General features: G+C 48.1%; 4 protein-coding genes and 2 long non-coding RNA genes across 6 annotated transcripts in view; 3 read left to right on the top strand and 3 right to left on the bottom strand.

Annotated features, from left to right (window-relative positions):
• Positions 1–16,319: 16,319 nt before the first annotated feature.
• On the top strand, positions 16,320–19,483 carry LOC148813475 (uncharacterized). Its single transcript, XM_088908271.1, has 7 exons — positions 16,320–16,404; positions 16,481–16,747; positions 17,132–17,648; positions 17,740–17,841; positions 18,114–18,737; positions 18,856–18,911; positions 19,000–19,483. The coding sequence occupies exons 2-3, from the start codon at positions 16,551–16,553 to the stop codon at positions 17,238–17,240; spliced, it is 306 nt and encodes a 101-aa protein (XP_088764397.1). The 5' UTR covers positions 16,320–16,404; positions 16,481–16,550; the 3' UTR covers positions 17,241–17,648; positions 17,740–17,841; positions 18,114–18,737; positions 18,856–18,911; positions 19,000–19,483.
• Positions 19,484–19,561: 78 nt separating this feature from the next.
• Positions 19,562–20,480, top strand: LOC148813476 (uncharacterized). The gene is made up of 3 exons (XM_088908268.1): positions 19,562–19,843; positions 20,107–20,218; positions 20,356–20,480. Exons 1-3 carry the CDS (start codon positions 19,604–19,606, stop codon positions 20,364–20,366), a joined length of 363 nt encoding a protein of 120 aa, XP_088764394.1. The 5' UTR covers positions 19,562–19,603; the 3' UTR covers positions 20,367–20,480.
• Positions 20,481–34,999: 14,519 nt separating this feature from the next.
• Positions 35,000–37,200, bottom strand: LOC148813477 (uncharacterized). Its single transcript, XR_016086224.1, has 6 exons — positions 36,684–37,200; positions 36,486–36,592; positions 36,245–36,298; positions 35,564–36,159; positions 35,390–35,445; positions 35,000–35,171 (listed from the first exon to the last, which is right to left on the bottom strand). It is a non-coding gene; the product is annotated as an uncharacterized LOC148813477 (long non-coding RNA).
• A 6,330-nt stretch (positions 37,201–43,530) lies between these two features.
• On the bottom strand, positions 43,531–51,904 carry LOC148813478 (uncharacterized). Its single transcript, XM_088908245.1, has 6 exons — positions 51,483–51,904; positions 50,111–50,169; positions 49,378–49,701; positions 48,803–49,090; positions 48,118–48,405; positions 43,531–47,940 (listed from the first exon to the last, which is right to left on the bottom strand). The coding sequence occupies exons 2-6, from the start codon at positions 50,157–50,159 to the stop codon at positions 47,669–47,671; spliced, it is 1,221 nt and encodes a 406-aa protein (XP_088764371.1). The 5' UTR covers positions 50,160–50,169; positions 51,483–51,904; the 3' UTR covers positions 43,531–47,668.
• Positions 51,905–54,129: 2,225 nt separating this feature from the next.
• On the top strand, positions 54,130–58,993 carry LOC148813479 (uncharacterized). Its single transcript, XM_088908003.1, has 6 exons — positions 54,130–54,163; positions 54,955–55,317; positions 56,787–56,909; positions 57,708–57,769; positions 58,034–58,154; positions 58,986–58,993. The coding sequence occupies exons 1-6, from the start codon at positions 54,130–54,132 to the stop codon at positions 58,991–58,993; spliced, it is 711 nt and encodes a 236-aa protein (XP_088764129.1).
• Positions 58,994–61,246: 2,253 nt separating this feature from the next.
• Positions 61,247–69,762, bottom strand: part of LOC148813480 (uncharacterized) — an 8,628-nt gene continuing 112 nt past the window's right edge. Inside the window, exons 1-2 of the long non-coding RNA XR_016086223.1 lie at positions 69,545–69,762; positions 61,247–62,029 (exon numbers count right to left, since the gene is read on the bottom strand). The exon at positions 69,545–69,762 is cut by the window's right edge and continues 112 nt beyond it. This is a non-coding gene — a long non-coding RNA (uncharacterized LOC148813480). The remainder of the gene's footprint in view (positions 62,030–69,544) is intronic.

A 69,762-nucleotide genomic window follows, 5' to 3' on the forward strand; every position in this document is an offset into this window, starting at 1 on the left:
ACAGGACACCAGTCCATCACAGGGCACACACACACTCACACACCCTGGACAGGACAGCAGTCCATCACAGGACACACACACACACTCACACACCCTGGACAGGACAGCAGTCCATCACAGGACACACACACACACTCACACACCCTGGACAGGACAGCAGTCCATCACAGGACACTCACACACCCTGGACAGGACACCAGTCCACCAGTGAATCTAGGTCTTATAAGTCAGGAACTGGCACCCCGTATCACACTGCTAACTCTGAAATTTCCAGTTTTAACTGAAAATAAAAACCGACTGCTGTGGTTCTGAGAGCAAGAGACGTGATTATTATGTGCTTATCAAAACAATCAAACTTTAACCTGAGCCATCGCTAGAGCACGATTTGTATGTAAATTATGCTGCATTCTGATTGGTTAACTCTGGAGTGGGGGCGGGGTTGTGAACACTGAGCCTCAGCTTTTTCGGATCTCCCGACCTGCACATATCTCTGCAAACCCTCCTGAGGTGTCTGTCTGATTTATCAGGTAAGAGCCGTTAACCCGAACTAATACCTTTCTTTTTAAAAGGTCTGGAGTTTTATTTGTTTTTTACCGATGTCAGGTTTAAGGTGCATCAGAAGCGCATTCGGGGTCTGTGGGTCTGTCAGAGATGAAGTCGGACCCTCGTTTGCTACCGGTGTTGAGTCTCTGGGTGACAACAGCCCGCATGTTGTGAGATAAGTGTGGAATAAGAAGTTTGAAACCGGGTGAGACGGCATGTACGAGGGTAGGAGTTAGACCACCGTCCATCTCTGATCAGATCAGATATTGCTGCAGGTGTAGCCTTAAACTTATACGCTGGTCAAACGTTAGGAGGTCTAATTCTCCCGGGACGGCACCGAGCATGTTCGGCGTGTCCTCTCCTTAGAGCCCTGGCCAAACAGTTACAGTTATCATTCAGACTGGACTAAAACCGACACTTCCCCGTCACCGTGGCGGTGCTTGTGATCCTTGAGTTTAACAGACACCGAAACAGGGCGGAAAAACAGTCACATGACTTTGGGGCTGAGTTTCGAAAGCTTAACTTGTCGGCAACGAGGCGGAATCTACACGATAGGCCACCTCACACTGTCACGTACACGACTGTGTGTCGCTTAAGCCGCTCCTATTGAGCTTTACAGTGATGGAGGTGGGAAGACACCGCCCGGGTGCTGGACTTGTCGCCATCCTGAACCGTGTCTGAATAGCAGTAGAGACACGTAGGAGAAAACAGCTCATCCCAGCTACAATACATGTATAAGGGGGAGCTAAACATCAGTACTTACTGCTAGTCGTTAGTGTAAGACTTATAGTTGAAATCTGAGCCTCAATATAAAGTTAAAATATCGACAAACAAAGCCATATTCACAACGATACATGTAGTCTGATCCCGTACATAAAAACACGGAGCTCGAAGTTGGCACTTGTGAATCTGGGTCTTATAAGTCAGGAACTGGCACCCCGTATCAAATTCTAACCTGTAAGACATTTCCTACAGGTTCCGCCCTCAGTCTGGGGAACTCTGGAGTGGGGTCGGGGTTGTGAACATTGAGCCTCCGCCTTTTCAGCGTGGAGCAGAAAGAGGAGACAGAGTGGACCGGGGTGAGAAACTGGAGTGACATAGTGAGAGAACAGCGCCTCCCGACCTGCACATATCTCTGCAAACCCTCCCGAGGTGTCTGTGTGATTTATCAGGTAAACCCGAACTAATACCTTTCTTTTTAAAAGGTCTGGAGTTTTATTTATTTTTTACCTTTGTCAGGTTTAAGGTGCATCAGAAGCGCATTCGGGGTCTGGGGGTCTGTCAGAGATGAAGTCAGACCCTCGTTTGCTACCGGTGTTGAGTCTCTGGGTGACAACAGCCCGCATGTTGTGAGATAAGTGTGGAATAAGAAGTTTGAAACCGGGTGAGACGGCATGTACGAGGGTAGGAGTTAGACCATCGTCCATCTCTGATCAGAAGAGTTTATTTTTCGCAATAAACTGCGAGCTCTTACAAAGAGGCGTGACGAAGCGCGTCTCGGTACGTCGTAGCTGTGTCCTTTTTTAAAAACTCTGAAAAAGTAATCGGTTTCTCATTGTGTCCTTTTCACGTTTCTCTGCAAATCAAGGGCCGTTTAAAGATTCGACCCGTCTTTCGAGCCACCTATGTAAGAAAGTTGGGATTAACAACCTCCCGTGTCACAAGACCATTGTTTTATATATATATGCTCCAAGTCAGGGGTGCCCACCAAGTCGATTACGGAGCGCTTGCCAGTCGATCGATCGCAAGAATGTTTGGGGAAACAATGAGATTTTTGTCTCTTTTTTCTAATAGCCTAAAGATTTTTCCAGGAATAGCGTCATGCTGCATTACAGCAGGAGCTACAGTTGCAGCATGACGCCCCCACGTGGTCTTAATGCGTATTAAGAGCGCAGGCTTGGCGGCACCTTTCAGAATAAAAGTACTGTAACGCTTACGGCCGACAGGCACTGTGCAAGAGCCGGCGTACCAGAGCAGGTGACGTCACCGCCCTTCCCTGTGATAGCAGGACTACAGCTACTGGGCTGTGGAGAGATCTCTCTTTAGCTCACGGGGCTAGGTCGCTGCAGAGAGACGCGGGAGTCCCGGGTTCGAGCCCCGGACGGTGCGGGGTCGACCTGATGCGGCAAGGGCGCCCGCCTGAGCCCCCGTTGCGTTACAGTACCCTAAACCCGGCTTCAGGAAACAGACTCCTGGACCACGACAAGTCACATTTCTAGCACAACAACAAGTTGTCCATCCTCAAAACTGGCTGGAATGTGATAACGAGACCCAGAGGTAATAGGAAATAGCCGTTCTTCATTAATTATTTACTTTCTTGCAATCTTCTCGGTGTTTTTCTACAAGACAAGGGAGAAAAGGCACATTAACACACAAGCTTTGGATCGCGATTTGCGAAACTTTTCACAACTCTTACATAAACAAAGCGGTCAACTACATGTCTTTTTTTATAAATCTCAGCCTTTTGTTGACGCGCCTTTAGGCATCAAGTGGAATACTGCCTCATGAGCCAGGAGGAGCACCCCCCCATCCCAGTGTCTTGTCTGTCTAATAGTGCCATTTAAAAAAGTCTTAAAGCAATTTGAAGGTCAGGGGTTATGCTTAGTATGTGAAACACTTGGTCTGAACAAGTTTGTTTTAAAAACAATGGGCGCTGTTTTTAAAAAGCTGCTGAGTGCAGAACTTGATTTTGTAATTCTTAATAATTTCACAAGATGATCGCAAGATAAAAGAAAATTGTAGTTGGGATAGGAGGCCCTCTGTACACAGAGGGTGGTAGGGGTGGGGAACAAGCTGCCCAGCCCTGTGGTTGAAGCCGATACCCTGGCTTCTCTCCAGACACAGCTGGGTGAGCTCCTCCAGTCAGGACAGGAGGCTCTTCTGTACACAGAGGGCGGTGGGGGTGGGGAACAAGCTGCCCAGCCCTGTGGTTGAAGCCGATACCCTGGCTCCTCTCCAGACACAGCTGGGTGAGCTCCTCCAGTCAGGACAGGAGGCTCTTCTGTACACAGAGGGTGGTGGGGGTGGGGAACAAGCTGCCCAGCCCTGTGGTTGAAGCCGATACCCTGGCTTCTCTCCAGACACAGCTGGCTGCGATTCTGTGATCAATTAATTACTAACAACCAAACAGGCCAGATGGTCTTAAGTTTGCTCAACCTATTTTTACAGATTGTTTTCATCTTGTCTTCTTTACAATATTCAGACATACACAGTCACCTGAGTGGCAGGTTAACAGTGTTATGGTCACCTTGAATGTGTATCTGATAGCAGAGATACTCTCTGGAATGCTGAATTAAGTTTGGTTGGGTATAGAGATGTTTAATAATGATTTGTATTTTTTTGCAGATCTCTGATCATGGAGCTGGTGACACTCTTGGTTTTGGTTGCTGGGTTTTGCAATGTTGTTGGAGGTAGGGGCTTGAGAATCACTAATGTACTACATGGTGTTGGTATTCTACCAAGAGCAGTAAATCATATCAGTTATAACTCTTACATGGGTAGGATTTCTGCTATCTCACATAGATAGTGTGGTGAAAAAGTACGCCTCTTTGAGATATTTAGGAGTATTTGGCTAATAGTAGATACACACGCGGTTTCTACTTTATGATTTTAAAAGAATTAGCCGTCATTCAAGATCTTTGTGTGAGGAAGTAAGCTCAGCCCTTGATTCTGTAACTTGTCAACCCTTTAGAAGCAGTAACTACACACAGTGTTAGCATGTCTCTCTCTCTCTCCAGTGTGTGTCTGTCAGTGGGTGTCTAGTTGTGTCACTGTGTCTCTCTCTCCAGTGTGTGTTTGTCAAGCGTCTCATTCGGTCACTGTGTCTCCAGTGTGTGTCTGTGAGGGGGTGTCTAGTTGTCTTGCTGTGTCTCTCTCTCTCCAGTGTGTGTCTGTGAGGGGGTGTCTAGCTGTGTCTAGTTGGTGAGGGGGGTGAAGGGATTAATCTGACATTGTGAACTGTGGGGTTTGTTACAGAGCTGCATTGTGAGTCTGGGGCTCAACCCAGATGAGGTTGTTGTCACGTGACCTACAGTAGTGCTGCACAGGAGAGGGTGATGGGACAAGACGTGCCCTGACTCTTCTCACTCTTGGGAGTTTTTCCTTTCTGTGTGCAGGTCACGAGATGAATGTTACTGTTTCCTGTGGGCACCCTCTGAACATCTGTCTCTACACCAGAGAGACTGTGAAGGTTCAGTTTACTCCTGAGGGCTCTGGAGTCTCTGTGCTGGTGTGTGCTGTAGAGAAGAGCTCAGTGACCCCAGTCCAGCACTACAAACCCAGAGTCTCCCTCCAGGACGAGACTCTCCAGCTGTCTGGAGTCTCCTTCAGTGATCAGGGCTCTTACACAGTACTGGACCTCAGGGCCGACAGGATCATCAGCACTGTGAGAGTCCGTGTGGAAGGTAGGACAGGAGACAGAGCACATTCATTTATAAGATCAGATCACTTTATTGGCCATATTCAATGTCTTGCATGAGGAATTTGTCTTTTCACAGACCCCAGCCTGCTCTCCATGAGACACACAGACAGGAAGAGAACCTGGGGGTCAGAGCGCAGGGTCAGACATTTATACAGCGCCCCTGGAGCTTTTGGGGTGAAGGGTCTTGCTCAGGGGCCCAACAGAGTAGGATTCCTCTGCTGGCCGTGGGATTTGAACCAGCAAACCCTTCCAGCCACAGGCACAGATCCTGAGCCACAGAGCCACCACTCTGCCCCTTTGTCTGCAGAAGAGTCTGTGACCGAGCACGTGTTAATGGCGTCTTGTTTTGTATTTCTTCAGGTGTCTGTAGTTTAACATGCCTGTCCTGTTCCTCTTGCAGGTCATGAAGAGAATGTCACTGTCACTGATGGACACCCTCTGAACATCCGTCTCTACACCAGAGAGACTGTGAAGGTTCAGTTTACCCCTGAGGGCTCTGGAGACTCTGTGCTAGTGTGTGCTGTAGGGAACAGCACAGTGACCCCAGTCCAGCACTACAAACCCAGAGTCTCCATCCAGGACAAGACTCTCCAGCTGTCTGGAGTCTCCTTCAGTGATCAGGGCTCTTACACAGTACTGGACCTCAGGACCGACAGGATCATCAGCACTGTGAGAGTCCGTGTGGAAGGTAGGACAGGAGACAGAGTACATTCATTTGCTGTAGAATAGGCTGTGACAGAGCATGTGTTAACGCCGTCCTGTTTCTGAGTTACTCAGCTGTCTGTAGTTAAACATGCACGTCCTGGTCCTGAAATCTGTCGGTTGTTAAGCTGGTTTATTGGATGTTTTCCAGACTCTGACTCCACTTGGCTGGTTCCTGTGATTGTCAGTATCCTGGTGCTCGTGGCTGCTGGGGTTATATCTGTGCTGGTCAGACGCCTGCGGTCAGGTCAGAGTCTCGCAGCCTCCTCCGCTAACGGCTCCAGCAGAGAAGGGCCATCGGCTCAGAGTTCCCCTGGGTCTGGTGTGGAGCTGCTGGGAAACGGAGCTGCTGGAAATCGCCCAGATGACCCAGGGCCTGCAGACCCTCTGGTAACACCACAGTTCCCCCAGTCTCCAGCCCAGCCCCAGTCTGATGGATCCCAGCAGGAGGAGTCCTGTTAAACTAAGCATTGACAGTGGGATGGGGAGAATCCTGATGTGTGAGTTCCTGGGATCAAGTGTAGGTCTCCCTGTGTTGAGTTTGTATGTTCTCTCCCACTCTCACTCAGCACAGCGGTAGAATCTGTCCTTAACACACAACTGGAGCTCTTAATTACACATTTCGGTACTGGGTGCTATTCTACAGTAATTGAGTGATATTCTACACTAGAAAGTGGTTAGGTGAAAGAGCATTAATGGACATTTGAGCATTAATGTATGTTACACTTCACTGTGCCTTAAGACCGACACATTGCCTCTGTGCGTATCTCCTCATTAACACCTACAGGACAGTCGGGGACCCATTGAAATAGTCGAACAAGGGACCCATATCGCGTACCATTTAGGGCAGAATCAAAACGCTATGATTTTGTTCCGGATGTCAAGTGAATCGATGTGCTTTCTGTGCTTGTACGCATGTTCCTCTTATTACTGGACAGACAGTGCTGCTCAGCTGTGGTTACCAGTGAGCCCACTCTCTGGTTTCCCCACTGTGGGGCTGCCTGTGGGAGCAGTCTTACTACAGGGGGGCTGGATCCGGTTGGGCTGTGGAGAGCCAGGCCAGGCTGGACCCAGCCCGTACCACGGTAACAAAAACCACCTAGTGCTGGTGGACCAGTAGGCGGCGCTCTGCCCGGTGTCATTTCTGTACGAGAGAGGACCAGGGACACTGAGCTGTAGGAGGTCAGAACTAGATCAAAGGAGGATTACAGCTGAGGTCCCGCCTGCTTATTCGTTAAAGATCCCAGAGACATTGATTGTAGGAGCAGGGGTGTGGAGTCCCACTGTCCCAGAGTCCTGGCTTTATCTGAGGTTGAACTGTCCCCTCCAACACATGAAACACCCTGGGATCGTTTGGAAAGACAAAATCAATTAATGCCAACATTATTTTTTCAATTCTTATGAGTATTGATTAGAAACAGCTTAGCAGTATTCATAGTCAGTGTCCTGACCTCATTCCTGGCCAGATCAGAGCTTGAACAGTCTGAGATTTTCGGGTGAACAGTGCCCTCCTATGTGTGAAGCACCTTTGGGTCCTTCAGGAAGAACGATAATGCAGTATTGTTAACTTATTGTTTTTCCTGTACGTATCCAGTAGGAGGTGCTTGAGGAACATCCCTTCAGGCTGGGGGTGTGTTATGTATTCTGCTCAGTGTTCTGGTCCACAGCTCCCTGTGTTAACAGCAGCTGCTCGGCACTGTCTCCAGACTGATCCGCGGTGCTGAGGGACGACCCCAGCAGGAGTCTGTGATGGTCTACAGGGTGTGCCGTTCACTGACACAGTACGACACTCTGCCCTCTGACAAGTCTGACTCCACAGCGACGGTCTTCTGCTCTCCTCCCTCGAATCCTCGTTCTCCTGACTTCCTCAGATCCGCCGGTCTGTCAGGCTCAATACCTCCCCCAGTTCCCTGCAGCGCTGATCTTGATCTGGGATGACCATGTCTAAACACTGGAGTATCGGCTCCACTGTTTTTCAGGAACCAAAGCGCGAGGTACCAGAAGCCTAGATGCCTCTGTGTCCTGTGGGATTTTGGGAATACAGCACTGGAAAAGTTGGAGAGAGAGGGAGCAGAAGACTGTGAGAGGGAACAGGTGTTAGACCGTTCTCCTGCTCTTTCTGGGAACTGAGCTGAAACCAGAGTTTTGTCGGGTTTAGACAATTCCTTGGAAGTTATTTTTGATGTGTAACGTTCAGCACTGAATGAATCGGAGTGTTTTAAAAGCGTTGCACTGATACAACGTCTCTAAATGTGTTACTGGAAGCATCACACACTCCAGGCTGGATTATGCACTGATGAGAGATGTTTGTCTCTTTAAATGCTGGATTAGTTTGTGCACAGGTTAAAGTCAGTCTTTTACAGAGTGTTAGAGAGATCTGCACCCCTGGGAGTTTTTTTATATTGCTCAAAGAGCTTTAAAGCACTTTACATATAGAAGTGATTCCAGATACACAAATCTCAAATGTAAAAAAATACTACAGATGTAAGAGATGGAAAAATTAATTTAGAATTTTAATAGAAAATATTTTATGCAACAATACATAATTTATGCGGTACCTTATTTGAATAAAAAGGATTCTGAATGCAGGTTTTCTGAATAATAAGTATCACTGCACAAAGAACCTGCACAGTTTTCTGAAAACATGCAGGACTAGAAAAATATTTGTTTTACTGAAGTAAAACAAAAGACAATAAAAATATTAAACTATTTTTGGAAGTAACTAGATTTAGGAACTGCAGTTGAAGGTGATTTTCTGCCGGAAGGAAGTAGGGAGTTCTGTAATCACTGAGCATTATACATTTTTTCTAAGGCATTAAGTTTTATCTTAAGGATGCACGAAAGACCAGCATTTGCAAAAACGGTACTTCTTGTTAGCTGATCAGGGGTTCGAATGGCAGTTCAGTAGTTAAGGGCCTGTCCTGTTAATTCAGTTCAGGAAGTCTGATTCTCCTGCTGCCAGGTACCAGCACTTCATTATAACACTGCCAAAAGATTGATGCCAAGATATGATTTCCCCTGTAGTGTGATGAAAAACATAACCATTTAATATGTATTATTTTAATATATATTTATTTTTGTTTTTGTGCAATATGTTTAATATTTAAGATGTCTTTTGATATTTTCATTATTTTAGGACAATAGAAAATGATTTGGGGAGGTCCCGTCCACACCGATTTTAAGCTGTATTCTATTACCAACTGGAGGCTGTTGCAGCGATGCCTGCACAGGGGTGATGTGTGTTCTGTTGTGTTGCAGTGAGAACATAAACTGGGCTCAGCCAAAGCTGTGTGTGTACGCCCAGCAACTGAAGCAGTTTTTATCCCCGCACTATCAAACTATTAAACTCCCAGCCTCTCTCACCTCTGATCTGAACCTCACAGTACCTTCTCTCTTACCACAAACTCAAACACACATTGAAATCTACCTCTACTTTACAGGTCAAAAAGCTCACTCCCCATAATTTCTATCCCTTTATTTCATTCTGTTGATGTGTTGCACACTGCCTAATGTCTCTGTCTTTGTTTTATTTTATTATACAATTGTATTGTTGTTTTTTTTGTACTACTTATCGTCTGAGAGCTAGCTAAATAGCATTTCGTTAGACCATAGACCTGTATGTGAGTATAATGACAATGAACTTGAACAATACATTCAGCTCGGATGACAGATTCATTGAAATTGTATTACATTTAGTTTGCTGTTGTGCAAACTGAGGAAAATGTTCACTGGTTGTAATGAAGGGAAGAACAGACCTAGAGGAAGTAAAAGTGTTCTTGAAAAACTATTTCATGGAGCTACAGGGCTACTTGTGCACTGAACTGAGTGTGTGAAGTGCTCAGTGTTCATAGTTGTACTGAGGGAGGTGTCAGATCCATGTGGGGTTTAAAACCTGGTTTCAGCTCTGCTGTCACGGAGTCGGGCACTTCTTTGTTTTTCATTGTGGTTTTTATTTTCTTTGTCTACGTCTTTTTAAAATTTTGTGAGAATATTATAATTGTAAGCTGCTACTATTCCAAAGACATTGACCAAAGGGATGTTGAACTGTGATTGTAAGTTTCCGATCTTGTTTTACGGGTTGGAACAAGCTGCCCAGCCCTGTGGTTGAAGCCGATACCCTGTCTTCTCTCCAGACACAGCTGGGTGGGCTCCTCCAGTCAGGACAGGAGGCTCTTCTGTACACAGAAGGGGGTGGGGGTGGGGAACAGGCTGCCCAGCCCTGTGGTTGAAGCAGATCCTTGCCAAAGAGGCCAAGACATCAATGAGCCATTAACAACCAGCATCCTCTTGTTGGTGTTTTTATTCTTCAAGCGCTGTCTTTGTGCACTGGCAGTGTTTACAAGTGCCCGAGATAAAAAATGCTGCTTTAATATGGAGACTTGATCAAATTCAGATTCAGAGCAGAAGGAGATGGAACGAGCCAAGTTGTACATTTTTATCACACAGCGGACACTTACAATATGTTCCAGAATATGCAATACTGCTGCTGTGATATTCCAGATACCTTTTCGCCAAACCTGATGCTGGACAGGACACCTGGAACAGTCTTTGTTCAGAAGAGAACTTAAATCACTACTGACACCAGTTCTGTTTGAAATACCTGATGTCAAAGATTTTTTAATTTTTCAATAAAAGAAAAAAAACATGACACAACAGGCTTGTTTGTCCTTTGTCTCCGGAAGGCGTTCTTATTTCGGAAGCTCCCAGTCCCAGTTTTCCAGTCTCTCTGGGGGGGGAGCCCGAGAGCCGCTGTCCCTCGTTCCCGAGCCGAGAAGAGTCGGTCCCCCGGGAGACCTGGGCCTGGGAGCCCGCTCTGTACTCGAACCCCGGCCCCCAGGGGCCAGACGCGCTCTCCCTGAGATCTCGGTGGTCTTGACCTCCGTGAGGAGAGTGGGAGTGGTCCTCTTGTCCAGACTCCCAGTCCTGCTGCTCGGAGCCCTGCGGCGCTGTCCTCTTGTCCAGACTCCCAGTCCTGCTGCTCGGAGCCCAGCGGCGCTGTCCTCTTGTCCAGACTCCCAGTCCTGCTACTCGGAGCCCAGCGGCGCTGTCCTCTTGTCCAGACTCCCAGTCCTGCTGCTCGGAGCCCAGCGGCGCCCTGCAGACTCACGCTGCAGAAGGAGGCAGAGTCCAGGGGAAACGAGACTGACGGGGGGCTGTGGCGTCTCTCCACGTCTCCTGACGGCCGTCCAGCCTGCAGAACCGCACACGCAGGGCGCCCAGCTCCTGTCCGAGGGGAACCGGTCCTCCATCATCCCCCAGGGAAGGCAGGTGTGATGTTGACACCCCTCCAGGGAAGTGAGGCAGATCCTCCTGCAGGGCAGTGTGGTGGTGAGACGGATCCTGGGTTTCTGAATGTAGTGGAATGAGGGCTGTGGTTGGGCGGAGCTGGGATTGGGAAATTAACTGTTGGGCTCAGCGTCACTAGTGTTGGGCTTGTGTGTGAAAGCCTCAGAATTAGACAGTGAGAGGGCTGTGACACATTCAGAATGCCTGAAGAGCTCTTATAGGATTGAGTCTTTGATAACACTGTAAAACCTGGAGCGGATCAGACTGCTGCGCACTGGGAGTCTGACAGCACTGTCACACATGGAGCGGATCAGACTGCTGCGCACTGGGAGTCTGACTGACAGCACTGTCACACCTGGAGTGGATCAGACTGCTGCGCACTGGGAGTCTGACTGACAGCACTGTCACACCTGGAGAGGATCAGACTGCTGCGCACTGGGAGTCTGACTGACAGCACTGTCACACCTGGAGCGGATCAGACTGCTGCGCACTGGGAGTCTGACTGACAGCACTGTCACACCTGGAGTGGATCAGACTGCTGCACACTGGGAGTCTGACAGCACTGTCACACCTGAAGACGATCAGACTGCTGCACTGTCACACCTGGAGCGGATCAGACTGCTGCGCACTGGGAGTCTGACTGACAGCACTGTCACACCTGGAGAGGATCAGACTGCTGCGCACTGGGAGTCTGACTGACAGCACTGTCACACGTGGAGCGGATCAGACTGCTGCACTGTCACACCTGGAGCGGATCAGACTGCTGCGCACTGGGAGTCTGACTGACAGCACTGTCACACCTGGAGAGGATCAGACTGCTGCGCACTGGGAGTCTGACTGACAGCACTGTCACACCTGGAGAGGATCAGACTGCTGCACTGTCACACCTGGAGAGGATCATACTGCTGGGCACTGGGAGTCTGACTGACAGCACTGTCACACCTGGAGAGGATCAGACTGCTGCACTGTCACACCTGGAGCGGATCAGACTGCTGGGCACTTACAGGGAGCTGAGTGCAGGCTGGGCTGGGGTCTTGAATTAAAGAGACCCCCTTAGATGATTTAATTGATGTATTATTTTGATGTTGCACCTCACTACTGCTGGTCCTACATGGGGCTTATTTTCAGTTAAAAAAGCGATTGTACCCTCTTTTTTTACTTGCACGTTTCTGTGTTTTCTCCCAAGTGACTCAAGTTCTGAACTCTACCCCACCGCCGGCTCACACCGATGCTCTCTTTTTAAAGATGTGTGTTATTCAACTCCTTGTTGCTGCTGCTGTGCGTTTGTGTTTTTGGTGTTTCCTCAATGTCTCTGTCCTGGAGCCTACACGCGCATAAGCCTGTCATCGCACCTGTGCAGGTGACCGTGAGCTGGTCTGAGGTCTTAATGAGTAACAGGGTGGGAAGGCAGAGCGGGCGGGTGCGCGATGGAGACCAGTCTCTGATTGGCCAGAGGTCGCTGAGTGACAGAGGTTTCCGCCTGTTAGAGGAGCGGTTTCCACAGCCGGGCTACTTGAGCCGGTGGGAGGGGCTGGTCGTCATTCCGGCTGTGAGGTGTGTTCAGGCGAGCAGGTGCGCTGCTTTTACTGCGAGAACACACCGGTGATTTTTCGAGGTGAAGGAAACCGTTTTGATGCACCTTTAGCAAACCTTTGCTTTAAATGTTACCGATAAATTATCGATATGCTCTGTCGTGTTTTAAACTGTTCTAAAACGTTTTTTTTCCAAGGTAAGGGGAAGCGTTTTTAGGTAATTTAAGGGACATTTGCTGGAAAGCTGATACATGAGCGATGTGCTTTGGCGTGTTTTAAACTGAAACGCGAGGTGAATATTTCTGGGGTTCGTTTGCTTTGTGCGGTTGTATCTGGTGACACAACACGGTTCTACAAAGTTTAGGCTGTCTTGTGTTTTGTGGTGTTTAGTCCGTGGTGTTTTGATTTTGCGGGTAAAAATGTATTTTATTTGCCTGTTGCGCAGTTTCTGTCTGAAGTGCCTTTGTCAGCGTTGAGTCGTTTATTACAAAATAGTTTCGCTGCTTTGAAAACAAACTTAATGTTCGTGTTTAGAGGCATTTGTGTTTATTTTGAGAAACGATTTCAAAATGTTTGGGGAACTGAGAAGCGTCGCGTTGTAAGCAAATACACACGTGTAGTCGGGTGTGTCTGTTGTGGGCTGTTTAAGGTTAAAGACCCAGCAGTGTGTGTCTGTGCTTAAAGACATTGGATATTTCAGCTCGGGTCGGTTTTATACACAAATCCATTGTTTGGTTCAGTTTCTGTTTTTTATGGGATAAACCGGTGCTTTAACATGAGGTTTCAAAGCCCATTAAATGGTGCAAAGAAAGTATTTTTTGTCGTCAAATGCATATTTACAACCCTGGATATAATAATACTGACCCACAAAAATTTTCGGTGAGTTTATAATGGAAAATATTTGTTTACAGCATTAAATAACGAAAGATGCACACAGCTGCTCTTAAAGTAATCATTAAAACGGGTCTGTGACATTATTTCTTTAAAAGACCGTGTTTGTGTTATCTGTGCTGGCATAATGTAAATTGTTTATATAATAAAAACAACCGGAAGGTGAAAGCAGTTGATCTTATTTTGTGTAGTATTTGTAAATCCTCTCATTGTTAAACAAAAAAAGAAAAATATTTATTCTGAGGCCGCTACATTACACCCTTTCTCAAAAATAACAAACAGGTTTTTCTGATACACATTAACATGAGCGAGAGTCAGAGAGTGTAGCTGAGACAGAGGGACTGTTCTCAGTTCTGTTTCTGTCTTGAGTCATTTTCACTCCACAGCTTCTCCCTGAAAACTGAGTCCTGCTGGTTTGTTTTACAGGCTTCTCTTATAAACTAACACCTAGACTGTAAATGTGTGCTGTTTCTTCTTACTTCAGGGGGAAACTTCATCATTTAAAATATTAGTGTATTTGCCAATAAGATTGCTTCAGTCAGAACCAGTGTTTTCTGTACACCAGGTGAAGTTTTGCACGAATGTTGGTTATTGTGCGAGACGTCGGTGTGAAAGGGCGAGTGTGGAGTGACCAGGGCAGGTTGGGGTTCTAGTGATGGATGGGGGTGCACCTGCAGGCAGTGGGCTGGTGAGGACTGTCTGTGGGCTCATGTGGTCGTGTCTGTGGACGGGTGTCTCAGAGGGGCCTTCCAGCAGGTTCTCAGGAAGCTCTTCCGGAAGAGAGCCGGCAGAGGTCTGAAGTGGATCTCCTGGACTCGCCCCTGACCGGTCTGCTCCCAGTCCTGGCCTGGACTCTGGGATTCGCTGTGGGAGGTGAGTCTTGGGTCAGGAGTCGAACCCTGGGCCCCGTTGTTGGTGATGGGGGAGTTGAGCCAGAGCCTCCATTGAGAACCTCAGGGCCACCGTCCTCACAGCAGGAGGAAGAGCCGGGTTCGAGGAGCTGGCCTGTACCGGATCCTGCACTCTGGGGCTGCAGGGAGCTCCAGCACCTGTACGAGGCCCGTGAGCAGGACCCCAGAGAGGACAGGGCGAGACCACCGGTGACTCTGACCTCAGGACAGGTCTTCTGCAGGGGACAGCACAGCTCCGACTGGCCCAGTGTTCCCTGTAATAGAAGATCACTGGCTGTTCACTGGGCTGCTTATTCTCTGTGATGGACAGACACTGGACTGGGTATTCAGTATAATCATCACTGTACTGGGTATTTAATAATCACTGAACTGTTGTCATTGAGGGATGATCACTGTACTGGGTTTTCAGCATAGTCAATTTACTGGGTATTCACTGTAATAATTGCTGCACTGAGTATTATTAATCACTGTACTGGGTGTTCACTGTAATCATCACTGCACTGAGTATTAATAATCACTGTAGTCATCACTACATGGTGTATTCAGAGTGCTGTCTGTTACTCACTGTACAGATAAATCCTGTTTTTCAGTTGTAGGTGGGCTCCTGAAAAGACTGCTGAGCCCAGAAGCAGGAGTGTGATTGGAGAGGAGGGACAGGTGAGGTGACCTGTTTAAACCTGGGGACAGTGGGGACACTGGGAGACACTGGGGGGCTGTGGGGCGGGGAGACACTGGGAGGAAGAGCTCAGTGTTGTCCCCATGCAGGTACCTCTCACTCATCCCTGCCGCAGCTCTGTGTGATTCACAGGACAGAAGTGTGGAGCTCACAGAGCAGAGGAAGTCAGAAACTCCTGCTGGAGCACCTGACTCAATATTCTGTACAAACCAGGCAGAGAAACAACACGGAGCCCTTTTCTTGGATAGGAACTGTACTGTTTAGTTGGTGAACTGTTTTTTCCTTGATTAGTTATTTTGTGATGTTTGCTGTTTCTTCAGTGGAACTGTAGTCCCTTACAGTTTACTGAAGTGCTTTACTACATATTCACTGTGCTGGTCTGTCACGTACACATACTCTCTCCTGAATATTTACTGGAAATTCACTGTACTGGTTAGTCACTTTGACAGATATTCACTGGCATGTTCATCACTCTGCTAGTCAGTTTCTTTCCTGAGTGATCACTGACTTGACTCTACTGGGTCTTCACCTTAACTGTTCAACACTAAGCCAGTGTTTGTCTTCAATGGTTACTGTACAAGTTCCCTGTAATTACTAGTCAATCTCTGTCCTGGATATTCAATGTACTAGATGTTTATTGTAATTGTTAATTATTAAGCTAATGATAGTCTTGATGAGAGCAGGGGGTGTTGGGGTACCAGCTGGCTGAGAGCAAGAGTTGGGGTATCAGGCTACCGAATTATTTGTGGGAAATTTCAGGTCAAGAGGAAGGACAGACGCCCCAACATCGGAGCTCTCTCCCAGTCGGACACCAGGAGCCCCGACGCCCTCATCCTCCCCCATCGGCTCCATCTCTCCGGTCGTCTCGTCTGGACGTCGGGCTCCAGGATCTCGGGGAAGGTTCCCTCCTCCCAGCCCGGCTCAGGCCTGAGGAGTCTGGAAGATCTGGGAGAAGCCAACAGGAAGAAACTCCTCCTGGACCTCGACTCTGGGAGGTGCCCAGCACCTGGACCCCCCCCGAAGGCTCGGGCTGACCAGGAGGAGGAGGAGGAGCCCAGTTGTGCCACAATGAAGAGGAGCCCAGGGGTGTCAGAACCTCCGAAGGGGGAGAGAGAGCCTGTGGACAACACGCCTGTGTTTCTCCAGGACGGGTCACCAGAACAGCAGCTCTGGACCGGAGCAGTCGGGACTCGGTGGAGCACAGGCTGCCTTCAGGCATGTTTATTCCCACCAGACACAGCTCCTGCAGGAGGAACCTGACCCTGCAGGGAGGCTGTGGGACAGGTGGGGGGGACTGGGAATGTGGGAGCTGCCCCCCGTGTTGGGAAACAGGATCAGGCAACCAGGGGTGAAGTGGGGCAACACTGTACCAGGCTGGAGAGGGCACCCCCAGACCTGCAGTTAGAGGACAGGGGAACAGGGGACCCCCCATCAGCCAGGCAGGTGAGTGCAGAGCAGGTGAGTCTCTCCTTCGCTGGATTTCCCTCACAAGTGACGCTGGTCTTCATCGATCCTGCAGGGATCATCGGACCAGTCTGGGATCGACACACTCCCAGGGGGCAGAGCAGGAGTTGTCTTGGGAAGACAGGATGTCCCGACTGCCTTCCTCCTCCTCCCTGCCTGCTGGAGCCTGTGAGGATGAGGATGATCTTGATAAAGAGCTGCTGATGCCCCTGGTCCAGGTGGAGATCTGGAGCCCCAAGAGAACTCATCCTGTCGGGGTGTCAGGGGGTGACCCTCTTGGCTGTGTCCTGACCTCCTGCTGTCTCTCATCCACAAGATCAAGGTCAGTGTGCTGTTGACACTACAGTCTCGAACCCGAGTCCAACACCACCCTCCAGCACGAGCACAATGTCAGGTTAGTCCTGTCACTCCTGTGTCACACTCAGGGCATGAACACACAACCCTACTAGTGAGAGAGGAGAACCGTTAATATTCTACCAGTATTGATATTTGTACTTGAGGAAATATTGTTAGTTTTATTAACGGTATTAATATTAGTTGGATGTTTTTATTAGCCCCACTTGCACTAGAAGTATTGTTTTTAGCTGGAGTAAGACCAACAGAAGCAGTATTGCTGTTATTTTCTGCAGGAGCACAACTGATTGAGCCAGTCTTGTGAAATACACCTCTTGTGTGTCTCCTGTGTTCTCTGCCATTGTCGTTCCAGTCGACCTCATCTCGAACCCTCACGGGACTGTGCTGGGACTCCTCTCATCCCGACTCCTGGGAGCTCGTATCGGGATCTTGTGAGGAGTCCACCAGGATGGGTTCAGTGACTCCTCAGCACTACCCACGGCGAGCCTCGAGCTGTGTCCCTCGGTTCTGACGGTCCTGTCTGCTTCAGGCTCTTCCTCCTGATCTCCATGACCGCAGCGCAGGTCTTCCCAGCGGCTGTGTGCTGTTGGATCTTCCCACAGTCGTCACTGGGAGGAGACCCTCCCTGGAGTTAGAGGATCGCTGGTGTCACCTGGGTGAGTCAGGTGTGGGACGTACAGTATCGGAGTACCTTTCACTGGGGGGACGGGACACAAACTGGGCGACTTTCAGTGTCCCTTCTGTCCCCATCCAGAGCACACAGGCGCTGTTTCCTTGCTTTCAGGGCCACTGTGGTCTGCAGAGAGCTGCCCTTCTCCTCTACACTCTACAGAGCGGGTTACCGAGCCCGGGAGCTGTCCAGGTCTGAGGTCAGTGGGCACGTTGGTTCACAACACGTAGGGGTGGAGATCGGGTATAGGCTGGACTCTCTCTGCTGAATTCTTTTCCTTAATTCTCCAGGATGTCCAGAGACAAACACTAGGAAGACTGGGGAGTTGGAATGGAAGTGGGATACTCTCTTGTCCCATATTTTCCATGATGAGACTGACTGTAGGAAGACAGGTGTGTGTGAAAATTATACCCTCTCCTGTATTTTCCTTAATTTTCCAACATGTCCAGAGGCTGCCGGTGAAGAGCCAGATATGGATGGGAAGATAAATGGGGAGTTGGGTGCTTCCTCCTGCCTCTTTCCCTAGTTTTCCAGGATGTTGGTATTGACATTGGACTGTTATTCATTAATTTTCCAGGCTGGCCAGAGGTGGCCAGTGGGAAGTCGGGTATGGCTGGGAGTTGGGATGGAGGTGAGTCTCTCCTTCACTGGCTTTCCCTCGCAGGTGACGCTGGTCTTACATGATCTGTGCTGATCGGACCAATCTGGATCCACAGACTCCGAGGGGACAGAGTAGGAGTCGTCTCAAGGAGACATCCAGGGTGTCCCGATCTCCTGCCTGCTGGAGCCTGTGAGGATGATCATGATGACGAAGAGGTGCAGGTGACCCTGATTCAGGCTGCTCCTGGGAGACGAGCTCCAGGCGGAGAGCCAGTGGACTCCTCCTATCGGGGCTCCAGGGGGTGACCCTCAGGGCTGTATCCTGACCTCCTGCTGTCTCTCGCCCACAAGAACCTGGTCAGTGTGCTGTTGACACTACACTCTCGAACCCGAGTCCAGCATGAGCACAAGGTCAGGTTAGTCCTGTCACTCCTGTGTCGCACTCAGGGCATGAACACACAACCCTACTAGTGAGAGAGGAGAACTGTTATAAAGTTACTAGTATTGATATTAGAGCCTGGTTAAGTATTGTTATTGTTGAATTAACACAATCTTGAGTGACAGGTGAACGCTGGACTGAACACGGATGATGAGGCACAGAGAGACTGCAGAGCCAGACTGCTGCCCTCAGACACACGAACCAGCTGTCACAGCTGTGCAGCCTACAGCAGCGTGTCCTGGGATGGAGGTGGGATGCTCTCTCCTGTCTCTTTTCCATTTTCCAGTAAGTCTGCTGGCTGACACTGGGAAGACCTGTATGTATGAAGACTGAACCCTCTCCTGTTTTCTCTTCCCTCATTTTCTAGGATGTCCAAAAGAATTGACAGTGGGAAGACGGAGTGGAAGGGGAGTTGGAATGGAGGTGGGAATCTTTTTTTCAGACAGTGGGGAGACCAGTGTGGTTGAAGTGTTGGGATGGAGGTTGATGCTCTGTCTTCTCATTTCTGTAGTTTTCCAAAATGTCCAGTGGGAAGATGACGGGCTGTATGAAGATTGAACCCTCTCCTGTTTTCTCTTCCCTAATTTTCCAAGATGTCCAGGGGCAGACAGTGGAGAGACAAGTATGGCTGGGATAGAGGTTGGATGTTCTCTCCTATAATCTTTTCCCCGATTTTTCTAGGATGTCCGTAAAATTGACACTGGGAAGACGGGTATGGAGGAGGACTTGGAATTGAGGTTAACTCTCTCTCCTATCTCTTTTCCCTAATTTTCCAGGATGGCCAGAGACTGCCGGTGGGAACACCAGTGTGGATGGAGTGTTGGGATGGAGGTTGATGCTCTGTCCTGTGTTCATTTCTGTAGTTTTCCCAAAATGTCCAGTGGGAAGACGACGGGCTGTCCAGTGGCAGACAGTGGGAAGATGGGTATGGATGAGGAGTTGGAATGGAGGTTGGATGCTCACTTCTCTTTTCCCTAATTTCCCAGAGTCCAGGGACTTCCAGTGGGACGATCGATATGGATGAGTTGTTGGGATTGTCATTGGACTGTTTTCCTTAATTTTCCAGGATGTCTAGAGGCTCACACTGGGAAGACTGGTATGGATAGGAAGATAGAATGGGAATTGATGGTCTCTCCTGTCTCCAGCAGCGTCTCCTGCTCTCTGAGCTCAAACGCCAATGTCAGGGGTCAAAGGTCAAGATGGACTCCAGTGCAGGGGCAGCCAGGGGGAAGACCAGTGTGGATGAAGTGTTGGGATGGAGGTTGACGCTCTGCCCTGTGTTCATTTCTGTAGTTTTCCAGAATGTCCAGAGGCAGACAGTGAGAAGACCAGTATGGCTGGGAGTTGGGATAGAGGTTGGTTACCCTCTCCTGTAACTTTTCCCTAATTTTCTAGAGTGTCCAAAAGAATTGACAGTGGGAAGACGGATTGGAGTTTGGATGCTGTCTAGGATGTCCAGAAAACAGCCAGGGGGAAGATGGGTATGAAAGAGGTGTTGGGATTGACATTGGACTATATTTTCCTTAATTGTCCAGGCTGGCCAGAGGCTGATAGTGGGAAGATGGGTTTGTATGAAGATTGAACCCTCTCATGTGTTCTTTTTTCCCTGATCTTCCAGGATGTTCTGAGGAAGATAGTGGGAAGATTAGTGTGGATGGAGGTTGACGCTCTGTCCTGTGATCATTTCTGTAGTTTTCCAGAATGTCCAGAGGCTGCCAGTGGGAAGACTGGTATGTATGAGGAGTTGGGATAGAGGTTAGCTGCTCTATCCCTGTTTTTTTTTCCTTATTTTCCAGGAAATGTACAAACTTCATACACAATGTCGGGCTCTGCACCCTGTCCTGAGTTCTTTTCCCTAATTTTCCAGGATGTCCATAAGCAGTTAGTCGAGAGGCAGGTGTGGTGTTGGGATTGATGCTGAACTCTCTCTCCTGTATTGTTGTCCAGAGGCTGCCAGTGGGAAGACGGGTATGGCTGGTAGTTGGGATGGAGGTGAGAAGCTCTTTCCTGTCTTTCTTCCTCCTTGTGTCGGTCTCTGTGACGTCTCTCTGCTTGTCTCTTGAGCTGTGTCTTTCTCTCAGTCCAGCTGCTTGTGCTCTGTAAAACACTACACTTCTGCAGTATTAAACAGGGTTTTTTGACTGTGGGTTGCAGGTTTGATTCCAGAGGGGACACAGTCTTGAACCCCAGAGTGAGGTACGTTGCTCAGATGGACTGTTCTGATCATGGTTATTAGTGGCTGTACTGTAGGGAGTGGAGTGTTGACAATGGTGTACTCAATTCTCAAGAGTATTGTACCTTAGTACACTGATATGTCTGTGTTGAACTGTAACCTGTACTGAGCTTTGTTACTCCCTGAAATAGACCAGAGTGCTGAAGTCTTTCCTATATAATACTTGAACACCCAAACCTTTGTACTGTACTCCCATCTCCACTGAGCATTAATACTGGTAATCCTCACACTTGTATATGAAACTCTCTCCTGTCCTGAGCTTTAATACTCAATGACAGACCTGTGTGCTGAGCTATCCTGTGGACTGTGCTGTAATACTGAAACCAGGGTGCTGAACTTGTACTTAATTTAATTCTCACATTGACACATGAGTGCTGAACTCTCACCTATTACTGTGCTTTAGTACTCAAAAGTGTGTACTGACCCCTCATGTGAACTGTACTATCCTACTTAAACCAGTGTGATACACCTGTGTGCTAAACTCTCACCTTGACTGTGCTTGAATACTCAAACTCTGTGCTCAGCTCCCACCTGGACTGGACTAAAATAATTAACCCACTGTGCTGATCCCTACCTTGTAAGTGAGCTTTAATATTCTGTGACACACCCGTATGCTTAACTTGAACCTGCAGTGTTCTTTACATCTCAAATCTGTGTGCTACACTCTTACCTTGATTGAGTTTTAATACTCTGACACACCTGTGGGCTTTACTCTCATTTTAAATTTTCTCAGATCTGTGTGGTCAGTTCTGGACTAAAAGACTAAACCAGTGCTTTTTCCTGTGCTTTAATACTGATACCTGTGTGCTCATCTCTCACCTGGAGTGTACTCAACAGAACGGGTACTGTTTTTCTGTGTTTCTAACACTGAGACCTGTGTGCTGAACTCTCCTCTCCACTGAGCTGTAATGTGGGGTAATACTTTAACCTGTGAACTTAACTCTTACATTGACTGTGCTTTAATACTTCAATCTGTCATCAAGTCTCACCTGGACTGTACTGAAATACTTAAACCAGGGAGGTGAGCTTGTACTGAGCTTCAATATTCAGAGACGTGTATGCTGAGCCTTCATCTGTAGTGTACTTCAATACTCATCTGTGTGCTACACTCTTACCTCTCTGGAGTTGTATTCAATGACACACCTGTGTGCTTTACTCACGTTTGCTGTACTATAAAAGTGAAACCAGTGTGCTGATCCCTAACTTGTAAGTAAGCTTTAATCCTCAGTGACACGCATGCTAAACCTTCACAAGCAGTGTATTTTAATGCTCAAGTATGTGTGCTGGACTGTCAACTGTACTATTAGAATACTCAGCCCTGTGTGATGAACTGTGACCTGTACTGTGTTGCAATACTCAGATCTGTGAACTCGCATGTTGGACTGGTACTATTTTCCGGTGCTCAGACTTGTTCTGAACTCTCACCAGTACTGAGCTTTAATACACCAGTGTGCTGAACTCTGACTTGTACTGATCTGTAATATTGAGTGACGTGTATGCTAAACCTTCATCTATCGTGTACTTTAATACTCAAATCTGTGTGCTACACTCACCTTGACTGAGTTTTAATACTCAATGCTACACCTGTGTGCTTTACTCTCACCTTTTAAAATAAAATAATTCTCAGATCTGTGTGTTCAGCTCTCCCTTGGACTGTACTAAAATACTTAAACTAGTGGACTGATTTCTTGTTCAAACTGAACTTGTGCTACTCAGTGCTCAAACCATTTCTGAAACCTTCACTGGCAGTGTATTTTAATACTCTAATCTCTATTATAATACTCAATCCTGTGTACTGTGCTCTTATAATAGACTGGTGTACTGAAGTGTCACTTCTACACTTTTGTAACAGTAATTCTTTGAATTGTATTTCAGTGTGACACCCAGTCTTCTGCCCAAATCTTCCAGCTGTACCTGAGTGTAATACCCAGACCTGTGTACTGTAGGGTGATGTGAACTGTCACTTGTATTGTGATACCCAGCCCTCTCTCCTGTACTGTGATGTCAACTGTCCCCTGTATTGTGCTTTAATATCAATTCATGTGTATTGTATTACAGTGTAATAACACAACCAGTGTACCAAACTGTCACCTGTAATCTAGTGTGATATCCTGATTTTCTATATTGTGCTGTGTCATCCAGTCAGGTGGATTATACCACAGTGTAATAACCACTGTTCCAAACTGTCACCTGTGATCTAATGTCATACTGAACTGTCACTTGTGCTGTGTACTAACAGGTGTGAAGAAAACTCCACAGCTGAAATCTTGTTTCCTTTCTTCTCTTTTCAGCAGGGAAGAAACCTGGACTTGTTCCTGTGCTGCCTACAGCTGCTGCCATAGATCCCTACTTGAACTGTGTTATAACACTCAGCCCTGTGTACTGTGCTGTTGTAAAACTGGTGTGTTGAACTGTCATCTGTACTGTATGTTAATACTCAGACCTCTGTAGTGTATGGTGTTGTAATAGATGGACTGGTATACTGAACTGTCACTTGTACTATAATGTAACACAAGCATTGTGGATTTATAGGAAAATGTCACCTGTACTTTATTGTAATAATCTCTTGTGTACGGTATTATATAAACCATTACCTCTGGGGGGTTGGAATACTTAAAACTGTCACCTGTGCTATTGTAATATGTGGACTAGTCTTATGCACTGTCACTTTTACACTGTTGTAATCACTCTTTACCATATTTGTGAGTAAAAGATGAATTTCGATCTGACAATGTCATCTGTACTTGATTGTAATACTCAGCCCTGTGTACTGTATTATGTGAACCATTACTGCTGTGCCGTTGTAGTACTCACTGTTGTCTAAAACTCACCTGTGCTGTTTAGTCTTACTCATGCCTGTGTACTGTAGTAGTATAATACAGGGACTAGTCTTCTACACTGTCACTTTCACACTGTTGTAATCACTTTCCTCTATTTGTGTGTAACGTGTTGTTACCTGAAATGGTCACCTATAATTAATTGATTATAAGTCTTAGCCCTGTGTACTGTACTGCTCTGTGATCTGTTACCTGTATTATGTTGTAGTACTCTGATCTGTGGTCTGTGCTTCAGTATCATACTCACTTATGTCTAAATCTGTTACCCCTATAGTGTTTACTGTATTACAGTGTAATATCCAGACTTGTCCCACTCTCACTTGTACTTGATTGCAATAGTCTAACATGTGTAATGTGCTGGGGTTTGCTGACGGGACTTGGAGCTGCTGTTGTAATACTCCTTGGCTCCTGTACTCAGAGCTGTCGTCAGTACTGTAACAGGCGGTGGGGGACTGCTCTAGGGTGAAGGGGTTAGATGTCTGTACTAAACTCTTACTAGTATTTTAATCTGCCGGTGTCCACTCACCCGTATGCTGCTGTCAGTGACAAACTGCCCTTTTTTTTTAAGCTTTAGCTTGTGAGATGTTGACCTTTTCCTGGGCGGAGCTGTTTCGTGTGTTTTACACCACGGTGTGGTGAGGCTTCAGCTGCAGCCTTTTTTCCCCCCACCCCTGGGTGCTGCATGTTAATAAAACCACTGTGCTGGAGGTGTTCAAACAGGAAACATGAGACCACACAGGCCCCCCTGAGAGGTGGGATGGGGGGAATGAAGTCAGGTGAGTGCTGCGTTTCAGAGAGAGGGGGGAGATGTGTTCAGGGTTTTCAGGTTTGCGGGGTGTAGACGGGCGGCAGTTGGGGAAACTTCTTTTTTTGTTACGGTGTTGTTCAGGTACAATTCCTTTTTTTCTGGTTGAAGCTCATCGCCGTTTGTTTTTTTGCTTCATTTTTCCCTACCCCATGGGAACAGGAACATGCTAGTTCTGTTCTGTGCTCATCAGGAAGTGGACTTGTTTCCAGAGGGCAGTCCGATCTCTCTGTTGTTCTTTTGTGTTGTGACGGTGGGTGGGACCCTAGATGTGTTTTTAAGGTCATAATGCTCCCTGATTTAACTGCTCTGAGCTGTGACAGGGTTATGGGAGAGGTGTGTGACTCCTGGCTGGAGTTGTGCTCCAGGACAGAGCTCTGCGTGGGGTCTGTGTGCCGGTAGAAGGAATAGGTCTCCTGGAGGAAACGTAGCCTGTGTGCAGCAGGAGCTGTGTACAAACACACCACCCCTCTGTCTGAAAGGTGAGAGAGCTGACTGAGCTGTGAGTGAAGCCAGTAAGTACTGGGGAGACTGAATATTAATCCACCTGCTGCCTGTGGCCCTGAGAGACAGATGTTGAGCAGGAGCTCTTAACTGTTGAAGAGGAAGAGAGCAGGTTACTATTCCAGAGCCAACCAGTCTGCTTTCTTTTCAATATAACGCACCACCTTGCTCTTGGCTCCCTGCTGCAGTCATCCACTCCAGGCTGGACTGGTCTTACACTGAGATATACAGGTGGGGCAGTGTAGGAGTGTGTTTAAACTGGGCGAAGGGAGGGGTACAGTCTCAACCCTCTGCTACTCTCACTGGGACTGTCCTGCTGCACGACTTCCTGAACTACATTTCCCAGCAGGCCATGAGGATGATGGTGGCCAATAGGCTGCCTCCCCTGGGTTAATGAGGCTCAGCTAGTGTATATAAGGAGGGTATGGGAGCTCAGCTCCTGCAGAGGGGTGGAAGGTGGAGGCAGGGGTCTGTTCAGTTAGTTGGACTTGGGGGTGGGAAGAGGACATCTGAGCTGCAGAGAAACTGGGAGCAGTTTTAAGAAAGGAAGAGATGGAGGGACAAGGTGGGTGGTTCTCAACGAACTAGGAGCTGTGCTAGGGGTTGGGTTCAGGTTTTATTAATCTCGTCCTGAATCAGTCCTCTCCCCTGGGAGGGGGATCTGTGTTCCTGCTGTTTGAAGGCCAGTAGGGGGGCTCTGGGGTGCTGGCAGGGCCAGTGTTTCTCTTTCCTCTCAGTGGAGGCTCAGCAGGAGCCCTCATGAACCTCTAGAACTAGACTGGGCAGGGGCCCTTATTTCTTCCTGTGCTTGTTTCTCAGGGACCTGGTGTGGACTGGTGCTGGTGACCCCCCGTCATTTGACACCCACCCCACTGTAGTCAGACCCTCAGCAACAGGGATCAGCCAGAGACTCATCACTGGTTTTTCTCCCCATCTTTTTTAGCTGGGAGGGGTCGAGGGGCTCACCTGGGCCCAGTCCTCCAGTGCAGGAGGCCCAGCAGGGCAGCTCTGGGCACAAACACTCACAGCCACAAGGTAAGGGACCGCGGTGCTCTTTATTCACAGCGAGGGACACAGCAGGCCAGAAACCACAAGACAGACCCTCGCTCTTACCTGGAGCCGCCACCAGCTTCAAACCAGGCCTGTGGCAAGAAAGCCAGCACTCCCAGTTCAGACCTTCTCCTCTTCCTACACACCAGCAGCACAGCTCTGAAGCTCCTCTCTCCTGCTCCGCTCAGCACAACCACTCTCTTCCCCAGCCAAGGCCAGACTGAAGGGCTCCGCTGCCTGCTTTTTAAATGTCTCCTGACCAATGGGATTCCACCAGTTAGCCAGGTAATTGTTTGGTGTGGCCTGCTGGGAAATGGAGTTGACATCTTGCTGCCCCTCACGGCGTCCAGAGCGAGTGGCACAGAAGCTGTTCCTGAAGTAGCTGAGCCCGTCGGCGAGGGAAATCAACCCAATTCAAATAAAAAAGAGCAAGTAGTCTTCTGGGATGAGTAAAATAATTGTTAATGTTTGTGAGAATTCAATGTAAAACACTTGTCCTGTGGAGGATTTGAACCTGCAGGCTGGAGGGGAGCAGGCGAGAGCTCTTCCACAGAGCCACCGTGTCTCTCTGCAGGCTGGGGCTCCTGTGGGCTCTTGCTCTTCCTGGCTCAGGGTTCCAGACTGAGCAGTAAAAGGCAGAGCGATGGCATCTCCTCTCAGGGCAGGGGCAGGTGGAGCAGTGGAGACGGTGCTGCGCTCGTGACTGGGAGGTTGCAAGTTCGAATCCCAGGTGGGACCTGAGGTTGATAAGAAAAGTACGTGATCTCAGTGTCTCTATTTATCAACTTGTCCCTGTTTTCAAGAATTAAATTGAATAAAACAAGCAGCTAGTTTCTCCCTGGATTTGAACCCCCAACCTCTCGGGTACAGAGGCAGAGCTCTTCCACAGAGCCACCGTGTCTCTGTTGGTCTGGGGCTCCTGTGGGCTCTTGGTCTTCTTCCCAGTTCAGGGCTGAAACAGAGGGATAAGAGCCGGACCGAATCCCTCTCCCCTTGGGCCTGGAGCAGGTGGAGGAGTGGAGATGGTGCTGTGCTCATGACCAGGAGGTTGTGGGTTCAAGACCTGGCTGATCCCTGGTAAGTAAACCAAGGTGAGTATGTGGGCAGGATGATGGGGAGGGGCTATTACTGGGGGGTAGTGGGGGGGTGGAGGAGGCAGAGCAGGGCCAGGAACAGGTAGTGGTGTGGGCTACAAAGGGAGGGGTAGAGGAGGCAGAGCAGGGCTAGGGGGGGAGGCAGGTAGTGGGGTGGGTTAGGTAGGGCAGGGCAGGTGCTGGGTTAGAGAGAGGGGTGGAGGAGGAGTGGGGTAGTGGTGGGGTGGCAGAGGTAGAGGAGGAGGAGGTTGGCTGGGGTGGCAGAGGCAGAGGTAGGGGAGTAGGAGAGGGGGCAGTCAAGGAGAGGTGAGGGAGGAGGAGTGGTAGGTGGCCTGGGCCTGAGGGGCAGCAGGAGGAGTGGGCTGGGCTGGGGTGGCAGGGGTAGGGGTAGAGGAGGGGGAGGTGAGGTGCAGGTGTGGGTGGGGTGGGGGTAGAGAGGGGAGTAGGAGAGGGGGCAGTCAAGGAGAGGTGAGGGAGGAGGAGTGGTAGGTGGCCTGGGCCTGAGGGGCAGCTGGGGTGGCAGGGGTAGGGGTAGAGGAGGAGGAGGGGGAGGTGAGGTGCAGGTGTGGGTGGGGTGGGGGTAGAGAGGCGAGTAGGAGAGGGGGCAGTCAAGGAGAGGTAAGGGAGGTAGGAGTGGCAGGTGGCCTGGGCCTGAGGGGCAGCAGGAGGAGTTGGGAGGGGGGCCCAGGCCAAGGTGGGGGTGGAAGGGAGAAGGTAGGGGGGGTGAGGCAGGGGGAGGGTAGATAAGGAGGAGGGGGGTGGCAGAGAGGAGGGAGTAGGTGGTGGGTGGTGGGCAGGGGCAGGTGGGGGTGGGTGGAGTGGAGGATAGGGTTGGTGGTGGCTGCTGCAGTAGCAGGGGGGCAGGCACCTGCAAATTTTCCTTTGAATATTTTCCCCCTTATTAGAATTTTCTTTCCCCATGTGAGACTCATTGGGGGAGGGGGGGGAGGAGAGAATAAAATTTGAGGTGCACTGCCCTCCTCTACCACCCACCCCCACCTGCCCCTGACCACCACCTACTCCCTCCTCTCCTCCCTCCTGTCTGCCACCCCCCTCCTCCTTATCTACCCTCACCCTGCCTCACCCCCCCCACCTTGGCCTGGGCCCCCCTTCCAACTCCTCCAGCTGCCCCTCAGGCCCAGGCCACCTGCCACTCCTCCTCCCTCACCTCTCCTTGACTGCCCCCTCTCTACACCCACCCCACCTACACCTCCCCCTATCTACCCTAGCCCACTCCTCCTCCCCCACCCCTACCTCTGCCACCCCACCACTACCCCATCTACCCTACACCTCCCCCTAGCCTAGCCCACTCCTCCCCCACCTCTACCCCTGTCTACCCTAGCCCACTCCTCCTCCACCCCTCTCTCTAACCCAGCACCTGCCCTACCTAGCCCACCCCACTACCTGCCTCTCCCCCTAGCCCCACTCTGCCTCCTCCACCCCTCCCTTCCTAGCCCACCCCACTACCTGTTCCTGGCCCTGCTCTGCCTCCTCCACCCCCCACTACCCCCCAGTAATAGCCCCTCCCCATCATCCTGCCCACATACTCACCTTGGTTTACTTACCAGGGATCAGCCAGGACTTGAACCCACAACCTCCTGGTCATGAGCGCAGCACCATCTCCACTCCTCCACCTGCTCCAGGCCCAAGGGGAGAGGGATTCGGTCCGGCTCTTATCCCTCCGTTTCAGCCCTGAACTGGGAAGAAGACCAAAAGCCCACAGGAGCCCCAGACCAACAGAGACACGGTGGCTCTGTGGAAGAGCTCTGCCTCTGTACCCGAGAGGTTGGGGGTTCAAATCCAGGGAGAAACTAGCTGCTTGTTTTAGTCAATTTAATTCTTGAAAACAGAGACATGTTGATAAATAGACACCAAGATCATGTACTTTTCTTACCAACCTCAGGTCCCACCTGGGATTCGAACCCACAATCTCCCAGTCACGAGCGCAGCACCATCTCCACTCCTCCACCTGCTCCTGCCCTGAGAGGAGATGCCATCGCTCTGCCTTTTACTGCTCAGTCTGGAACCCTGAGCCGGGAAGAGCAAGAGCCCACAGGAGCCCCAGCCTGCAGAGAGACACGGTGGCTCTGTGGAAGAGCTCTCGCCTGCTCCCCTCCAGCCTGCAGGTTCAAATCCTCCACAGGACAAGTGTTTTACATTGAATTCTCACAAACATTAACAATTATTTTACTCATCCCAGAAGACTACTTGCTCTTTTTTATTTGAATTGGGTTGATTTCCCTCGCCGACGGGCTCAGCTACTTCAGGAACAGCTTCTGTGCCGCTCGCTCTGGACGCTGTGAGGGGCAGCAAGATGTCAACTCCATTTCCCAGCAGGCCATGCCAAACAATTACCTGGCTAACTGGTGGAAGCCCATTGGTCAGGAGACATTTAAAAAGCAGGCAGCGGAGCCCTTCAGTCAGGCCTTGGCTGGGGAAGAGAGTGGTTGTGCTGAGTGGAGCAGGAGAGAGAGGAGCTTCAGAGCTGTGCTGCTGCTGCGTCAGAAGAGAAGGTCTGAACTGGGAGTGCTGGCTTTCTTGCCACAGGCCTGGTTTGAAGCTGCCTGCACCCCAGTGCCCCCCGCCACTGGCCTTCAAACAGCAGGAACACAGATCTCCCTCCCAGGGGAGAGGACTGATTCAGGAAGAGATTAATAACACCTGCACCCAGCCCCTAGCACTGCTCCTAGTTCTCCGAGAACCACCCAGCTTGTCCCTCCATCTCTTCCTTTCTTAAAACTGCTGCCAGTTTCTCTGCAGCTCAGATATCCTCTTCCCACCACCAAGTCCAACTAACTGGACCGACTCCTGCCTCCACCTTCCACCCCTCTGCAGGAGCTGAGCTCCCATACCCTCCTTATATACACCAGCTGAGCCTCATTAACCCAGGGGAGGCAGCCTATTGGCCACCATCATCCTCATGGCCTGCTGGGAAATGTAGTTCATAAAGTCCTGAAGCAGGACAGTCCCAGTGAGAGAGTAACAGAGGGTTGAGACTGTACCCCTCCCTTGGCCCATTTTAAACACTCCTACACTGCAACACCTGTATAGCTCAGTGTAAGACCAGTCCAGGCTGGAGTGGATGACTGCAGCAGGGAGCCAAGAGCAAGGTGGTGTATTAGACTGAAAAGAAAGCAGACTGGTTGTCTCTGTGGAAGAGTAACCTGCTCTCTCCCTCTTGAACAGTTAAGAGCTCCTGCTCAACATTGATCTCTCAGGTCCAGAGGCAGCAGGTGGATTAATATTTAGTCTCCCCAGTACTTACTGGTTTCACTCACAGCTCAGTCAGCTCTCTCCCCTTTCAGACAGAGGGGTGGTGTGTTTGTACACAGCTCCTGCTGCACACAGGCTACGTTTCCTCCAGGAGACCTATTCCTTCTCCCGGCACACAGACCCCACACCGAGCTCTGTCCTGGAGCACAACTCCAGCCAGGAGTCACACACCTCTCCAATAACCCTGTCACAGCTCAGAGTAGTTAAATCAGGGAGCGTTATGACCTTAAAAACACATCTAGGAGCCCACACACAGTCACAACACAATAACACCCAAGAGATCGGACTGCCCCCTGCAAACAAGTGCACTTCCTGATGAGCACAGAACAGAAGTAGTACTCCGCACGTGTACGTTCCTAATCCATTGGGAAGGGAAAGATGAAGCCAAACAGAACCCAAAGATGGGCTAGAACTGGAAAAAAGGGAGTTGTGCCTAAACAGTAGGACCGTTCCAAAAAGAGTCTTCCTCCTCTCTGAGACACCACGCCCCTGACTCCATTCCCCCCCCTCCCACCTCGCAGGGGGGCCCTGTGGGGGCTCATGTTCCCTGTTTGAACACCTCTAGCACCTGTGGGGAAAAACCAAAAGGACTCCAGCTACAGCCTCACCCCCCGAGAGGGTGTAAAACACAGGAACAAGCTCAGGCTCGATGAGGCCCAAGCTTAGGAAAGGACATTTTGTCCAGTACCGCCCCATAGTGGGGAGTGGACGGTTGAGGATTAAAGTAATAGTAAGATTAGTACAGCCCTCTGGCCCATTCACACTAGAACAGTCCCCCACTGAGTGTGACAATACAGTAGCCCAGTGTCGGAATTATAACAGCAGGCCTGAGCCAAGGGAGCAAATCACAGTATTACACTACATACCTTTAAATATTCCAATCGGGTACAGGTGAGAATTTGGGTCATCCATCTGAGTATTACACTACAATACAAACTAAACGTAAGAGTTCATATGACACTATTGACAGTAGACTAGTATAGACAGTATTGAGTACAGGTGATGGATTTAGACAGAAGTGAGTACTACACTGCAGCACAGGCCCCAGGGTTGGGTATTACAACACACTACAGGTAACAGAGCACAGGGCAGCACAGTACACAGCATTAAGAATTACAATCAACTACAGGTGACATTTTCAAATAGAAATCTGTTACACTCAACTACAGGAGAGAGGGTGATTGTTACAACATTGTGAAAGTGACAGTTCACTAGAGTAGTCCATATCTTACAGTAGTACAATAGACAGGCATGATAAACTGAACAGCACAGGTGACAGTTTTAGACAAAACTGAGTATTACAACACACCATAGGTAGTAGTTCACATAATACAGTACAGAGGGCTGAATATTACAGTCAAGTAGCAGTGATGCTATTTTCAGTTAGTCCACAATCCATATGTCACACTGAAATACAGTACAGAGCAAGTGTTACATTATAGTACAGGTGACAGTTCAGTATACCAGTCCATCTGTTACAACACCATACAGTATTAGAGAACAGTAGACTTGAGCGGTTAACACACCAATCTTAATTTTAGAACAGTACACAGGACTGAGTGTTACAGTTAAGCACAGATGACATTGCCAGATAGTTCACACTGCATGTGTTACACTGACCCACAGTACAGAGAGCTGAGTGTTACAACATTGGACAAGTGACAGTTCAGTATACAACACCGTACACTAGAGCAGTCTGCGTCCTAAAAAACAGTACAGATGACAGTTCAACACACCAGTTTTACAACAGCACAGTACACAGGGCTGAGTGTTACAACACAGTTGAAGTAGGAATCTACATCAGCAGCTGTAGGCAGCACAGGAACAAGTCCAGGGTTCTCCCCTGCTGAAAAGACAAGAAAGGAAACATTTCAGCTGTGGCATAACAGTTCAGTCTTATAATGATTACAGGTGACTGTTTGGTACACTGGTCAGGTTATTATATTGTAGTACAGTAAATATGGAGAATATTACAACAATACAGATGACAGATATCACAGTATAGTACAGTGCACAGGGCTGACTTTTACAATAGATTACAGGTGACAGTTGACATTACAGAACAAAAGGGTATTATTACACACAAGAAGTAACAGTTCACAAATCCTAATGTGGAGTACAGCTCATTTCTAGTTTGATCAGTTTTAGAGAAAGTTTGTTTTTAAACCTTAAAAATCCCTAACAGGTTTTCGGTGTGATTTTTGCCCTCAGTCTAGTTCTACGCCATCAACTTGCTGTTAAAGTAACATACAATACAGAGGTCTGGTATTCCCATCAAGTACAGCTGAACGTGTTGAGCAGAAGTCTGAATTTTACACTGAAATACTGTTACAAAAGGGTACAAGTGACAGTTCAGCACACCACTCCATCTACTATAACAGCACAGTACACAGGGCTCAGTATTATAATAGGACAGTTGGAGTTTCAGCACCCAGCCTTGTGTATTAAAGTACACTGCCAGTGAAGGTTTCAGTAATGGGTGTAGTACAGAGTAATAAAGTTCAGTCTGAACAAGAGATCAGCACACCAGGTTAAGTACTTTAGTACAGTCCAAGTGAGGAGTTGAGCACACAGATCTGAGAATTATTTTTTATTAAAAAGGTGAGAGGTGTGTCCATGAGTATTGAAACCCAGGCAAGGTAAGAGTGTAGTACAGATGAGTATACAAGTACACTATAGATGAAGGTTCAGCATACACATCCCTGAATATTACAGATCCGTACAAGTGAGTTCAGCAGACTGGTTTAAGTATTAAAGCTCAGTACTGGTGAGAGTTCAGAACAAGTCTGGGCACTGTAAAATAGTACCAGTCAGACATGCGAGTTCACAGATCTGACTATTACAACACAGTACAGGTTACAGTTCATCACAGAGGGCTGAGTACTCCAACAGTACAGTTGACAGTCCAGGGCACAGATTTGAGTGTTAAAATACACTGCTTGTGAAGGTTTAGCATGCGTGTCACTGAGGATTAAAGCTCACTAACAAGTTAGGGATCAGCACCCTGGTTTCACTTTTATAGTACAGGTGTGTCATTGATTATAACTCAGTAGAGGTAAGAGTGTAGCACACAGATGAGTATTGAAGTACACTACAGATGAAGGCTCAGCATACACATCTCTGAATATTGAAGCTCAGTACAAGCTCACCTCCCTGGTTTAAGTACTTCAGTACAGTCCAGGTGAGACCTGATGACACTGATTGAAGTATTAAAGCACAGTCACTGTAAGAGTTAAGTTTACAGGTTTAAGTATTACCACACATTACAGCTCAGTGGAGAGGAGAGTTCAGAACACAGGTCTTAGTATTTAAAACGCAGAAAAATAGTACCCGTTCTGTTGAGTACACTCCAGGTGAGAGATGAGCACACAGGTATCAGTATTAAAGCACAGGAAAAAGCACTGGTTTAGTTTTTTAGTCCAGAACTGACCACACAGATCTGAGGAAAAATGTAAAACAAGAGAGTAAAGCCCACAGGTGTGTCAGAGTATTAAAACTCAATCAAGGTAAGAGTGTAGCACACAGATCTGAGATGTAAAGAACACTGCAGGTTCAAGTTAAGCACACTGCTGTGTCACAGAATATAAAAGCTCACTTACAAGGTAGGGATCAGCACAGTGGGTTAATTATTTTAGTCCAGTCCAGGTGGGAGCTGAGCACAGAGTTTGAGGATTAAAGCACAGTCAAGGTGAGAGTTTAGCACACAGGTGCATCACACTGGTTACACTGGTTTAAGTATGATAGTCCAGTCCACATGAGGGGTCAGTACACACTTTTGAGTATGAAAGCACAGTAAAGGAGAGAGTTCAGCACTTGTGTGTCAATGTGAGAACTAGATTAAGTACACGTTCAGCACCCTGGTTTCAGCATTACAGCACAGTCCACAGGATAGCTCAGCACACAGGTCTGTCATTGAGAATTAAAGCTCAGGACAGGAGAGAGTTTCATATACAAGTGTGAGGATTACCAGTATTAACGCTCAGTGCAGATGGGAGTACAGTACACAGGTTTGGGTGTTCAAGTACTATATAGGAAAGACTTCAGCACACTGGTATTTATCATTGAGTAACAAAGCTCAGTACAGGGGACAGTTCAACACACAGATGTTGAAGTGTATTAAGGTACAATACTCTCGAGAATTGAGTACACCATTGTCAACACTCCACTCCCTACAGTACAGCCAATAATAACCATGATCAGAACAGTCCATCTGAGAAAAGTACCTCACTCTGGGGCACAAGACCGTGTCCCCCTCTGGAATCAAACCTGCAACCCACAGTCAAAAAGCCCTGTTTAATACTGCAGAAGTGTAGTGTTTTACAGAGCACAAGCAGCTGGACTGAGCGAAAGACACACAGCTCAGGAGACGGGCAGAGAGACGTCACAGAGACCGACACAAGGAGGAAGAAAGACAGGAAAGAGCTTCTCACCTCCATCCCAACTCCCAGCCACACCCATCTTCCCACTGGCAGCCTCTGGACAACCTGGAAGATCATACAGGAGAGAGAGAGAGAGATCAGCATCAATCCCAACACCACACCTGCCTCTTGACTGTCTGCTTGTGGACAGCCTGGACAATTAGGGAAAAGAACTCAGGACAGGGTTCAATCTACATACGTACACGTCTTCCACAATATCAGACTCTGCACTTTTCCCGGAAAATAAGGAAAAAAAACAGGGAGAGAGCAGCTAACCTCTATCCCAACTCCTCATACATACCCGTCTTCCCACTATCAGTCTCTGGACATTCTGGAAAACTACAGAAATGATCACAGGACTGAGCGTCAACCTCCATCCACACTGGTCCTCCCTCGGGATGTTTTCTGGACATCCTAGACAGCATCCAAACTCCAATATGTCTTCCCACTGTCAATTCTTTTGGACATTCTAGAAAATTAGGGAAAAATTACAGGAGAGGGTAACCAACCTCTACCCCAACTCCTCATCCATACTGGACTTCTCACTGTCAGCCACTGGACAACCTGTCTTTTGTCTGCCTCAGGACATTTTGGAAAACTACAGAAATGAAGAGGACAGAGCATCATCCTCCATGGCAACACTTAATCCACACTGGTCTTCCCACTGTCTGAAAAAAAGATTCCCACCTCCATTCCAACTCCCCTTCCACTCCATCTTTCCACTGTCAATTCTTTTGGACATCCTAGAAAATTAGGGAAGAGAAAACAGGAGAGGGTTCAGTCTTCATACATACAGGTCTTCCCAGTGTCAGCCAGCAGACTTACTGGAAAATGGAAAAGAGACAGGAGAGAGCATCCCACCTCCATCCCAGGACACGCTGCTGTAGGCTGCACAGCTGTGACAGCTGGTTCGTGTGTCTGAGGGCAGCAGTCTGGCTCTGCAGTCTCTCTGTGCCTCGTCATCGGTGTTCAGCCCAGCGTTCACCTGTCAGTCACTCAAGATTGTGTTAATTCAACAATAACAATACTTCACCAGGCTTGAATATCAATACTAGTAACTTTATAAGTTAATGCAGTTTCTCCTCCCTCACTAACAGGGTTGTGTGTTCATGTCCCGAGTATGAGACAGGAGTGACAGGACTAACCTGACCTTGTGCTCGTGCTGGAGGGTGGTGTTGGACTCGATTCGAGAGTGTAGGGTCAACAGCACACTGACCAGGTTCTTGTGGGTGAGAGACAGCAGGAGGTCAGGACACAGCCCTGAGAGTCACCCCCTGGAGCCCCGATAGGAGGAGTCCACTGGCTCTCCGCCTGGAGCTCGTCTCTAAGGAGCAGCCTGAATCAGGGTCACCTGCAGCTCTTCGTCATCATGGTCATACTCACAGGCTCCAGCAGGCAGGAGATCAGGACACCCTGGATGTCTCCTTGAGACGACTCCTGCTCTGTCCCCTGGGAGTCTGTGGATCCAGATTGGTCCGATCAGCACAGATCATGCAAGACCAGCGTCACCTGCGAGGGACAGCCAGTGAAGGAGAGACTCACCTCCATCCCAACTCCCAGCCATACCCGTCTTCCCACTGGCCACCTCTGGCCAGCCTGGAAAATTAATGAATAACAGTCCAATGTCAACACCAACATCCTGGAAAACTAGGGAAAGAGACAGGAAGAAGCACCCAACTCCCCATTTATCTTCCCATCCATACCCGGCTCTTCACCGGCAGCCTCTGGACATGTTGGAAAATTAAAGAAAATACAGGGGAGAGTATAATTTTCACACACACACCTGTCTTCCTACGGTCACCCTCTGGACATCATGGAAAATATGGGACAAGAGAGTATCCCACTTCCATTCCAACTCCCCAGTCTTCCTAGTGTTTGTCTCTGGACATCCTGGAGAATTAAGGAAAAGAATTCAGCAGAGAGAGTCCAGCCTATACCCGATCTCCACCCATACGTGTTGTGAACCGACGTGCCCACTGACCTCAGACCTGGACAGCTCCCGGGCTCGGTAACCCGCTCTGTAGAGTGTAGAGGAGAAGGGCAGCTCTCTGCAGACCACAGTGGCCCTGAAAGCAAGGAAACAGCGCCTGTGTGCTCTGGATGTGGACAGAAGGGACACTGAAAGTCCCCCAGTTTGTGTCCCGTCCCCCCAGTGAAAGGTACTCCGATACTGTACGTCCCACACCTGACACACCCAGGTGACACCAGCGATCCTCTAACTCCAGGGAGGGTCTCCTCCCAGTGACGACTGTGGGAAGATCCGACAGCACACAGCCGCTGGGAAGACCTGCGCTGCGGTCATGGAGATCAGGAGGAAGAGCCTGAAGCAGACAGAACCGTCAGAACCGAGGGACACAGCTCGAGGCTCGCCGTGGGTAGTGCTGAGGAGTCACCGAACCCATCCTGGTGGACTCCTCACAAGATCCCGATACGAGCTCCCAGGAGTCGGGATGAGAGGAGTCCCAGCACAGTCCCGTGAGGGTTCGAGATGAGGTCGACTGGAACGACAATGGCGGAGAACACAGGAGACACACATGAGGTGTATTTCACAAGACTGGCTCAATCAGTTGTGCTCCTGCAGAAAATAACAGCGATACTGCTTCTGTTGGTCTTGCTCCAGCTAAAAACACTTCTAGTGCAAGTGGGGCTAATAAAAACATCCAACTAATATTAATACTGTTAATAAAACTAATTTTATCATGTACAAATATCAATACTGGTGGAGCATTAACAGTACTCCTCTCACTAGTAGGGTTGTGGGTTCCAGCCCTGAGTGGGACACAGGAGTGACAGCACTAACCTGACCTTGTGCTCAAGCTGGACTCGGGTTCGATTGAGTGTACAGCAAACATCGCAAAATAATTAAAGCAAGGATACAGATTGAATGTAGTGTCAACAGCACACTGACCAGGTTCTTGTGGGTGAGAGACAGCAGGAGGTTAGGACACAGCCCTGAGGGTCACCCCCTGACACCCCGACAGGAGGAGTCCAGCTCTCCACCTGGACCAGGGGCATCGGCAGCACTTCGTCGCCATCCTCCTCATCCTCACAGGCTCCAGCAGGTAGGGAGGGAGGAGGAAGGTAGTTAGGACATCCTGTCCGTCTCCCCAAGACAACTCCTGCTCTGCCCCCTCGGAGTGTGTCAATCCCAGATTGGTCCAATCACATCCCTGCAGGATCGATGAAGACCAGCGTCACCTGTGAGGGAAACCCAGCGAAGGAGAGACTCACCTGCTCTGCACTCAGGCTCTCTCCCCCTTCCTCACCTCGTTCAGAGGTTCCGACACCCCTGGGCTCCTCCTCCTCCTGGTCAGTCCGAGTCTTCGGGGGGTTCCAGGTGCTGGGCTCCTCCCAGAGTCGAGGTCCAGGAGGAGTTTCTTCCTGTTGGCTTCTCCCAGATCTTCCAGACTCCTCAGGCCTGAGCCAGGCTGGGAGGAGGGAACCTTCCCTGAGATCCTGGAGTCCGACGTCCAGACGAGACGACCGGAGAGATGGTGTCCGACTGGGAGAGAGCTCCGATGTTGGGGCGTCTGTCCTTCCTCTTGACTTGAGGTTCTCCCACAAATAATAATTCGGTAGCCTGATACCTCAACACCCCCTGCTCTCATCAAGACAATGATTAGCTTAGTAATTAACAATTACAATAAAAATTGAGTACATTGAATATCCAGGACAAAAAATATCCAGGACAGAGATTGACTAGTAATTACAGGGAACTTGTACAATAACCATTGAAGACAAACGCTGGCTTAGTGTTGAGCAGTTAAGGTGAAGACCCAGTAGAGTCAAGTCAGTGATCACTCAGGAAAGAAACTGACTAGCTGAGTGATGAACATGCCAGTGAATATCTGTCAAAGTGACTAACCAGTACAGTGAATTTCCAGGAAATATTCAGGAGAGAGTATGTGTACGTGACAGACCAGCACAGTGAATATGTAGTAAAGCACTTCAGTAAACTGTAAGGGACTACAGTTCCACTGAAGAAACAGCAAACACAAAATAACTAATCAAGGAAAAAACAGTTTACCAACTAAACAGTACAGTTCCTATCCAAGAAAAGGGCTCCGTGTTGTTTCTCTGCCTGGTTTGTACAGAATATTGAGTCAGGTGCTCCAGCAGGAGTTTCTGACTTCCTCTGCTCTGTGAGCTCCACACTTCTGTCCTGTGAATCACACAGAGCTGCAGCAGGGATGAGTGAGAGGTACCTGCATGGGGACAACGCTGAGCTCTTCCCCCCCAGCATCTCCCTGCGCCACAGCCCCTACAGTCCCCAGTGTCTCACTCCACCACAGTCCCCCACAGCCCCTACAGTCCCCAGTGTCTCGCCACAGTCCACCACAGCCCCCTCCAGCCTCACACAGGTGGTTTAAAAAGCTCACCTCACCTGTCCCTCCTCTCTAATCACACTCCTGCTTCTGGGCTCAGCAGTCTTTTCAGGAGCCCACCTACAACTGAAAAACAGGACTGATCTCTACAGTGAGTAACAGACAGCACTCTGAATAAACCATTCAGTGATGATTACAGTGATTATTAATACTCAGTGCAGCAATAACTACAGTGGACACCCAGTACAGTGATGATTATAGTGATTATACTAAGCACAGTGATGACTAGTGAACACCCAGTACAGTGATTATTAATACTCAGTGCAGTGATGACTACAGTGAACACCCAGTAAATTGACTATACTGAAAACCCAGTACAGTGATCATCCCTCAATGACAACAGTTCAGTGATTATTAAATACCCAGTACAGTGATGATTATACTGAATACCCAGTCCAGTGTCTGTCCATCAGAGAATAAGCAGCCCAGTGAACAGCCAGTGATCTTCTATTACAGGGAACACTGGGCCAGTCGGAGCTGTGCTGCCCCCTGCAGAAGACCTGTCCTGAGGTCAGAGTCACCGGTGGTCTCGCCCTGTCCTCTCTGGGGTCCTGCTCACGGGCCTCGTACAGGTGCTGGAGCTCCCTGCAGCCCCAGAGTGCAGGATCCGGTACAGGCCAGCTCCTCCTCCTGCTGTGAGGACGGTGGCCCTGAGGTTCTCAATGGAGGCTCTGGCTCAACTCCACCCCCCATCACCAACGACGGGGCCCAGGGTTCGACTCCTGACCCAAGACTCACCTCCCACAGCGAATCCCGGAGTCCAGGCCAGGACTGGGAGCAGACCGGTCAGGGGCAAGTCCAGGAGATCCACTTCAGACCTCTGCCGGCTCTCTTCCTGAAGAGCTTCCCGAGAACCTGCTGGAAGGCCCCTCTGAGACACCCATCCACAAACACGACCACATGAGCCCACAGACACAGTCCTCACCAGCCCACTGCCTGCAGGTGCACCCCCATCCATCACTAGAACCCCAACCTGCCCTGGTCACTCCACACTCGCCCTTTCACACCAACGTCTCGCACAATAACCAACATTCGTGCAAAACTCCACCTGGTGTACAGAAAACACTGGTTCTGACTGAAGCAATCTTATTGGCAAATACACTAATATTTTAAATGATGAAATTTCCCCCTGAAGTAAGAAGAAACAGCACACATCTACAGTCTAGGTGTTAATTTACAAGAGAAGCCTGTAAAACAAACCAGCAGGACTCAGTTTTCAGGGAGAAGCTGAGGAGTGAAAATGACTCAAGACAGAAACAGAACTGAGAACAGTCCCTCTGTCTCAGCTACACTCTCTGACTCTCGCTCATGTTAATGTGTATCAGAAAAACCTGTTTGTTATTTTTGAGAAAGGGTGTAATGTAGCGGCCTCGGCATAAATATTTTTCTTTTTTTGTTTAACAATGAGAGGATTTACAAATACTACACAAAATAAGATCAACTGCTTTCACCTTCCGGTTGTTTTTATTATATAAACAATTTACATTATGCCAGCACAGATAACACAAACACGGTCTTTCAAAGAAATAGTCACAGACCCGTTTTAATGATTACTTTAAGAGCAGCTCTGTACATCTTCCGTTATTTAATGCTGTAAACCAATATTTTACATTATAAACTCACCGGAAATTTGTGGGTCAGTACTATTATATCCAGGGTTGTAAATGGCGTTTGACAACAAAAATACTTTCTTTGCACCATTTAATAGGCTTTGAAAACTCATGTTAAAGCACCGGTTTATCACATAAACAGAAACTGAACCAAACAACGGATTTGTGTATAAAACCGACCCAAGCTGAAATATCCAATGTCTTTAAGAAGCACAGACACACACTGCTGGGTCTTTAACTTTTAACAGCCCACAACAGACACACCCGACTACACGTGTGTATTTGCTTACAACGCGACGCTTCTGAGTTCCCCAAACATTTTGAAATCGTTTCTCAAAATAAACACAAACGCCTCTAAACACGAACATTAAGTTTGTTTTCAAAGCAGCGAAGCTATTTCGTAATAAACGACTCAACGCTGACAAAGGCACTTCAGACAGGAACTGCGCAACAGGCAAATAAAATACATTTTTACCCGCAAAATCAAAACCCAACACCACGGACTAAACACCACAAAACACAAGACAGCCTAAACTTTGCAGAACCGTGTTGTGTCACCAGATACAACCGCACAAAGCAAGCGAACCTCTTTCACAGAAATATTCACCTCGCGTTTCAGTTTAAAACACGCCAAAGCACATCGCTCATTTATCAGCTTTCCAGCAAATGTCCCCTAAATTACCTAAAAACGCTTCCCCTTACCTTGGAAACAACGTTTTAGAACAGTTTAAAACACGACAGAGCATATCGATAACTTACTGGTAACATTTAAAGCAAAGGTTTGCTAAAGGTGCATCAAAACGGTTTCCTTCACCTCGAAAAATCACCGGTTTGTTCTCGCAGTAAAAGCAGCGCACCTGCTCGCCTGAACACACCTCACAGCCGGAATGACGACCAGCCCCTCCCACCGGCTCAAATAGCCCGGCTGTGGAAACCGCTCCTCTAACAGGCGGAAACCTCTGTCACTCAGCGACCTCCGGCCAATCAGAGACTGGGCTCCATCGCGCACCCGCCCGCTCTGCCTTCCCACCCTGTTACTCATTAAGACCTCAGACCAGCTCACGGTCACCTGCACAGGTGCGATGACAGGCTTATGCGCGTGTAGGCTCCAGGACAGAGACATTGAGGAAACACCAAAAACACAAACACACAGCAGCAGCAACAAGGAGTTGAATAACACACATCTTTAAAAAGAGAGCATCGGTGTGAGCCGGCGGTGGGGTAGAGTTCAGAACTTGAGTCACTTGGGAGAAAACACAGAAACGTGCAAGTAAAAAAAAAGGGTAAAATCGGTTTTTTAACTGAAAATAAGCCCCATGTAGGACCAACAGTAGTGAGATACATCATCAAAATAATACATCAATTAAATCATCTAAGGGGGTCTCTTTAATTCAAGACCCCAGCCCAGCCTGCACTCAGCTCCCTGTAAGTGCCCAGCAGTCTGATCCTCTCCAGGTGTGACAGTGCAGCAGTCTGATCCGCTCCAGGTGTGACAGTGCTGTCAGTCAGACTCCCAGTGCGCAGCAGTCTGATCCGCTCCAGGTGTGACAGTGCAGCAGTCTGATCCTCTCCAGGTGTGACAGAGCAGCAGTCTGATCCACTCCTGGTTTTGCAGTGTTGTCAGACGCCCAGTGTGCAGCAGTCTGATCCGCTCCAGGTGTGACAGTGCTGTCAGTCAGACTCCCAGTGCGCAGCAGTCTGATCCGCTCCAGGTGTGACAGTGCTGTCAGTCAGACTCCCAGTGCGCAGCAGTCTGTTCCACTCCAGGTTTTACAGTGTTATCAAGGACTCAATCCTATAAGAGCTCTTCAGGCATTCTGAATGTGTCACAGCCCCTCACTGTCTAATTCTGAGCCTTTCACACACAAGCCCAATACTAGTGACACTGAGCCCAACAGTTAATTTCCCAATCCCAGCTCCGCCCAACCACAGCCCTCATCCCACTACACTCAGAAACCCAGGATCCGTCTCACCACCACACTGCCCTGCAGGAGGATCTGCCTCACTTCCCTGGAGGGGTGTCAACATCACACCTGCCTTCCCTGGGGGATGATGGAGGACCGGTTCCCCTCGGACAGGAGCTGGGCGCCCTGCGTGTGCGATTCTGCAGGCTGAACGGCTGTCAGGAGACGCCACAGCCCCCCGTCAGTCTCGTTTCCCCTGGATTCTGTCTCCTTCTGCAGCGCGAGTCTGCAGGGCACTGCTGGGCTCCGAGCAGCAGGACTGGGAGTCTGAACAAGAGGACAGCGCCGCCGGGCTCCGAGCAGCAGGACTGGGAATCTGGACAAGAGGACAGCGCCGCTGGGCTCCGAGCAGCAGGACTGGGAGTCTGAACAAGAGGACAGCGCCGCTGGGCTCCGAGCAGCAGGACTGGGAATCTGGACAAGAGGACAGCGCCGCCGGGCTCCAAGCAGCAGGACTGGGAGTCTGGACGAGAGGACAGCGCCGCTGGGCTCCGAGCAGCAGGACTGGGAGTCTGGACAAGAGGACAGCGCCGCTGGGCTCCGAGCAGCAGGACTGGGAGTCTGGACGAGAGGACCACTCCCACTCTCTTCACGGAGGTCAAGACCACCGAGATCTCAGGGAGAGCGTGTCTGGCCCCTGGGGGCCGGGGTTCGAGTACAGAGCGGGCTCCCAGGCCCAGGTCTCCCAGGGGACCGACTCTTCTCGGCTCGGGGACGAGGGACAGCGGCTCTCGGGCTCCCCCCCAGAGAGACCGGAAAACTGGGACTGGGAGCTTCCGAAATAAGAACGCCTTCCGGAGACAAAGGACAAACAAGCCCCTTATGTCTGATTCTTTTATTGATAAAATAAATCTTTGACATCAGGTGTTTTGATACAGAACCGGCGTCAGTAAGTGATAAAAGTTAAAAGATTCTGAACGAAGACTGTTCCAGGTGTCCTCCCCAGTCTCAGGTTTGGCGAAAAGGTATCTGGAATATCACAGCAGCAGTGTTGCATATTCTGGAACATATTGTAAGTGCCTGCTGTGTGATAAAAATGTACAACTTGGCTCGTTCCATCTCCTTCTGCTCTGAATCTGAATTTGATCAAGTCTCCATATTAAAGCAACATTTTTTATCTCGGGCACTTGTAAACACTGCCAGTGCACAAAGACAGTGCTTGAAGAATAAAAGAACACCAGCAAGAGGATGCTGGTAGTTAATGGCTCATTGATGTCTTGGCCTCTTTGGCAAGGTTCTGCTTCATCAACAGGGCTGGGCAGCTTGTTCCCCACCCCCACCACCCTCTGTGTACAGAAGAGCCCTCTGTCCTGACTGGAGGAGCTCACCCAGCTGTGTCTGGAGAGGAGCCAGGGTATTGGCTTTAAATACAAGGATGGGCAGCTTGTCCCCCACCCCCACCACCCTCTCTGTACAGAAGAGCCCCCTGTCCTGGACTGGAGGAGCTCACCCCGCTGTGTCTGGAGAGAAGCCAGGGTATCAGCTTTAACTACAAGGATGGGCAGCTTGTCCCCCACCCCCACCACCCTCTGTGTACAGTAGAGCCTCCTGTCCTGACTGGAGGAGCTCACCCAGCTGTGTCTGGAGAGGAGCCAGGGTATTGGCTTCAACCACACTGACTGGGCAGCCTGTCCCCCACCCCCACCCCCACCCCTCCAGACAATACCTTCTGACTCGCTATCCAGCTGAAGGAAATGACATACATGTATATACACACCAAGACAATCTCTATCAAATTGAAAACTAAACCTTCACAGATCGTAAACCTACAATCACTTCAGCATCCCTTTGGTCAATGGCTTTGGAACAGTAGCAACTTACAATTATAATATTCTCACAACATTTTACAAAGACGTAGACAAAGACAATAAAAACCACAATGAAAAACAAAGAAGTGCCCGACTCCGTGACAGCAGAGCTGAAACCAGGTTTTAAACCGCACATGGATCTGACAGCTCCCTCAGTACAACTATGAACACTGAGCACCTCACACACTCCGTTCAGTGCACAAGTAGCCCTGTAGCTCCATGAAATAGTTTTTCAAGAACACTTTTACTTCCTCTAGGTCTGTTCTTCCCTTCATTACAACCAGTGAACATTTTCCTCAGTTTGCACAACAGCAGACTAAATGTAATACAATTTCAATGAATCTGTCATCTGAGCAAACAAAATCTAACATCATAATATAAAATATAACAAAATGCTATTTATCACTGCGACACAACAGAACACACATCGCTGCAACAGCTTCCAGTTGGTAATAGAATACAGCTTAAAATCAGTGAGGACGGGACGTCCCCAAATCATTTTCTATTACCCTGAAATAACGAAAACAGCAAAAGACATCTTAAATATAAAACATAGCACAAAAACAACAATATAAAAATACTGAAAATAACAAATAAACATTCAACGGTTATGTTTTTCATCACACTACAGGGGAAATCATATCTTGGCATCTAATCTTTTGGCAGTGTTATAATGAACAGCTGTTACCTAATTAACAGGACAGGCCCTTAACTACAGAACTGCCATTCGAACCCCTGATCAGCTTACAAGAAGTACATAGAGAATCCTTTTTATTCAGATAAGTTACTGTATAAATGATGGTTTGTTGCATAAAATATTTTCTATTAAAACTCTAAATAAAGGTGTAAGTGGGGCCAGCAGGGCCCCACTTGGCGCGCTCACCCTGCGGTCCATGTGGGTCCTGATGCCCCAGTATAGTGACGGGGACACTGGACTGTAAAAAGGCACCGTCCTTCAGATGAGACGTAAAACCGAGGTCCTGACTCTCTGTGCTCATTAACAATCCCGGGGTCTCTCTGGAGAAGAGTAGGAGTGTAACCCCAGTGTCCTGGCCTAATTCCTAATCACCCCCCTCTCTGAACTGGCTCCATCACTCTGCTCTCCTCCCCACTGAGAGCTGGTGTGTGGGGAGCGATCTGGCGCACTATGGCTGCCGTCGCATCATCCAGGTGGGGTACACACTGGTGAGGGTGGAGGGGATCCCTATTACCCGTAAAGCGTCCAGAAAAGCGCTATATAAGTGTAAGTAATTATTATTATTAAATTAAAGTTTATTTTTCCATCTCTTACATCTGTAGTATTTTTTTACATTTGAGATCTGTGTATCTGGAATCACTTCTATATGTAAAGTGCTTTAAAGCTCTTTGAGCAATATAAAAAACTCCCAGGGGTGCAGATCTCTCTAATACTCTGTAAAAGACTGACTTTAACCTGTGCACAAACTAATCCATCATTTAAAGAGACAAACACATCTCTCATCAGTGCATAATCCAGCCTGGAGTGCGTGATGCTTCCAGTAACACATCTAGAGATGTTGTATCAGTGCAATGCTTTTAAAACACTCCGATTCATTCAGTGCTGAACGTTACACATCAAAAATAACTTCCAAGGAATTGTCTAAACCCGACAAAACTCTGGTTTCAGCTCAGTTCCCAGAAAGAGCAGGAGAACGGTCTAACTCCTGTTCCCTCTCACAGGCTTCTGCTCCCTCTCTCTCCAACTTTTCCAGTGCTGTATTCCCAAAATCCCACAGGACACAGAGGCATCTAGGCTTCTGGTACCTCGCGCTTTGGTTCCTGAAAAACAGCGGAGCCGATACTCCAGTGTTTAGACACGGTCAGTAAAATGTACCATCCCAGATCAAGATCAGCGCTGCAGGGAACTGGGGGAGGTATTGACCAGCGGATCTGAGGAAGTCAGGAGAACGAGGATTCGAGGGAGGAGAGCAGAAGACCGTCGCTGTGGAGTCAGACTTGACAGAGGGCAGAGTGTCGTACTGTGTCAGTGAATGGCACACCCTGTAGACCATCACAGACTCCTGCTGGGGTCGTCCCTCAGCACCGCGGATCAGTCTGGAGACAGTGCCGAGCAGCTGCTGTTAACACAGGGAGCTGTGGACCAGAACACTGAGCAGAATACATAACACACCCCCAGCCTGAAGGGATGTTCCTCAAGCACCTCCTACTGGATACGTACAGGAAAAACAATAAGTTATCAATACTGCATTATCGTTCTTCCTGAAGGACCCGAAGGTGCTTCACACATAGGAGGGCACTGTTCACCTGAAAATCTCAGACTGTTCAAGCTCTGATCTGGCCAGGAATGAGGTCAGGACACTGACTATGAATACTGCTCAGCTGTTTCTAATCAATACTCATAAGAATTGAAAGAACACTGTTGGCATTAATTGATTATTAATACTACTTTGCCTTCATTTGGCCCTTGTCTTTCCAAACAATCCCAGGGTGTTTCATGTGTAGGAGGGGACAGTTCAAGCTCAGATACAGCCGGGACTCTGGGACAGTGGGACTCCACACCCCTGCTCCTACAATCACTGTCTCTGGGATCTTGAACGAATAAGCAGGCGGGACCTCAGCTGTAATCCTCCTTTGATCTAGTTCTGACCTCCTACAGCTCGGTGTCCCTGGTCCTCTCTAGTACAGAAATGACATCAGGCAGAGCGCCGCCTACTGGTCCACCAGCACTAGGTGGTTTTTGTTACCGTGGTACGGGCTGGGTCCAGCCTGGCCTGGCTCTCCACAGCCCAACCGGATCCAGCCCCCCTGTAGTAAGACTGCTCCCACAGGCAGCCCCACAGTGGGGAAACCAGAGAGTGGGCTCACTGGTAACCACAGCTGAGCAGCACTGTCTGTCCAGTAATAAGAGGAACACGTGCACAAGCACAGAAAGCACATCGATTCACTTGACATCCGGAACAAAATCATAGCGTTTTGATTCTGCCCTACATGGTACATGATGTGTCTCCCTTGTTTGACTATTTCAATGGGTCCCTGACTGTCCTGTAGGTGTTAATTAGGAGATACGCACAGTGTGCACCAGTTGTGTGTTAAGGACAGATTCTACCGCTGTGCTGAGTGAGAGTGGGAGAGAACATACAAACTCAACACAGGGAGACCTACACTTGATCCCAGGAACGCACACATCAGGATTCTCCCCATCCCACTGTCAATGCTTAGTTTAACAGGACTCCTCCTGCTGGGATCCATCAGACTGGGGCTGGGCTGGAGACTGGGGGAACTGTGGTGTTACCAGAGGGTCTGCAGGCCCTGGGTCATCTGGGCGATTTCCAGCAGCTCCGTTTCCCAGCAGCTCCACATCAGGCCCAGGGTTTCTGAGACGCTGACCTGACCGCAGGTGTCTGACCAGCACAGATATAACCCCAGCAGCCACGAGCACAGCCAGGATCACGATACCGACAATCACAGGAGCCAGCCAAGTGGAGTCAGAGTCTGGAAAACATCCAATAAACCAGCTTAACAACCGACTTCATGCAACAGACAGATTTCAGGACCAGGACGAGCATGTTTAACTACAGACAGCTGAGTAACTCAGAAACAGGACTGCGTTAACACATGCTCTGTCACAGCCTATTGTACAGCAAATGAATGTGCTGTCTCCTGTCCTACCTTCCACACGGACTCTCACAGTGCTGATGATCCTGTCGGCCCTGAGGTCCAGTACTGTGTAAGAGCCCTGATCACTGAAGGAGACTCCAGACAGCTGGAGAGTCTTGTCCTGGAGGGAGACTCTGGGTCTGTAGTGCTGGACTGGGGTCACTGTGCTGTTCTCTACAGCACACACTAGCACAGAGTCTCCAGAGCCCTCAGGAGTAAACTGAACCTTCACAGCCTCTCTGGTGTAGAGACGGATGTTCAGAGGGTGTCCATCAGTGACAGTGACATTCTCTTCATGACCTGCAAGAGGAACAGGACAGGCATGTTAAACTGCAGACACCTGAATAATTCAATAACAGGACGCCATTAACATGTGCTCGGTCACAGACTCTTCTGCAGAAGATGGGGCAGAGTGGTGGCCCTGTGACTGGAAGGGTTTGCTGGTTCAAATCCCGCGGCCGGCAGAGGAATCCTACTCCGCTGGGCCCCTGAGCAAGACCCTTCATCCCAGCTGCTCCAGGGGCGCCATATAAATGTTCAACCCTGTGCTCTGACCCCCAGCTTCTCTCCCTGTCTGTGTGTCTCATGGAGAGCAAGCTGGGGTCTGTGAGAAGACACATTCCTCATGCAGGACATCGTATAGGGCCAGTAAAGTGATCTGATCTTATAAATGAATGTGCTCTGTCTCCTGTCCTACCTTCCACACGGACTCTCACAGTGCTGATGATCCTGTCGGCCCTGAGGTCCAGTACTGTGTAAGAGCCCTGATCACTGAAGGAGACTCCAGACAGCTGGAGAGTCTCGTCCTGGACGGAGACTCTGGGTTTGTAGTGCTGGTCTGGGGTCACTGAGCTCTTCTCTACAGCACACACTAGCACAGAGTCTCCAGAGCCCTCAGGAGTAAACTGAACCTTCACAGCCTCTCTGGTGTAGAGGCGGATGTTCAGAGGGTGTCCATCAGTGACAGTGACATTCTCCTCATGACCTGCACACAGAACAAGAATGAACATTTGAAGTGACAAAAAGACAGGTCTGCACCACTTTGCCCTCCTGCCTCAGTTTCGTGAAAACAGTTCCCACTTCCTGGCACTGTAACCTATGTTAGACTCTTGTTCTCCCTGGACAGATTAGCAACAAGAGTATAAAGGACACAGGACAATACTGCAGGAAGTGTTCTTTGTCTATCAAGTGGGATGGTTCACTTCACACATATTTTCCAGAACTTAGTTCAATCTGCATTAATACCTGCAGCAAAACACAGGACGTATCTACCTGTGACAGACAGGCGCACCTCTCCAAGGAATTTTCTGGTATGGTCCAGGTCTATATATCGGCACTCATAGATATGTTCTTGAGCGAATGTCACATTGTGCACAGTCAGGGAAAAGTCCCCCTGGCCAATCAGCTCTCTGGAGATTTCAGCTGCCGTCTCGAACCCGGCGCCAGGGTAGACCACTTCACTGAAGAACTCCAGCACAGGATCGTCTTTGTCCGTGTCCCATCTGAAGTGTATCAGCTTAAAGGGGACTGCCGTAGAGTTTCCCTTACAGGGCAAAATGACAGAGCCGCCATATTTCACTACCACCAAGAGAGGATCTGAGGAGACAGAGTAGATATTCAGAGACACAGCGACACAGCTAGACACCCCCTCATTTTAGTCTGAAGGGAGTGTCCCACACTGACATGCTGGAGGAACTGAGTCTCTTTAGTCTGGAGACAGAAAAGATATTCAGAGACACAGCGACACAGCTCGACACCCCCTCATTTTAGTGTGAAGGGAGTGTCCCACACTGACAGGCTGGAGGAACTGAGTCTCTTCAGTCTGGAGACAGAGTAGATATTCAGAGACACAGCGACACAGCTAGACACATCCTGGAGAGGAACAGAAAAACACAACTCTACAGCACCTAAAACTGTGTGAGATACCAGACACACCCATACCTCTGAATGCAAGACGGGTTATAAATCAGACATTATTTTCTAGATATGATTTCAAAGCCCTTACCGTTCAGAACACTCCCGACCAGAAACAACAGAAGTGTTATCCTCTTCATGATTAAAGATCTGCAAAACAGACAGAAATACCGTAATGACAAGAGCAGAAGTCATGACGACAGCAGAGGTGGCCCACAGTGATATACATCTTACGTGGAGTGGGGTATTTTATTCAGAGTGTGGGGGTGATCAGGTGATGTCAGCCCACTTTCACGGCGTTAAGGCTCCTAATTTTAGCACTAATGGCCACCGCGCAGGTCAGTGAACGGACACCTCTCGTCACAGAGCATAGATGTGAAAGCAAAATGGCAGGTGTGCAAATTCACGCAGAACAAACTTGATGTCTGAAGCTCTGTCTTTGCAAAAGGTGAATCCGAGTCAAATATACCAGCGCAGGTGTAGCGCCCCTGAAGAGGGGAATGATACCATAATACAAAATACATCAATAATACTTTGTACACAAAGAAAAATACGTTGAAAGTTACAAAAATGCTTCTTAACGTTTCGTACATATTTTAAAAAAATATTCCGCATGATGCCTTATTCAGTCTTCTCTTTAGGATATTACACGTTTCAGTAAGGACTGGTGGGGTGCTGGGGGAGTTTGTTATCCTTCTCGGAAGTGGGAAACGGGTGGAGGTGGGGGTCGAGGGATCCGATGAGATGCGTTATCGAAGGAACACGAGGAGGAGCTGTATCCCAGAAAGATTCCTTCACTTTTTTGATGTTGTCAGCAAAGAGAAACTGCAGACAGCAAAGAGGAAAAGATCATTATCCCTGTCTCTCTCACACCTGAAGAGGGCTCCACAGCTGAAACGTTGCGTTTCCTTTCTTCTCTTTTCAGCAGGGATAAACCTTTACTTGTTCCTTTCCAGCCTACGCCTGCTGACGCGGCTGCCCGCCTGATATATACCATCCCTCTAATCACAGCTATGAATGTGCACTGTGGGCATTTTTAACTTGATTATTTATTCTGGCATTGAAGCACATTTTATGTCATGCCAAAGTGTCCCAAGCACTGAAAAACAGACGTTTTCATTCAGGAAGTGAGACAATGACGAATCACTATGAACTGCAGTTAGCCTGCCCTGATCTAGGTTTCCTATATATATATAACCCCATCCCGACTGAGCTAAAGAGAGATGTCTCTTTAGCTCAGAGAACTAAAGATTCCATACAAATTCCATACAAAAATAGCTCACGGGGCTGGGTCACTGCAGAGAGACGCGGGAGGCCCGGGTTCGAGCCCCCGACGGTGGGGGGCCGACCTAATGCGGCAAGGGCGCCCGCCTGAGCCCCCGTTGCGTTACAATACGTTTTTATTAAATAAACTAGACATTGTTTATCCGGTTCAAGAGATTTATACAAAAGAAACACTTCACCTTTAATTCCTCCGAAAAAAAATCCTTCGTGAAAATTCAAGAACGTCTCTTATGCATAAGATCCGATCGCCCGAAAAAAAGAAAACAAATGAAGACATTTGACTGTCAATGTCCAGAAACAGAAACAATATATGAAGTATCTTAAATGTTCAATACAAAACTGTTTCTGCTACTACTTAGGCATATACTTAGATCCCACAACCGAAACTAAAAGTAATTTGAAAACGAGTTTGCCGAAAGTTTTTTTCTATTGTCTTCTGAGGCAGGTAACAGAAAGACGTTCTGTTATGTAGTTAGACGACATACAGTATGTCCATCTCCTTCACAACTCGACCGCTGTCCAGCTCAAACTGGGGGTATGATTTCGTACAAAAAATGGTGGCTAACAGACCTTCTCTTCCTGAAATCGCTCAAACCCTTCAGCGGATGTTATGTTCATGTTACACAGTACAATATTCTCGAAGCTCCGCCCCCCTCAATTGAAGGTGTTAATCTTTGCCGGACACCGGTTGGAAGAAGCTTATTTTTGTCAGAGGACATTTCTACCACTGAAAATCTCGTCTTTGCACTTTAACTCTTGTGTGAGGGGCGTGTCCGTGGTCAAGCAGCCTCAAACGCGCTCTGTGTTGTGGGCTCCCCACCCAGCACTACGGATTTACCATAATGACGACGCTCTCGCCGCAGTACAATGACCGGACAGTCTGATTTTTCAGCTTTAAGAAGGAGGGAAGACCTCAAGCACACAGTCGGGGGCTTGTTACCCGCTCTGGAGCACAAATCGTCTCTTCGTAGGCAATGTGTTGGCGTTGGCCCAGCTGAGGAGTAATTTAACATCTGCGGGGGAAATCCTTCCATTGTCGCGTTTTGAGATCAGGATTTGCAATCAGAGTTTTAGATCCGAGATCACACTGGCTCGTGGTGCTGCAGCATGGAAAGAGCACCAGAAGTCTCATTATATTCAGAAGCTTGATGAACAAATGACAAGCTCGTTGTCTTAGAAAACATGTGGTGCTGGTGTAGGGTTGTTGCCAGTTCTCACCAGACTGGAGTCTGTCCTGTATCTCGGATGTGATCGAGCATGAACTCGCCCGTCAGCTGAACTGTAGATCTTCTCAGTGCACAGTTTGCAGTGAATATGCTTATAGACCATGTGACACTCGCACAGGTCTGTGGATGTTTCATCAGACCACGTCTTTATGTAACTTTGCATAAAAACAATTGTGCATTAATGAGTAGGTATATTTTATTAGTAGGTGATTAAGTGATAAAAGCTCAAAATCATATTCTAAGTCGTTAAAATGCATCGTTTAGCAGAAGAGTTGTACATGATAACAAGACGTTCTCATTCGCTTAAGGCCATCTTGATGCATTACACACAAACGCCCACTAGAGGGAAGTGTTTAACACAGAACAATCATTACCTTCTCTATTAACAACCACTGTACGTCCTAAAATGTGTAAATTGGTCGGTTTAAGTAATTGTCCAGATGGAAAGATAAACCGTTCACAAACTTTACTAGTTTAAACAGTTAAGACAGGAGCAGTACGTAGAGAATTGCTGAAGTATTACCCATTTACATAAGGGGCGACAAAACCATCCCAAATAATTCTGGACCATTGTGTTTGTCTTCTATTTATTTCAGTCTGAAGGGAGCGTCCCACACTGACAGGCCGGAGGAACTGAGTCTCTTCAGTCTGAAGGGAGTGTCCCACACTGACAGGCCGGAGGAACTGAGTCTCTTTAGTCTGAAGGGAGCGTCCTGCACCAACAGGCTGGAAGAACTGAGTCTCTTTACTCTGAAGGGAGTGTCCCACACTGACAGGCTGGAGGAACTGAGTCTCTTTAGTCTGAAGGGAGGGTCCCACACTGACCGTCTTTAGGAACTGAGTCTCTTTAGTCTGAAGGGAGCGTCCCGCACTGACAGGCTAGAGGAACTGAGTCTCTTTAGTCTGAAGGGAGTGTCCCACACTGACAGGCTGGGGGAACTGAGTCTCTTTAATCCGAAGGGAGTATCCCACACTGACAGGCTGGAGGAACAGAGTCTCTTTAGTCTTGAACAGAGAAGACAGTTAGGTGACCTGATAAGTTCTGTACACAGAGGGTGGGGGGGGGTGGGGAACAAGCTGCCCAGCCCTGTGGTTGAAGCCGATACCCCGGCTTCTCTCCAGACACAGCTGGGCGAGCTCCTCCAGTCAGGACAGGAGGCTCTTCTGTACACAGAGGGTGGTGGGGGTGGGGAACAAGCTGCCCAGCCCTGTGGTTGAAGCCGATACCCAGGCTTCTCTCCAGACACAGCTGGGTGAGCTCCTGGGATGAATTAACGACCAGATGGCCCGAATGACCTCCTCTCATTTATAAACTTTTTTATGTTATTTTGTATAATTACTGCTTCATATACCGGTAAACAGTCTGTATGGACTCCTCATAATTGCGATCTAAACAGAAAACGCCCTTCTCTATGTCAAGATCACGACGACAGTGACACCTTCGTCAGTGTACTGTAGGTCGACTATCAGAGGAACTGAAATAGTTCATTCGTTGTTAGACGTGTAATAGTTGGGCCTCCGACCAATGAGAATCCGGGTAAAGTACAAAATAGGCTGAGAACTAGCAGGTCTTCTTTACAACAGCAGCGCAGAGGATGACATGGACGCAGCGCGCACCCTGCCTCTCTTCCTCTGTGAGTGACATGGTGGTGTTACCGGCTGAATCGCCAATTTGTAGGAATTCTTTGACTTCGATAAAAACTAAACGCTCGGCGGACTTCGTACTGATCATGCTTATTGTTAAATAAAATTATTTAGAACTGGGGCACTTTTCAGTTAAGCGCGTTCTCCGAATATCAAATCGATTGCTGATTTATTTATATCAATTACGCAAGTTAATAACATACTGTAGGTCCAATAGCCTCAGTTTGCAGTATGTAGTGTCTTTTTACATGATAGTTTTTAGTTTGAGTGATGCCGCCTGTGCCTGTTGCTCACGATGATCTAATTATTTTTGAAAACTTGAGGTTGAAATCAATCATTTCTGTCTCTTCTTCTGTGGGGTTTTTCCGAATGAACGGTGTTGCACCCGCCAGCAGAAAGCGATTGAAATGAGCGACATTAGCGCGTCTTCCTTACGAAGTGGTCTCGCCAGTGTGATTACAGTTTTATTATCTGTGTCTTGCAGAAGACAACAGATTTTTTTTTTTAAATTAGGAGACGGGCAAAGGCTGGTTGTGTGCCGATCAAGGCCAAGGCCAGAGAAAATAATTCAGGTCTAGGAAAGAACAGCTCTGCTTTTGTAAACTTATCTCCCATCTGTATAATTAAGTTATTTGTAATGATGATTTTGTTCATCTTTTCTTTACCGCTATTTTGATTTTCACTTGCCAAAGCGTTTTGATCTTTTTCGGATTTCTGTAATAACCAAGAACCAATTCGTTCCGAGCTTCTGAAAAGGACTGACGCGAGTTTCCTGTCTCAGGTGTCTTCCTGGCGGGAGGACTGTTCGCTGGCTCGGCCGGGGTCGTGGAGCTGCGGGTCCGAGCCGGAGACACGGTCACCCTGCCCTGCGGCATCAGGCACCTGAAGGAGACGCTGTGGATGATACAGCGGCCCCTGGAGGTGCCGCTCATCGCCGCCGTCGCTCGGGTCAGCGGCTCCCAGGTCACCAAGGAGGTGGAAGAGGGGTACCGGTCTCGCCTCTCCCTCGTCCTCGAACCCTCGACCCCCTCCGTCAGCCTGACGCTCGCCAACCTGACGGAGTCCGACCGGGCGCTGTACTACTGCGCCGACAGAGTCGACGGGCGGCTGAGCTTCGGAAACGGGACGCAGCTCGTCTTCCCCGGTGAGCCCCAGCCACCGCCCGACACCCCGATAACCCCTCACGCACACTAACACGCGCCTGCAGATCTTACTCGGGTCACTTCACAGTGAAATAGAGAAGTCTGACACATTTACACTGAGGAATGAATGAGCAGTTCCAGTCTGTGCACCCGCTCCCCTAAGCAGCTCTTTACAGACACCCTGGGGTCCCACTCCTTCACTGTTCAAAACTGCAGTCTTGTTCGGTACCGGTTCCGGTGTTGCCATGTTTCTACACGACCCTCCTTCCCGGTGTCTCTCGGTATTTGAAAAAGGCTTCACAATGGATAAGCTTTGAATCTGACCTCACTGAAACTATACGACATGATTTCCACCCGCGAATCTTACTGTGATGAGACAAGTTCCAAGCAATACGGTCGTTTGCATTTCCTTTTTGAGAAACTCATTACCTATATCACAGAAAATGAACATTGTCTGAGCTGTTACTTCAGAAAGGCTGTCCAGCAGCAGTGAAGATGTTGTGAATTAGCCTCTCACCTGCTCTATCTGTGGTCCTGTAGAGGAGTCAGACCGGACAGTGGTCAGTCCCAGTCCCTGATTCTTCATGTCTGAGCTGTTACTTCAGAAAGGCTGTCAGCAGCAGTGAAGATGTTGTGAATTAGCCTCTCACCTGCTCTATCTGTGGTCTTGTAGAGGAGTCAGACCGGACAGTGGTCAGTCCCAGTCCCTGATTCTTCATGTCTGAGCTGTTATTTCAGAAAGGCTGTCCAGCAGCAGTGAAGATGTTGTGAATTAGCCTCTCACCTGCTCTATCTGTGGTCTTGTAGAGGAGTCAGACCGGACAGTGGTCAGTCCCAGTCCCTGATTCTTCATGTCTGAGCTGTTACTTCAGAAAGGCTGTCAGCAGCAGTGAAGATGTTGTGAATTAGCCTCTCACCTGCTCTATCTGTGGTCCTGTAGAGGAGTCAGACGGACAGTGGTCAGTCCCAGTCCCTGATTCTTCATGTCTGAGCTGTTACTTCAGAAAGGCTGTCAGCAGCAGTGAAGATGTTGTGAATTAGCCTCTCACCTGCTCTATCTGTGGTCCTGTAGAGGAGTCAGACCGGACAGTGGTCAGTCCCAGTCCCTGATTCTTCATGTCTGAGCTGTTACTTCAGAAAGGCTGTCAGCAGCAGTGAAGATGTTGTGAATTAGCCTCTCACCTGCTCTATCTGTGGTCCTGTAGAGGAGTCAGACCGGACAGTGGTCAGTCCCAGTCCCTGATTCTTCATGTCTGAGCTGTTACTTCAGAAAGGCTGTCAGCAGCAGTGAAGATGTTGTGAATTAGCCTCTCACCTGCTCTATCTGTGGTCCTGTAGAGGAGTCAGACCGGACAGTGGTCAGTCCCAGTCCCTGATTCTTCATGTCTGAGCTGTTACTTCAGAAAGGCTGTCAGCAGCAGTGAAGATGTTGTGAATTAGCCTCTCACCTGCTCTATCTGTGGTCCTGTAGAGGAGTCAGACCGGACAGTGGTCAGTCCCTGCCTGACGTGCTGGACTCTTCTGCCCTCTGTGAGTGTGGTCTGTGCCATCGTGTCCTCCGTCTGCATTTTCTCCTGCGTTTCCCTTAGAAGAGGTAAGACTGCCCACACAGCTGTGTTTTATTATGAAAAGTGAGATAGAAATATTCTGCTTTTAGTTAGGAAAACATCAACAGACACTTAAATGCGTGAAAGGCAGATGGAAATAGTCCAATTAAGTCTTTCATAGTGTTATTGTTTCAAAAATGTTTTAACAATATTATAGTGTATAATTCTACTAGACCAGCTTGTCTTGTGTGGCTGTGAGTTTAACTGGACGATAGAACTTCTGTTTTTCAGTATCGGTTTAATTTGAAGATTCATGCGTTAAACTGGAATGTTTTATTTCTGATGCTAAAATCTAAATAAACTAAATGAAAACCTGATGTGAATTATCTACGTCTGTTTGCATTGACCTTTATAGCCAGTGCTAGTAGCTTTTTCAGTCCAAAGAAACTTTCTCAGTCATTCCAGTTTGTCCCAATCCCAAGAAACACTTATTGTGGAAAAAGTAGAAAACGTCAGAATTAAATATTTAAGATCAACTCCAAGGGGTTTTTAATTTGATCTGCTTGTGTCTTTTAAAAAGACAGGTGAGGAAGATTTAAATTTCTCTGTCACACTTATTTATTTTCAATCGACGCTGAAAAGTCATTTATAAAAGCCCTTTTTGCCTACTGCATCAAACTACTGAAAGTGCTGTATATTGTCTTTATATACTCAGATCCAGAGAGTTACATATTCTTCACTCTGATCTGACAGATGAACAAAACCATCTTTTACAGTGATGCTGGGAAGTGAAAAATATTTTGGGGTCACAGTGGAGTATAACTGTGTTTCCTCTTTGAAACCAGGCAGTAGAAGCTCTGAGAGTCGCCCCCAGACTGGAGGACACAGCAAGAGACAGGACAGTCAGGTACCGACCAGATTTTTATTTCAGACAGGACACTGTGTCTCACATCCGTCTAATAATAGTGATGATGGTGTTTGTGATGATGATTAGGGCAGAGTAGACATTGAGTTTATTTTTTGTGGGCTGTTAAGAGTATTGTTTTATGTTGACACTGATAAAAGATTGACAATCTTATCACCGTGTGTCAGGAGGGTCACAGATGAAATTAGCAGAGTGTGTGTGTGCGTGTTCAGGCTCGTCCTCACCTCACTGTCTATGTGTTTGCAGGAGGAGGAGGCAGGACTGCAGTACGCCACTATAGAGATCAGCAGACAAAACACAGAGCACAAGAAGAGAGGTGGCTACAACACACAGCCCACGACATATGCTGAGATCAAGCATGGGAGACGTGTGTGACAGTAAAGTACAGAAGTACACTCACAGAGCGCTTAGCTGAGCTGAAAAACATAATCAGGTGGAGTACTGGGAATCAAAACTGATAAATGCATAACAACCCATAAAAAAGTCTTTTATCAAGACTACTGGTCAAGAACTAGTTGAAGTACATTTTTCTCTTTTATCTTCATTTCCTTTATCTCCAGTTGTTTTGTTCAGCTGATTTAATGAGTGGGGACCATCCAGACAACTTCCTCTGAAATAAAATCTAGTCATATTTGTTTGCTGAAAACTGGATGGAGTGATCCAGCAATTTCTAAGAACATATTTCTCTGAAAGAATTACTTATGAGCTGAAGTATCTATGGATTTCACATCAGGATACTTCTGCTTGGCAGCTACCTTGTAAAGTCCTTTGAATCTACATAGATAATAAAGAGATAATGCAAGATACATCTATCCATCTGGTCGGTTGATAAGTGACAATTACCAGAGTCCCCTGCTACTGAACAGGTTTGCACATAGAGGTGTCATGAAAAAAAGACTTACACCACACAGAAGACAAAAGCTGGTACAAGTGTTTCATAGGCAGTCAACAAAGGAACCAAACAGCATTTGTTCTTTGTGTCTGATGCTTGTGTTCATCAATGCTAACGAGCCCTGAACTGTGAGCAGATCAAGGGCTCTGTGCAGCCTGTGTGCAGCCTGTGTGCAGCCTGTGTGCAGCAGCACCGACCCGACTGCAGGCTGAGCTCGGCTCCGGACCAGAGCTTCAGAGCGCTGTTCAGCACGACGACCGCAGATGTTTCCATGAGCTCAACCGCTCTCTATATTTACTCTCTCAGGCCTGTGATAGTCACACTGGGCTCGGGAGGAGAGGGGGCTGGGGGGGAAGGTGGAGAACTTGACAACAGGTTCGCACTGACAGTTTCCTGTCTTGTTTCTGTTGCTGTGTCTCTGCTGGGCCGTGTGCTTGTTTACTCCTCGGACTCCCCAAAATGAATCATCAAGCAGAATTAGGAACAGAAAACTGTGTAAAAAAACCCTGTTTTTTCAAGACCTCTCTATCCAGAAAAGTGCTATATAAGTGTAAGCTATTATTATTATAATTATTATTATTATCCCACAGACTGTTTGTCAGACATCAGACGCTTTTGGTTCTGCACAGGAGAGCTGCACCTGTTAGACAAGTGGTGCCTTCCTGGACCGAGGACACAACACAGGTCACAAACGAGAGGCCGCAAACGTTGGGTAGTTTGTGGCTAATCAGTTCGAAGGTCTCAACTAGAGATTTGAAAATGACAGAGTGAAGATCACATTCTTGAAGGAAGCCAGGGTATCGGCTTCAATAACATGGCTGGGCAGCTTGTTCCACACCCCCACCACTCTCTGTGTAAAGAACAGTCTTCTGGTCTTTAAATCACCTTTAGAATTATTTAAATCACCTTTTCTGATACCAGCTTAGTGTATTATATCCAAATGAGAATAAATAAAATGAGTATATTTTACTCCACCCTGTTCTGCTAGGTCTAACACTTCACACCGGAAGCTCTGCTTGCTCACACACACACTGTTCATCCGGACAGGGTCGGTCTGATGAGATTCAGGCGACACCTTCAGGCCCAGAGCCGGTGGCCGCTGCCTCCCCCTGCTGGCCGGACGAGGTAGCGCCGCTTCACCGCACTGAAGAAACCGAGAACAGTCAAATTCTGCCTGTAATAATAATAATCCTCACACTTCTATAGTGCCTTGCCGGACCCTCCCCTCCGAGCTCTTCCCAGGTCAGGGGGATCCCCTCCAGCCCCCCCAGTGTGTACCCCACCTGGATGATGCTCCAGTCCGCTCAGCACACACCAGCTCTCAGTGGGGAGGAGAGCAGAGGGATGGAGCCAGTTCAGAGAGGGGGGTGATTAGGAGGCCATGATGGGTAAAGACCAGGGGGGTATTTGACGAGGACACTGGGGTAACACCCCTACTCTTCTCGAGAGACACCCCGGGATTGTTAATGAGCACAGAGAGTCAGGACCTCGGTTTTACGTCTCATCCAATGTACAGCGCCTGTTTACAGTCCAGTGTCCCCGTCACTATACTGGGGCATCAGGAGCCACACAGACCGCAGGGTGAGAGCGCCCCCTGCTGGCCCCACTCACCTCCTCCAGCAGCAGCCTCAGCTCTCCTCCCAGGAGTCTCCCCTGCAGGTACTGGCCAGGCTCACACCTGCTGGGCTCCAGTGGGGTTCCCAGCGGTGTGCTACAGGGTGACATGACTGTAGCAGCTGAATTAGTGAATTTAGAAGCTCGATGTCAAATCAAACTTGATTAAACAACCTGCTTGCGATCACTGTCGCCTGCCTTCCGCTACACAGCGAGAGTGAAATACATCACAAGAGCGCCCGCTGCTGGATCTAGTGTGTATCACCACCCCGCTGGACCTTCTCAATGTAAATGATTCCTAATTCAACAGCTTGTCTGCGCGAAATCGAGCCTACTTGAATTCTACTGCCCCGGCTTTCTATACGAGCGACAGTGCTGTGCAACCTCATCACTGTCACAAAGCCTCTCCTCACACACTCCTCCCTTAGTGGAGCACTGTAAGAGCTCAAAAGAGTTTCATCTCCCTCCGAAGAAAAGGCTCTTATTTTTAAAAGGCATGAAAGCCATTGTGTCCATCACAGGACACACACACACACTCACACACCCTGGACAGGACAGCAGTCCATCACAGAACACACACACACACTCACACACCCTGGACAGGACACTAGTCCCTCACAGGACACACACTCACATACCCTGGACAGGACAGCAGTCCATCATAGGACACTCACACACCCTGGACAGGACACTAGTCCCTCACAGGGCACACACACACTCCCACACCCTGGACAGGACAGCAGTCCATCATAGGACACTCACACACCCTGGACAGGACACTAGTCCCTCACAGGACACACATACACGCACACACCCTGGACAGGACACCAGTCCCTCACAGGACACACACACACACACAATTGAAACCTGGGCCCCGGTGCTATTTATAGTGACCCATGGGCATCTGGTTAGATTCCAAATTTCAGAAATAACTTAATGAACACAAACACATGAAAGGTTTTCTGAAAACTTTATTCAGAGTTGGAAAGCATCGTGAAATACAAAGCACTTTCATTCCTCTCTACACTCTCACCTTCCTCACCTGCGCTACAACACCTCCAGCCCGCAGTCTTCCTCCTGTCCACTGCTGGACAGGCCTCCTCTCCGGGGCAGGAGCTCAGCAGTCTTCCTCCTGTCCACTGCTGGACAGGCCTGCTCTCCTGGGCCAGGAGCTCAGCGGTCTTCCTCCTGTCCACTGCTGGACAGGCCTGCTCTCCTGGGCCAGGAGCTCAGCGGTCTTCCTCCTGTCCACTGCTGGACAGGCCTGCTCTCCTGGGCCAGGAGCTCAGCGGTCTTCCTCCTGTCCACTGCCGGACAGGCCTGCTCTCCTGGGCCAGGAGCTCAGCGGTCTTCCTCCTGTCCACTGCTGGACAGGCCTCCTCTCCTGGGCCAGGAGCTCAGCGGTCTTCCTCCTGTCCACTGCTGGACAGGCCTGCTCTCCTGGGCCAGGAGCTCAGCGGTCTTCCTCCTGTCCACTGCTGGACAGGCCTGCTCTCCTGGGCCAGGAGCTCAGCGGTCTTCCTCCTGTCCACTGCCAGACAGGCCTCCTCTCCTGGGCCAGGAGCTCAGCGGTCTTCCTCCTGTCCACTGCTGGACAGGCCTCCTCTCCTGGGCCAGGAGCTCAGCGGTCTTCCTCCTGTCCACTGCTGGACAGGCCTGCTCTCCTGGGCCAGGAGCTCAGCGGTCAGCGCAGCCACAGTCACCTCCTCCCAGCCTGTCCCGGGACACCATGACACCTGCAAAACAGAGAAAAGTCCAGGGTCAGGAACAGCTGGGAAACCCTGAATTTGAATCCTGTATTTGGCGATGTGGGGTACCACCACCCAAACCAACGCAAGACCAGAGACCAAGAGGCAGAGGCCATCTGACCAGTCTGGTCCAGTAGTGAGCCGTTAACTGATCTGATGACCTCATCCAGCTGCTTCCTGCAATTAAAACATCTCCACTAAAAACTAATGTACCCCATTAATAATACCCTAATATCCCACAAGAGTGTTATAAAATAACTCAGGATTTGCAGAGGCCCCAGTGGAAGGTGCAGGTTGTATCTCCCAGTCCAGTCCCACACTGGGCGCTGCTGTCAGCTTCACGAACAGGGACAGCTCTGGGGGGGTCGTGATGTTGAGTCAAACACATCGGGGAGCAAAGTCACAGCTGAGCAGGCAGCTCCAGATCCCGGGGAGCAGAGCAGCAGCAGTCAGGAGCTGGAGGGGGTCACTGTGTGGGCTGTCTGTGGGGGAGCCCAGCTTCCTCCTCGCTGGAACCCCTTCAACTGGAGCCTCACCACACAAGGTACAGACACATGCTCAGAGGAAAAGAAAGAGCTTCTCCAGTTCTTTATCCTCCCACGCTGCTCTTTTGCCCTGTCAAACATTAATACACACTGCTTTCTTATGCTTAACAAGAGAACAAAGATTACAATACACACAAGAGCACATATAACAGTTCAAGACAGAAAGATCGTCAGGGGTGCACAGTACTACATCAATTCAAGTTCCGAAAGAAGATTAAACACATTAAATAAGAATAATGTCCGCACCGCTTTCAGATCTGTGCATATGAAGAGCAGACATAATAGTCTGCAAATACCCCCTTACATCCAGTTTAAAATGCTCCAACACAGGGGTCTTCCCGGACCACCTCAGTTTACGTTTATAATAACGTGCCGTTATAATCGTTAAATTTATTACAAACGACAATTTAATATTGTTTTCGATGGGGCTGAAACTTCACATAACATGTTTTTCCATCACAACAAATATCAATATGGGTTTCTGTTTTAATACAAGTCCGCAACTTAGTCCAGGAAATGTTTACCCCGGGACACAACCCAAACACGTGCTGAATAGTTTCAGGGCTATCGTCACAAAAAACACACCGGTCGTCTATATTGGTTTTAGATCGCTGGGTAACAGGAGTCTTAACTGGGTAAAGCCGATGAATTATTTTGTATGATAACATACGCTGCAGAAACACATCATACGCTGCAGAAGGACACCAGCTGCTGCTGTAGAAGGTATCTGACTGGAGGGGGGGGGATTGGACAGTGCTCAGTCTCTTGCAGGGTTATTTGTGCTGTAGGAGTGACAGGAGGGGGATTGGACAGTGCTCAGTCTCTTGCAGGGTTATTTGTGCTGTAGGAGTGACAGGAGGGGGATTGGACAGTGCTCAGTCTCTTGCAGGGTTATTTGTGCTGTAGGAGTGACAGGAGGGGGATTGGACAGTGCTCAGTCTCTTGCAGGGTTATTTGTGCTGTAGGAGTGACAGGAGGGGGATTGGACAGTGCTCAGTCTCTTGCAGGTGTTCATTGGTTCATTCGTGCTGTAGGCGTGACTGAACCCTCTCCACTTCCGTAAAACAGACGCTTTGGTTTATCCGCTGCCGGTCGGAGCCGAAAGCACACAGACATGTTGTACCGAGTGCGGGTTCGGTGAGGACGGACACGGCGCTGTATTTCTCCCCTCGTCACCGTGACCTGCCAGCAGCACTGCCGCGACCCGTCCAGAGAGGCAGAGAGACAAAGCATTGTTTTTTCCCCTCTTCGACGAAAAAAGGGCGTCACCCGTCTGTTCTTCACGTTGTACCGAGGGCGGAAGCTGTGAGGGCGGACACGGAGACTCAGACACGGCGCTGTATTTCTCCCCTCGTCACCGTGACCTGCCAGCAGCACCGCCGCGACCCGTCCAGAGAGGCAGAGAGACAGAGCAGGCCACGGCTCTCACTCCAGAACAAGAACAATCTGGGCTCTCCTTTCCGGTTATTTTCCCCCCCGTCTGTTCTTCACGTTTGCGGTAAGTAACCTTTTAAAGCTGGAAAAGGTTTGTGAAGAACTTGAAGTTTAAACGGGGGACGTGGTCTCAGAACTCCAGGAAAACTCATCTATAGACACCTGATGTGTTTTAGATACATATATACATACCGGTGTTGTTTCTGCGTGTCTAAATGGAATTTAAATCCGATTTTTAAAGGAAAGGGCCAGATTTTGTACAAGCTACACAGCAATCAAAAAGAAGCCGCTGGGGTTTAATCCGTATTACATGTCCACAAAGTCTCCAGTCTGACTTTCGCTTCTACTGTGGTTTCCTGCTAACCAGGCGCAGCTCTCTGATCACGTCGTCCGTGTTAAACAAAGACATGTTTCCTAATTAAAAGAAAATGCAGTTTTTAAAACCCGTAACGCCAGAGACCTCAACATCAACGTTTCCTTTATTATTAAACTCTGAATCACGTGGAGCTCCCGGTACAGCCTCCTCTCTTGGAAATAAAAACCCATCACAGGTCTGTGTCTCCTGCCAGAGTAAACGCATTTACCCCTGTAGCTCTCCAGTCCTCACACGTACAAACCGAGCGGCTTGTAAAAGCAAACAACTATTTTATGAAGCCGCCTCTAAAATAGCTTCTCACTTCTGCACCTCGCAGTAAGAAAGGGCTGCAGGCTGGAGGTCCGGTTAGCGCCATTACACACGGGGGGGGGGGAGTAGTGGAAGATGCGAGGAGCACAGACCAACTTAATAAAAGCACAAGCAAAGGTTTATTCCCGGTTGAAAAGAAACACCCGAAACGTTGTCCATTTTCTTCTCCTTTACTGTACCAACATCGCGGCAGGGAGAGTTTTAAAACGCGTTTTTAAACACCAGAAAGAGAAAAGAGGAGACAGAAAACTGTAATGGGGAGGTGAACCGAGCAGAACACCCACCCTTGATCTTGAATGTGTTCAAATTGACTTTTAATATCACTAGAATTCATCTTCAATTACCTAACTTTCAGAGACGACTTGGTGTGATGACAGAGTCTGTCTAGAGTGGCCCAACTGTTACATGAAGAGGGCAGATTGTTTACTGAGCTTAATCTCCGAGAACACGCTATGGTCTTTGATACTGTTCCCGAGAAAGTGGTGAGGCTGTTTAGAGGTAGTCTCGGCCTTGCCTATGGTATTTTTTAAAAAATAAACGTATAAAGAATTTTAAAATACAACCAGAGGATCAGAACCGGAAATCAAGTCTAGGTTTACTGAACGGTCGTGTCTCGTCTCCTTTCAGCCTGGAGAAAACCTTTATTTATAGCGGAAGAGAGAGGTGCCCGAGAGAGGTCAAAAATCACAACGCCCCCCCCCCCCCCGCCGCTCAGCCAATGAGCGCTCCGAGGCGCCACCACGTGACGCTGACGCACTGTTTCCCAGAGCTGCTGCTGCTGCAACAAGTATATTATGAGTGATTTTGATAAAATACTTTAACTTCATTTGGAAAAACAAACCATTATATAAGAGTCTCTTCTAATAATATTATTATTATTATTATTATTATTATTATTATTAATAATTGCTTACACTTATATAGCGCTTTTCTGGACATTCCACTCAAAGCACTTTACAGGTAATTGGGATCCCCTCCACCACCACCAATGTGCAGCATCCAATTCCACCTAGGAATTGCAGTGGATTGAATGTCAGATTTGTATGCTGCTAATATCTTTAAAAGCAACTGGGTTAGAAATAATACTAAACAAAAATAGTATATGGAATTTGATTCCCAGGTTGGTTTTTAAATGTATAGATGATCTCAAATTTGTTCAAATGTAATTTTGATATTAATAGAATTCCTCTTAAACAGTTTTATGATGTTGGTACTTATATACTATATAAGCATAACTTTTCACCACATATATTATATTTGGAATAATAAAGATAAGGTATAAAAACGGTTTACTCCCTATGAATATGCTATAATCTTTGATGCTATTCCTGAGAAAGTGATGAGGCTGTTTAGAGGTAGTCTTGGCCTTGCCAATAGATTATCTTCTGATAATTTAATAATTTATTGTTGGATGGAATAGATATAAGAAATGCAATAATTACTATGTTAGGAACTTGTGTAAGTCATGTTATATATTCTTGTATCTCATTTTGGAATGCTATGTTTAGGAATATAAATTGGAAATTAGTGTGGTCAAATCCTGATAAATATTGTCTTACAAATAAAGTTAAAGAAATTTCATTTAAGATCGCTCACAGATTTTTATCCTGTTAAATCGACACTTTCTAGATTTAAACATGAGCAAGATGACTTCTGTGTATTTTGTAATAATGAGAAGGAATCTTAAATAACATTTGTTTAACTGCATATATACAGAATTGTTTTGGATAGATCTGCAAAATATGAATGCTCAACACTTAAAGTTAAATGTTAAACTGAAAGATTATCATTTTATATTTTGTTAGATCTGATTTGGATAAAGGATGCTTTTATTAATCTGTTGAATATTTTGGCTTAATATTTTACCCACAAATCTAAATGGTCTAATACTGCTCCCTCTATTCATGCTTTTAAAGTTGACTTCCTTTTTTATTTAAATTCTATTAGAAATTTAAAGAATCAAAGGGGGAGAAATACAGTGGGAAATATGTAAAAGTATAGCTTTTAGTTTTCACAATTGTGAATTCCCCCGGCTGTGAAGTGTCTCTCTGTGTACATTTCACTATTCTGTCTCCTTTTTTGTTTTTGGTGTTTAAATAACTTAAATTTTAACAAAAATAATTCAGCACAGGCGTAAACCTTCCCTTTGACAAAATGGCGGCGGGGAGGTGCCGTCATGGCGACCGACTGAGCTCGAAACAAGAACAATAACAACAACCGCCCCCTCCGCCGCTCAGCCAATGAGCGCTCCAGGACCCCACCACGTGACGCTGACTGAACTCGAAACCACAGCCGTTGGCTTCCTGCCTCGTTCTCCTTTTTTAAAAAAGAACCATATTGAAGAAACCCAAAGGGGTAAAAGTACTTCACAGGCAGGTAAAGCATGAATATCTTGAAAAATGAGCCACACGCCTACACGTGGCGCAGTGTCCTCTGTACAGTGACGTGCAACCGTTCCTATTGTACCCACCGCCCCCTTTCTTAAGCCTGGAAGCTGATTGGTGGGCGCGTCCTGTTCCGCATTGAAACTACACTGTGATTGGCTAGTCTAGGGGAGGGGGGGTAGTCAATGTTCCCAGCTGGCTCCTCCCCTTGAGGTTATTATAGTTCAGCAGTGTGTCTGTTCAGTGACACAGTCACAGTGCCTTACTCGCAGTACCCGGCCGGTCTCTGGGCTCAGGAAGGCGAGTCGAGGTCTGTCCCGGGTGCGAGACTTTAGCGAAGGAGATTCCCAGCGTTTTTCACGAGTAACCAACCAGAGGGAGGGAGTAGCGCCTCTCTACCAGCCTGCTGTACCCCGACCTGCACACATCTCTGCAAACCCCCCGAGGTATTCGTCTGATTTCGTAGTTAAGAGCCGTGAACCCGAAGTAATGAGCTTCTTTTTTAAAAGGTTCCGTTTACCGCGGTCACCGCTCCAGTTTAAGGATTAAGCGTGTAGATTTGTTTTAAAGTGTATTTTCAGGGGCTGCGGGTCGTCACAGACGAAGACCGACCCTCGTTTGCGAGTCGTGTCGAGTCGCTGGGTGAAAAGTGTGTTGTAGTAATATGAGAGACCATTCTGTTGTTTAAGCGTGTGAGGTTATAGTAAAAGTTTGAGACCGGGGAAGACGACATGGCATTTTCTAATTTTCTAGAAAATAAACTTTAGAAAGGAGCTCCTCTCCTCGGCAGTGAGTGACTGCCCCTCCCACTCGCCTATGAAAGACGGAAGTTGCCCAGTGCGTTCATGGGAGTTGTAGTTCGTAAAGGCCGCTGTGAGCAGCTGTACCCAGTTCTAAAGCCCGGCTCCCCTTTAGACAAGGTTACACATGCAATCGCAAAAAGGAAAGAAGCCCCCTATTGTTCTGCGGTAAGCAGGGCCCAGCTGTACCAGCATTAAACTTATTTTACACTGTTACGAGCGGGGGAGAGATCCAAGAGCTGTTGCTCCTCTGTCCTCTCTGTTAGTTACTCTGTTAGTTCACACTTAGGCGAAATTCGTCTTCCATCAAAGCGGAGCGAGTTTAGGCAGAGCCCGGGGTCAAGTAATAATAATAAACTTTATTTTATATATCGCCTTTAAAGGTGGCTTCTCAAAGCGCTTTACAGGATGACAATAACAATAAATAAGAAGACTACAACAATAAATAACAAGAATACACAAGATAGGACACAATTATAATGCACTGGTGAAAGTCACACTGTGCACGTTCCCCACTGGAGCCCCACTCCTCACCTCCCACAGTGACGTGGACAGTGCTGATGGGGGTCCCCTGGGAGTCCTGATTATTCACAAGCCATTGTTGGATGGAATAGATATAAGAAATGCAATAATTACTATGTTAGGAACTTGTGTAAGTCATGTTATACATTCTTGTATCTCCTTTTGGAATGCTATGTTTAGGAATATAAATTGGAAATTAGTGTGGTCAAATCCTGATAAATATTGTCTTACAAATAAAGTTAGGGAAATTTCATTTAAGATCGCTCACAGATTTTTATCCTGTTAAATTGACACTTTCTAGATTTAAACATGAGCAAGATGACTTCTGTGTATTTTGTAATAGTGAGAAGGAATCTTAAATTACATTTGTTTAACTGCATATATACAGAATTGTTTTGGATAGATCTGCAAAATATGAATGCTCAACACTTAAAGTTAAATGTTAAACTGAAAGATTATCATTTTATATTTTGTTAGATCTGATTTGGATAAAGGATGTTTTTATTAATCTGTTGAATATTTTGGCTTAATATTTTACCCACAAATCTAAATGGTCTAATACTGCTCCCTCTATTCATGCTTTTAAAGTTGACTTCCTTTTTTATTTAAATTCTATTAGAAATTTAAAGAATCAAAGGGGGGGAAATATGTAAAAGTATAGCTTTTAGTTTTCACAATTGTGAATTCCCCCGGCTGTGAAGTGTCTCTCTGTGTACATTTCACTATTCTGTCTCCTTTTTTGTTTTTGGTGTTTAAATAACTTAAATTTTAACAAAAATAATTCAGCACAGGCGTAAACCTTCCCTTTGACAAAATGGCGGCGGGGAGGTGCCGTCATGGCGACCGACTGAGCTCGAAACAAGGACAATAACAACAACCGCCCCCTCCGCCGCTCAGCCAATGAGCGCTCCAGGACCCCACCACGTCATGCTGACTGACCTCGAAACCAAAGCCGTTGGCTTCCTGCCTCGTTTTTTTTTTAAAAAAAAGAACCATATTGAAGAAACCCAAAGGGGTAAAAGTACTTTACAGGCAGGTAAAGCATAAATATGTTGACAAATGAGCCACACGGCCCCCCTCCCCGCCCGCCTCTCCTGAAAATAAAGAGGAGGAAGCCAGTTCGACAAACGTACCTGCTTAGTGAAGCACAGCGATTACGCTTTTGTTTTCAGAGGGAGAGACGAACATCGCCATTAAGTCCATAGGAGAGAGAGGGAGACGAACATCGCCATTAAGTCCATAAGAGAGAGATAGAGACGAGCATCGCCATTAAGTCCATATGGGAGATAGAGAGACGAGCATCGCCATTAAGTCCATATATTTAAAAAAAACCAGCGGCAAACTATGTAAG

This window comes from Atractosteus spatula (assembly GCF_055471065.1).
Source record: "Atractosteus spatula isolate fAtrSpa1 chromosome 10 unlocalized genomic scaffold, fAtrSpa1.hap1 SUPER_10_unloc_1, whole genome shotgun sequence".
Lineage (NCBI taxonomy): Eukaryota > Metazoa > Chordata > Actinopteri > Semionotiformes > Lepisosteidae > Atractosteus > Atractosteus spatula.

Bases quoted from the DNA above. Each gene is read 5' to 3' on its own strand.
- LOC148813476 (XM_088908268.1), top strand. From the start codon at position 19,604: ATGGGAATTGATGGTCTCTCCTGTCTCCAGCAGCGTCTCCTGCTCTCT. The intron at 19,844-20,106 runs GTTGGTTACCCT...CTGATCTTCCAG, and splicing joins GGCTGGGAGTTGGGATAGAG to GATGTTCTGAGGAAGATAGT.
- LOC148813475 (XM_088908271.1), top strand. From the start codon at position 16,551: ATGTCCCGACTGCCTTCCTCCTCCTCCCTGCCTGCTGGAGCCTGTGAG. The intron at 16,748-17,131 runs GTCAGTGTGCTG...TTGTCGTTCCAG, and splicing joins CTCTCATCCACAAGATCAAG to TCGACCTCATCTCGAACCCT.
- LOC148813478 (XM_088908245.1), bottom strand. From the start codon at position 50,159: ATGAAGAGGATAACACTTCTGTTGTTTCTGGTCGGGAGTGTTCTGAAC. The intron at 49,091-49,377 runs GTAGATACGTCC...TTCTGTGTGCAG, and splicing joins GGTGCGCCTGTCTGTCACAG to GTCATGAGGAGAATGTCACT. The intron at 47,941-48,117 runs GTAGGACAGGAG...GATGTTTTCCAG, and splicing joins TGTGAGAGTCCGTGTGGAAG to ACTCTGACTCCACTTGGCTG.
- LOC148813479 (XM_088908003.1), top strand. From the start codon at position 54,130: ATGGACGCAGCGCGCACCCTGCCTCTCTTCCTCT. The intron at 55,318-56,786 runs GTGAGCCCCAGC...GTGGTCCTGTAG, and splicing joins GACGCAGCTCGTCTTCCCCG to AGGAGTCAGACCGGACAGTG. The intron at 56,910-57,707 runs GTAAGACTGCCC...CTTTGAAACCAG, and splicing joins CTGCGTTTCCCTTAGAAGAG to GCAGTAGAAGCTCTGAGAGT.